The sequence below is a fragment of the Amphiura filiformis genome, chromosome 5 (genome assembly GCF_039555335.1).
Source record: "Amphiura filiformis chromosome 5, Afil_fr2py, whole genome shotgun sequence".
Taxonomy (NCBI): domain Eukaryota; kingdom Metazoa; phylum Echinodermata; class Ophiuroidea; order Amphilepidida; family Amphiuridae; genus Amphiura; species Amphiura filiformis.
In genome coordinates this window covers 74,390,536-74,462,624 of record NC_092632.1, presented here as the reverse complement: position 1 = coordinate 74,462,624, position 72,089 = coordinate 74,390,536, and the positions used below count along the sequence as shown (strand labels likewise).

The window sequence follows — 72,089 nt, the reverse complement described above, 5'->3', positions numbered from 1 at the left end:
CGACGGTCAATTGAAAATTTTGACCTTTCATATTAAAGATATGGGGTTTTTTCCCAAAAGACATAATTTTTTTGGTGTTTTGGGAAAAAAAATCCATATCTTCAATACGAAAGGTCAAAATTTTCAATTGATCGTCGGCTTTTCATCCCACCTACATACACTTTAAGTATAAATCATCAGATTTATAAAGTTTACTTCGAGTACTGTTAAATATCAAAAATATCAATTTTTAATGATTTGCCATAAAATGTGTATTAAATTGCGAATTTCAAAAATCAAAATTATTTGATATCAGAATGACATTCTTCGTATTCAGAATGCAATTCGATATGTCTGATGTGCTCTAATGTCCCAAAATAAAATACTGTCCAAACGTTCATACCCCACCCCTTAAGCTAACAAAATCTAAGTCTTTAATTGAAAGCACATTATTATTGGTACAATATATGACAACAAATGCACATACACAATAATCAAATATAATCACTCTTTACCTATTTTGTACTTAGCCAGCATTCTTCTTCTTGGCGATCATAAAGTTCCTGCAATGTTCTGGACGACTGATGTAATATATCCTTATTCACTTGTCCTGCGAAAATCAGCGAAGTCCAGTGAACACTTGAGTTTATGAATATCCTTGCGTATGAAATCCTCACACAAAAATGGCGTTGCTTTCTCCTTGCGTTGCTTTCTCCTCCAAACTTAACTCCTTGCGCTGCTTTCTAAACTTAACTCCTTGCGCTGATTTCTCCAAACTTGGTGCTATTTCCACCTTTCACACAATATCTTCAGGAAGCAGGACTGCGATGCAGTTGTCCCCACTTGTATTGACAGTTGCGTTGAATCAAAACACCAGACTTCAGCAAGTCGTCAGAAGAATATATTTTCCTTTCTTGGAAGAAGTACGTTCTTTGACGTATTCTAGATCTTCTCCGACAACACTGGTAAATAGTAGTACTTTGACTACATAAAATATTTCTGGTTTGCAATTTCCTTTCTTTGAAGGAATTGGACTGTAAGCATATTAGCTAGCTAGCCCAGATCAACACTACCAACTGTGAATCATTGTTTACCTTTTCTTATTATATACCAAGCAGTGGGAAAACCCCCATTCTATTAATAGGCAATTACTTCCTTCACACTATTCTGCAGTCTGGGAAATTCCCAAGTCTTAATTATAATAATAATAATAATAATTTTTGCATGTTCTAGGGAAGTCTGATTATCTTTATAAAATAGCCGAGTGGGCGGGTTTTCGCTGAAATATTTTTTGTGTAAAATCTGAAGCATTCTATGTATAAAGGAATATATGATTATTAACTGCACAACATGTAGAACGATTCGTGATACCCAACTGTGGTACAGTTGGTGTTGTTTAGGAAGGGGATAATTTTATTTCAATTTTATATCTTCAAAATATTTTTTGAATTTACTGAAACCGAACGCTCAAAAAATGATGAAAAATCTATGTAATTTTTACATAGAACCCCGATAAAGATTACTGTATCGTTTTTATGATAATCTAATCTTCCATTTTCTAAAAACATCTTGAGGGTTCTATGTGGAAATCTTGAATAAACTGGGGGTACACCCAACGTCTATACTCCGGGGACTATAGGTCTACAAGAAAATGGCAGACTCCCTATACATTGCACGGACCGATATACCATGCACGATGCCGTCAAAATCGATATTATGTATTGTGTGCAGCATCATCATCATCAGTCGGCTGCGGAGCAGGCGACTACAAGCTTTCTCCAACTAATGCGATCTTGGGCAAGCGAAACAACCTTGTTTGGCCGCAGCACCCTCCAGCATCCCCAGGAGGTGCTGGACACACTGTAAGCACAGCGTGCGCGGCCGTCCCGGCCTCCTCCTCCCATGTGGTGGAATATAAAGCGCACATTCCCCACAGGCCCGCCACCCCAAGACGCAGCACAGAAATCTAAGCCGATGAACCCCGACTCTGGCAACCAGCGGAGCGGTGCCGGCCAGGCCGTAGATGGCCCCACTCGGAATCCGATCCACATGCCCGATGTCCAACATGACTCTGCAGCAAGATGCCGCAAATGCACCGACCCCGCCCTCCACGTCCTTGGCAATCACCCACGACCCGCACCCGCACAGAAAGACAGCAACACACGCCGTCCGAAACAGCTCGATTTCCGTCTCGACTGGCAGGGACGGGCTTCTCCAAAGGCGTTCCAGTTTCCAGAAAGCTGCACAGGCTAGTGCTTTTCTTCTTTTTAGGTCTCCAACACTAGACCCCATCTTGGAACCCAAATACTTGAAGTCTGTGACATGGTTGATGGTACTACCATAGACTTCAAGTGCTGGTTGGGCGTTACAGTTTGCAGTCATATATTCTGTCTTAGGTGCGCTGATGACAAGGCCTAAATCTTCTGCTGCAGTTGCAGTCCTAGCAAGCTGCGACCGGGCCCGGCCCATGGAAGGTCATTCAGCATCTTGGCAGGATACCTGCTTGACCGACGTGGGCAGGTAACAATTCCAGCCTCAATTCCAGAAGTTGATTTCATCAGAAGGTAGTCTACCAGGATAATGAACAGGAATGGTGCCAACACATCACCCTGAAGCACTCCAGTTGTTACCTGGAAAGGCTCCGAGATACTGGCATCTACCATAACGGCACCATTGGAGTCTTTGTAGAGCACCTGGATGGCATTGACCACAACCTTTGGTATTCCATAATGCCGCAGCACTGAAAACATGACGGACCTGTTGATGGAGTCGAAGGCTTTTTTGAAGTCCACAAAAGTGACTGTTAAGGGAAGTTGGTACTCCTTGAAGCCTTCCATGATCCTCCTCAAAATGTGTATTTGCTGAGCACAGCTGCGACCCGATCTAAAGCCAGCCTGGTTGCTTCTCAGTAAAGGATCAGTGTGGGGTCGGATCCTGTTCAGAAGGATCTTGTTGTACACTTTTGCGGCAATGGACATAAGCGAAATTCCACGGCAGTCCGCCACGAGGCGGTGTCAGCGTTGAGAATACTTCCATACAGAATTCGAGAATCATATCAATCATGCTATCCCCTCCTCACTGAAGTGCCTCTGCAGTTACAGCACAGTCCAGTCCTGCTGCCCCGTTGGTCTTCATGGCTGCTATTGCCTTGACCACGTCTTCACGAGTTGGGGGCTCAGTGATAATAGGAAGATCTTCAACAGCTGGTGCAAGAAGTTCTGAAGCTGCTGTGCCACTGTCGTTGTTAAGGAGTGAGCTAAAACATTCCCTCCATTCCTCAAGCAGTTTATGGTCACTGGCCGGAGCCGACACATCTCTCCCTTTGACTTTCACCCCCTTTCCTTGAGTTCTTCCCAGAAAGCGAGTGTATAATTTTCCACGTGGTGGTATAATTCCCCATCTCGTCGGCCAGCTTCAGGTCTTCCATCTGTTTATTGAGGGTAGCAAGCTCATCAGATTTATAAGAGTTGTTAAGGCTGGTGTTCAAGTTCCTCCATCTTTCTCTAGATTGACGAGACTTTGAAATGGAGTATCGCTTTTTGGCCTCATCCCTTTCAAGTTTAAGTCTGATGGTTGCATCTGATACCCAACTTGGTAGTCCGCATGGCTCTTGCTTTCCAATAACTTTCTCAGCAACTTCACGGACCGCTGCTTCGAAGGTCTCATACCTATCAGAGATGGGTGTGGTGTCATCCATGCTCAAGACCTGGAATCTGTTTGATAGCTCCAGCTGGAATTCCTCCTTTGTATCAGGATCTTGCAACTTCTTCCAGTTGAATTTTGGTCTCTTGCAAGGTTTTCCTCTGTCAGCTCGCAGACTGGCAGCTAGACGGACGCTCACAACACGACGACCGGCCCACCCCCACCGAGTTGCATGCCCGACAGCCGCGGAGAGAACTCATCCACCCGCTGTTTATTAGTATAAGATCTAGCTGTGCATGGGCCGATCCAGCCGGACGGGCCCAAGCCCAGAGACGGCTCCCGGGTTGTGGGAATCTCAACTGGGCCGTCTGAGATTGTACTCCTGGCAGGTGTTGACCAGACGCTCACCATTGTCATTTGTTGAATCATGGTAGCAATGTGGACCAATGACCCAAGGATGGGAAAGATGACTGTCTGTTCCTATTCTGGCATTAAAATCGCCGAGGATGAGATGGATGTTGTGCCTTTTCATACCATCCAGGTGGTCAGATAGAGATGAATAGAATTCCTCCTTGTCAGAAGATATTGCGCACTCAGTGGGTGCATATACAACAGTGATGCTGAGCTGAGGGTTGCCATGGAACGTTACAAATAGTATCCTCTCGGAAACAGCTTCAACACTCTTAAGACATCTGTGAATGTGCTTGGACATGACCAGACCAACTCCTCAGTATCTTTGCTTGGTAGCAGAACTGAATAATAAAACCCAGTTCCTATCATCTTACCAAAGTTCATCGGGTGGGCTTGGTGTAATGAGACGATGTTCTTGAATTCCGGCAATGTCAATACCTGCATCAGCACAGCCCATGAATAGCTGATGCATTTTCCCTTGTTGATTTACAATACGGGCATTATACGTAGATATTACCAAGAGGTTTGAAGGTAGACAGGCGACAAAAATCAGGGCCAACAGTTCGTGATGGTGTGCCGAGTTCCCGCTGGTCCGTCATGAAGTCAACAGTAGACTGCCCCTCGGTATTTTCGAAGATTTGCTTGTAGTTTTCGTAATCATGAATTTTGCTGGGAATCATTTTGGTCCAGTCCCAGCAGCTTTACGGGTGATCAGCCCTGTTTCAGCTTATTTCTGGACACACAGCAGCCGAGATCTACCAATATGTAGTAGTTCGCCCCTGATGTTGGCCAGTGTTGGAAGGTTGACCAGTGATAACATGTTCAACACCAGCCTAATGATCGACCGTTGAGAAGTAAATCTTCCCCTTCCGCTCTTTGGCCCATGATGAAGATTTAGAGCCATTGGGATAGGCTACTCCAATATGAAGAGAATCACTACCGTCCTTGACCCCTTAGAATACTCAAGAAAATGAAGATGGAGTTTTCATGTTCATGGCAAGGGACCTTGGAACTAAACTAGCCCTACCAGAAAAACAGCACCCGATCTTACCGCACTGTTCTCCAGCAATTTAAGGACAAAGTCCGGCTGGAACATAACTCACAAGTGCTCTTGAAAGACCTTGTATTATCTCATCATGATTTTGTCGCTGGCTGTACTGTCTACATCGTTACAGTAGCAAAATCAAATGGCCAAGACATTTGAACATACTGGCCGTTGAACCTGATGGTTTCCTCCGCCCTAAAGCTGGCATGTTCAGCAACTGAGCTAGGGAGGCAGAGGGCGCTCATTCCCTCACTCTGGTAAAATACCAGCCCGCACCTGGGAGCACCCAATGGGAAATCCAACACCAGAAACAGCATGTTAAATACTGATCCTTTGCAACGGGGTTGCAGGTGTTGGCAAAGGTAATTTTCAGCTCCCCCGACACTGCAGCAGTGTCTCCCTTTGCCGTACTGTATGCAGCACAATACACGTATTGTTGTATTTCTATGCTATACCCGAGAAATGTTGGAGTTGCCTATAACCTATCCAATGGATTAGCGCGCTGGACTTGGAGATTCTGTATGCAGTTGCGGCGTGGGTTCGAGGCCCACCTCTGCCAAACTCAAATTCCCTTTTTTTAATTTCATATTTGGGAAATGGGACTGGGCGAATTTATGTATGGCGAAGATTGGTGTGGTGCATGCGATACCGTAGCCATTCAATAATACAGTCGGGCATGCAGGGTCAGATGTACGTATTTGGGGGCCTTAGGCCAGGCCAAAATTAATAACGGGTCAGTGCTGGGGTCTGTGCGAAAGCGAAACATTTTTGCAATTGACTTTATTTTTGCCCAAAATATGACGTTTTTCGGGCTAAAAAGGAAGATGCAGAGGGAAATTTTCAGGGCCCCAAAATTTGGGGCCATGGGCCTGGGTCCATCAAATTTAACAACAAGTAGTTACCAGTTTAAAATACGATGTTCATCGAAACAAGATATTACGGAGTAGTGCAAAATGTTATCAACATTTATTCCAGGGACTGACGCCACACAAAATTTTCTTACCCTGCGCATTTAACTGGTAATGCGAAGAAATCAACAAACACCACCAGAACTTAATAACTAACTAATGCAGAGATGTACATCTAAATGTTTCGCAGGGATGTATCTTTCGCGGGTATAATATCTGGACTATGTTTTATCAGGAAAAGAAATGAATCAATGTCGAATTGATGTTGATTTTACCACAGTATACAAACATGAAAGACTCTTATGAAGAGATTCAAAATACCAGAATGTGATAACCACTTAATTGTATTTTTCCAATAAAATTAAGTGTCTTCAAAAAAGTCACGAAATGCAAATACACATGTATCTTTGTGATAGTAACATTTTATTTCATGACTTTTTCCCGCCAGACTGAGCGCTCCATACGTATTGAAAAAAGTAGTGGAGTTGCGTTTATTTAGGTTATGTATAGGATTTAAATAGCGTCCAGATCATTCAAAGCACTGTAATATTGCTGCCACTAGTGAATTATCACAATCAGATCGCATTAACTAGGCTGGGTGTAACATCCACCAATTTATTATCTGTGCAGCTCCCCAAATTCCGTTGGGTGAAAGAATTTTTTTTTGTAACCAAACAACTAATCACCGACTTTGAAAACTGGTCCCGGGGGCATGGGCTTGATCCCGGAACTCGGTGGTGCAAGGCAAATGAACGCAATTCGCTCTCCCTATACCACCACCAGCACCGCCACCACCACCACCACCACCACGATGTGGTGAAGGTCAAGATAGAACCCAATATTATGTTATTGATCCCAGATGTGTTTTACCATCGTATTGACAAACAATCAATCAATCTTACGTTAGGATTCAATTTCGTGGCAAAGCAAATGTCAAGTCACAATATCTACCAAATGTACACATACCCTAAATTATTTATAGCCATCTACGGCATTTTATTACTCTACATTGAACCTTGCACATATAATAAAACAAGTACAGTTCTTGCCAGGTCCTGGTGACGTTGATTAATAAGGCCGTCGGCAGTTTGTTGATGAGTAGTGTGTGTCAACACTAACTATCTTGAATTGTATTACTATTATTTCTATCGGTTTAAGCTTAATTAACAGGACAACTTGGTTGAAAGAACAACTTCCATCTATTTTGGCGGAATTAGTGTCGTTAGATTATGAAGAAAATCATGGCTACAGTGTGGATGACAACACCTTATTTTACCAACACTACTACCGTTCCTACGAACATGACCGATGGACTCGAGGATGAGGAAAACATTTCAACAGCTTACTATGCGATTCGTATTATCGTCATCATCTTGATAACAATAATGGTGTTTTCATCTAACATACTTGCTCTAATAGTGATTCCCCGGACCAAGATGGCATCCAACAGCAAATTTCTACTGATATCACTTTGCAGAGCAGATCTAATCGTCGGGTTTGTGGCTTTATTTGGGGTTGCACCGTCAATTATGAATGAATGGCCGTATGGGACGTTCATGTGTTATCTAGTAGGAACTTTCATCTACGCCTTTGTTACAGTTGCCGTATGGTCTCTAATGATTCTAAGTGTGGACCGATATTTAGCATTGTCGAGACCTTTACGATATAATACTATTGTTACGAAAAAACGTTTAATGATAGCTGTAGTGATCGCTTGGGTGTACCCATTTGGAATGTTTTGTTACTCGATCTTTTCACAACGTCCTACGAGATACAGTTATCATCGGTGCACTTGCTATCGAGTTTTACCTCATCTTGGAAAAGAGTCACTTCAGCCAGAAGCAGTAGGGAAAGCCGTGGCAGTCGTAACCATTGTCGTCTTCCTGGCATGTGTAGCTGCTATTTTGCTTCTGTTTGTTCATCTTCGCATATATTGTATAACTCGGTCGCAAATCAAAGCGATTCAAGATATTTCTGTGGCTACTCCTGAAGGCCGGGTGAGCATCAGTATCAAGGCTGGTGACAGGAAGGCCCTACGTATGATTGCAGTTACTACATTAATCTTCGTCGTAGTTTGGCCGCCTCTTTTTATAGTAGACATGCTTATTTTAGCAGGATATGCTGTTCCAGAACAGCTAGAATTCTTCGTCTATTGGTTATCTGTATCGAGTAGTTGGATTCAAGTTTATGCCTTGGCCATAACTAGCGCCGATTTTCGACGTACGTTGCATAAAGTTTTGAAACGGTACATGAAAAACATTAAGTGTGATGGACCATCCGATTCGGAACCAGGTCGTTTTGAAAGTAATGGATCGCGGATCCACCCCTCTAGCCCTGGTGTGGTCGCTGTGATCAGTAATAATGATTTATAAGTTGAAACCTATTTATCTGAAATACACACGTTTTACTGAATTGGACACTGTGGTGGAGGCAAAACATCCTAAAAGTGTACTTTCGAGCGCTCAAAAGTGGTTCTTTGACAATGTATAAATAGCCATAATTCGGAGCCGTGAAAGTTTCTATTTGTTTTTGGAGATCACATAAAGATGCATAAGATCCTTCAATGATTCCTTGAACTATTAGGGGAGCGCAGCTGATAATGAAAGTAGCAACTTGACAACTTTGCAAAAGAAGTGTTGAAAAATGTTTGTAGACAATTTTTGTAATACTACGGGAGAAGGATTCTTAACATCTGGAGAATAAACCATGCTTTGCATATGACTTCACACCAATGGATGGTTTCAAACAGAAACTGTATTCTTCAGAGCATTGTACAAATGTTTTAAGGTTGTGTTGTCAGACACAAAACAAAATTACGGTTGTTTTTATTATTATGATCCTAAATCGAATATGAAAGATTCTAATTTAATTGCTTTGTGGAAACACAGATTCACAAGGTGTATGTGGTAGCAAAATTATTGCCTTTTATATTTTGCTCCAGTAAATGCGGTAAATGTACTGTTTTGCAGTTGAAGGTCGATTGAACAAATAAGACATTATGTAATCATCAAAGGCACGTTGAATCTAGCGTGGTGTATCGTGATGTAAGGGGATGTAAGATATATAGCATCTTTGTGATAAATTACGTTATCAGCGCAGGTGAACAAATTACGATTGCTGAAAGGAGTTTATGATATTTGCCCAATGAAATGGTAAACTTGAATTCTGTAAACCATTCCACGCATACCTGTATAAAGATAAATATTACTAATGTATTTTCAAAGATGAGAATGATATTGCTGATGTCCCATAATGCACTTATCCTAGAAATGGATTTACAACCCTTTACTTTTCAATAAGGAAGCGAATTAAAACAATCTATATTTCACAATTATTCTTTCAAGAGATGTCACCAGGTATCAAGCGCATTTCAGGTTATTGCGTTTTGGTGATGCAGTAATTACAGTTAATGGCTTCTGGTACGCCATGCGTTGCCATAAGATTTGGATTATGACAAGCTACAAGAGATAATTAAAAAAGTATTAAAGACAATTATAGTTACACAGCCGTGACGTTAGTCACGGCTGTGTCTTTTTTCTTACAGGTTCTTAGTCCAGCCGAGCAACGGCTGGACTCTTGCATCCCAGCGGTTTCTGCTTCTTCTTTCTTTCTTTCTTTCTTTCTGTCAACATTTGATATAATTGGCTCTAGCTCCCTAATTATTTGACCGATTATAACCAAACTTGGGCAAAGGCTCCACTACCCCAGCCTTTACATTTGACATGACCCATTTGGGGTCAAATGTCACGCATGAGTAATTTTGGCTAAAAATGCGAATTTTACCAAAAATGCTTCTTCTTTTACAGATTACATGGTAGCGCAATGAAACTTGGTCATCGGCATCGACTATAGTTGGAGTCTATGGGGTAAACACAGATTTGGGGTCAAAGGTCATTAAGGGATTTTTTCTGCACATAACCAAATACTTTCAAAATGCTTCCTTTCCTACAGATTACATAGTACAGAGATGAGATTGACACATATGCACTGACATTAGCTGGTGTCTATAGGGTAAACACGGATTTTGAGTTCAAGGTCATGAAGGGGTAAAATAGGGTTGATTACTGAAAATCACCTTAAAGTTCACTTTTTCCTGCATATTAAGTGCTGTGATCATCAGAATAATGCCAAAATGACTATAGCATTGGGTGCATATAGGGTTATAATCAGATTTGGCTTGGACATGGGGAGGGGTCTCTTTTGGGGTCAAAAGGGTAAAATTTTGAAATTTGCCCAATTCAATTGAAAATTAGTATATGTAATCACGGTAGGATTCAAAATATGATGGAGGTCATTTCAAGGTCACCAGAGGTCAACCAAAGGTCAAAAGGGGTAAAATTTAACATTTTATCCAATTTAAATGATTTTAAAATGAAAATTGCAATTTCGCAAACCAAACACTTTCTAACGGTGATTGTAAAACAATTTGCCTAACTTAACAGCCAATATAACAGAGTTAGGCACTAATGCAGGCTACTCTACACACCGTTAAAAATCATAAGATGTATATAAGATGTATAGTTAGGCAAAAATTTGAGAGCATACCGCACTAAACTACAGACTAGATCACAAGTTATTGATACAGTTACATAATCATCTTATAGACAGCTATTCACAGAAGATAATCTATGAATGTAGATTGTCCCGCTTTGGTACACAGATAATAGTCCTTTCTATTCAGAGGTTCTATTTACTCTTGGTCAGTCATGCATGTTAATAATACTAAAGAAATTGACTTGAGGTGTTTCATTCACATTTTTAATTCCCATATAAAGTGCTTGCACGGAAGGTCATTAGTTCAAATCATCCTACAGACACGCTCCAACAGATATGCAAATGCATGGAGTACAAAATATTTACTTTGATCAATACCAGTTAAACAGGTGATTGGTATTGTACTGCGTGCATTTGTATGTCTTCTGGAGCGTGTCTGGAGGATGATTTGAACTAATTTCCTCCCTTACAAAACCCTATTGCACTTATCGATTACCATCACTTTAATAATTTTCTAAAGTCGGACGCCATATCACATTTTTTTTTATTGCAACACATTGCTATATGCTATGAGCTCTCGTATAAGGTATGTACATTTTTGCTGTGTTCTTTTTATACCGTCTTTCAAGGAAAACAACAAGACGATTACGCCTTATATTAATGTTGGAGATATGTACGTTATAAAAATCACAATAATAAACTTCATATGACTAAAATTAGCGTATATGGGATCGAAGGCACCATTTTCAAACACTGTCAGATAACTGTGAAGTCACTTAAAGGTCACGGCTGGACTTCGCAGCCTTACAGGGATGCAATATATCTAGTTCTTTCTTTCTTTACACAGCCGTGACGATAGTCACGGCTGTGTCTTTTTTCTTACAGGTTCTTCTTCTTTCTTCTTTCTTTCTTCTTTCTGTCAACCATTACATTTGCTCTAGCACTCACATGCTTACATCGATTTTGACCTAACTTGGTCACAATGATCATTGACCATGCCCCTACATGTCACATGAAACTCGCGGGGTCAAAGGTCACGCAGGGGTCACAGGGGTCAAAAATGTGATTTCAACTAAAATGCATCTTCTCCTACAACTTACGTAGGACAGCAACCCCACTTGCACACATGCATTGTTATTACCAAGTGTCTATGTGGTGTACACAGATTTGTGGTCAAAGGTCATTAAGGGGTCACTTCCGGTATAAAACGAAAAACCTTCAAACATTTTTATTAGCTAAGTAAAACATAGCACAGTAACGGTATGTTCACAAATGATCTGCAGTCACCCAATGTATATGTGGTATTTTTTTTTTACTTGGGGTCAAAGCTCATTAAGGGGTCACTTCCGGTATAAAAAGAAATACCTTTAAAATGCATCTTCTTCCACAAATTATGTGGAACAGAGACGCCACTTGCACACATGTATTGTTATTACCCAGTGTCTATGGGGTGTACACATATTTGGGGTCAAAGGTCATGAAGGGGTCACTTCCGGTAAAAAACGAAATATCCTAAAAAAAATTTATAAGCTAAGCAAAACATGGGACAGTAACGGTATGTTCACACGTGATCTGCAGTCACCCAATGTATATGTGGTATTTTTTTATTTGGGGTCAAATCTCATTAAGAGGTCACTTCCGGTATAAAACGAAATACCTTTAAAATGCATCTTCTTCCACAGATTCTGTAGGACAGTGACGCCACTTGCACACATGCATTGTTATTACCCAGTGTCTATGGGGTGTACACAGATTTTGGGTCAAAGGTCATTAAGGGTCACTTCCGGTATTAAACGAAAAACCTTCGAAATTTTGTATTTGCTAAGATAAACATAGGACAGTAACGGTATGTTCACACATGAATTGTGGTTACCCAATTCATATGTGGTATTTTTTTATTTGGGGTCAAATGTCATTAAGGGGTCACTTCCGGTCTGAGACGAAAAACCTTCAAAATGCCCCTTCTGCCACAAATAACATGGCAAAGTGATGCCACGTGCACACATACATTGACATTAGCCAATGTCTATGGGGTTTTCATATATTTTGGGGTCAAAGGTCATTAAGGGGTAACAACACGGCTGTGTTCGTGGTCTTATTCTTTCTTCTTTCTTCTGTCGACCATTAAATTTGCTCTAGCACTCACATGCTTACATCGATTTTACCCTAACTTGTTCACAATGATCATTGACCGTGCCCCTACATGTCACATGAAACTCGTGGGGTCAAAGGTCACGCAGGGGTCACAGGGGTCAAAAACGTGATTTCAGCTCAAAATGCATCTTCTCCTACAAATTACGTAGGACAGTGACGCCACTTGCACACATGCATTATAATTACCCAGTGTCTATGTGGTGTACACAGATTTGTGGTCAAAGGTCATTAAGGGGTCACTTCCGGCATAAAACGGAATACCTTCAAATTTTTTTATTAGCCAAGGAAAACATAGGACAGTAACGGTATGTTCACATATGAGTTGCAGTTACCCAATGTATATGTGGTATTTTTTTATTTGGGGTCAAAAGGTCATTAAGGGGTCACTTCCGGTATAAAACGAAATACCTTTAAAATGCATCTTCTCCCACAAATTACGTAGGACAGTGACACGACTTGCACACATGCATTGTTGTTACCCAGTGTCAATGTGGTGTACACAGATTTTGGGTCAAAGGTCATTAAGGTGTCACTTCCGGTATAAATCGAAATATCTTCAAAAAAATTTATTAGCTAAGAAAAACATAGGAGAGTGATGGTATGTTCACACATGAATTGTGTTTACCCAATGTATATATGGTATTTTTTTTTTTTTTGTCAAAGGTCATTAAGGGGTCATTTCCGGTATAAAACGAAATACTTTTAAAATGCACCTTCTCCCACAAATTACGTAGGGCAGTGATGCCACTTACACACATGCATTGTTATTACCCAGTGTCTATGGGGTGTACACATATTTAGGGTCAAAGGTCATTAAGGTGTCACTTCCGGTCTGATACGAAAAACCTTCAAAATGCCCCTTCTGCCACAAATAACATGGCAAAGTAATGCCACGTGCACGCATACATTGACATTAGCCAATGTCTATGGGGTTTTCATATATTTTTGGGTCAAAGGTCATTAAGGGGTCAAAACACGGCTGTGTTCGTGGTATTAGACCACAGCTAAGTCTAGTTTTTATTTTGTATCAGTAGTTTCGCTTTACACCACAACATGCTAAGGGTTAGAGCATTCATTCGCAATAAGTAAATAACACGATCACATTGGAGGATATTTTCTTTTACTTCAATTTCACGTAATCATTGGCAATTTTAATTCTATGCAAAACCATAGCCATCTATGTTAACACTCAATCGCGATATATATCGACTGAGACAAAAAGCAAACAAAATTGTGAGTCCCACCTTATTGATACACTCTCAAAACTACCTATCCAATATGAATAGAATCTACTTTACGAGGGGCTCTTGTGAATATCTGTTCAAAATGAAGACAATTTAGGAGGTGATTGGAGATGAAAAAGGGTGGGGGAGCTTTGGGTGAAATGCTCCTCCTCATTTACTATTTACTGCCTCTTAAGTGTCCCTCGTAGTACATTCTATTCAGTTTTGAATAGGTAGTTTTTAGAGTGCAGGAAAGGCGTTTCTAAGTAGAAGCAAGGTTGGTGGTTCAAGAACACGGTCAATTAGTTTTTACAGATTCCAATCCGTTAATGATGAAAATGCGTAAATAATCTTATTAGTACTAATAATGGTACATACCATATAACGTCATTCCCCATCAATCATAGCTCATCGCGTCCACTTCTTGTTCAGACTTCGCTTATAATATTTCTAGTAAATGAAAATTCAAATGATATCGATTTTGTGATGCATTCAGAAATCAGATGAGATAATAACCGTACTCGAGTAAAGCTAATTGAATTGGTGCGACGTGTTGCTGGCAATTGGGTCAAAGCAAATCGGAGAGGAATATATTTTCAGTGCATCTACCACATACCACATAGTGTTTGATCGAAAATTACCAGATTTATTAACTGCAAGGATGACGTTTACAACGACAAGTGCTTTCAATGCCACATCTTCCATACCAATCCAAGCAGATGTAGCAATGAATGACGTTTTTTTGTACTGATTTCGCATTGTTGTTGTAGTCATCGTATCAATTTTAGATATTTCAACAAACATTGTCGCATTAGTAGTTGTTCCTCGAACTGACATTCCACCCAACAGTAAATTCTTACTCATGTCACTATGTGTGGCAGACCTGACTATTGGATTTTTGGCATTGTTTAACATATATCCAGCAATTGCGGGTAAATGGCCCTATGGATCTTTCATGTGCGATTTGCTCGGAACAATTACTCCAGGTATTATTGTGGTTGCTGTGTGTTCCTTGTTTTATTTGAGTATAGATAGATATATTGCAATCACCAAACCTTTGAGACACCGTGTTATATCTACACGAAGACGTCTTTGTATTGCTGTTGGAATTACTTGGGCATTGCCGTTTATCGGTTTTTGCATATCTTACTTAACAAATCGCCAGGTTGACTACGACTCACATCGCTGTGCTTGTCACCGAATTGTAGCAAATACTTCTGATCCCACTGAGTTTATGGACGCAAAGGCGGAACTTTGCATTGCAATCATACTAACATTCGGGGAAGCATTTCTACTGATCTTCATTTATGCCCGCATCTTCTTCGTCGCCAAATCTCAAAACAAAGCGATTTCTAGTCATCGAAATACTCATGTCAAAACAGCAGACAAGAAAGTCCTTCGAATGCTTGCTACAACTACCCTAGCGTTCCTCGCTGCCTGGCCACCATTGTACGTCACAGATGTCTTTGTGGCTGCCGGATACAACGTACCAGAATGGCTTCTATTTTGCGCTCTCTGGTTGTCATTGTCCAGTAGTTGGATTCAGGTCTTCTGTGTGGCTGTCACGAGTGCTTCTTTCAGACGAAGTTTTTTGCAGGTGTTTAGGTGTCGAACGTTAAAATCGCTTAATATAGAACCAAGCAACAGAAGTAAAGAATTTGATATTGTTCGTGGCTCGCCACAGAACAAAGCCATACGAATTGACGGTACTTGGTGATTCTTTGTTTTTTATGTTCTATGCCTACATTGAAGTGTTTACGCAATTACATTAACTAAAGTGTTTGTAAATAACATTAAAGCTAAATGTAAGTAATGTAACCAAACTGGACAAAACCGAACGTAATACAAGTCATATGAAAATTTACAAAATAAGGTGACATAAGGTTGTATTACTGTCAAAGTATGCACATTGTTTATTTTATTTTCCAGTCTGTACCACAAATTATAGCGCAGCCAAACATTGTAAGTTGTAGCAATTGTTATTAATACCACGGTATAGCAAAATATTTAGCTTTTCAACAAGTTCAATACTTTTTGTTTTATCCAATAAGCCCAATCGACATTGGAAATTTGCAATGCATTGTGGTACAGTTTTTGCAGTTTTGGGACACTTTGTACTTTGACCTATCTGGAAAATTAAAAAAAATTGGGTTTTGTGCGTACAAAATATAATTTATAACGTGTTACTAGAATCAAAACAAACCCAAAAATTCGGTTATTGTATAAATTAATTATTTTATTATTTGTAATGATAACATTGTTACAAAAATTAATTAATTATTAATAATTACAGCACTTTTCCCGATATGTCAGAGGTCAAAGTGTCCCAAAACTGCTCTCAAAAACCGGAAGTTGCAATGGCGATTGGGCTTATTCGGTGGCGTCGTTGGTGAGAAATGTTGTTTTAGAATGAAATCGTCCAGAATCCACTTTGGGCATAATGTCCGGTATGCATAAGAATGCTGACAATAACAAGACAGCATTATGAATAGCTTCTTTGAATTGAGTATAAAGGACATTGAGTTTCATTATTCACTTTTAAATCAACGGCACCCGATAACATGCGAAGCTGTCTCGAAGAACCATATTAGGACATTTCTTTTCTCGAAAATATGATGCGACTAGATTTTGAATTTTCTAAACTGAATTCTAGTGAAAATGTTAACCCGTTACCAAAACAAGGTTTTGTGGGGGAATGTAATGTACGCTACTATGTACACTATACCTATATGGTTTCAAATTTCAAAATGTGAACAGAAAGTGGTAGATATTGAAGATTGTTGTCAGCAAAAGACAAATAAAATAAATGGTTAAAATATTAACTCATCTATTTCGAGTTTATTTTCACCAGCTCCAGCATTTTTTTGCTATTAAGTAATACTACATTGCTGTAGTACAGCAAGTAGCGCAACATGGATTTTGCAGAATTCCATACAAAATTAAACATATCACCAATGACAACATCAAACTGGATGGAATAAAAGTATGAACTGATTGTTTGAGCTAAAGTGTGGTATTGATAACAATTATAGACAAAGAAGCGTATCGTGAGTCATCGGATTGGAGGGGTGCATTGAGCATGTTGGGCCTTATTGAGGAGTCCGGCCGTTTTGTTGGCAATTTTCAATGGGAGTTTACATCATTATCACTTTGGGGGCTACACCACTGAAAATGTTCACTTCATGGACTACGCCACTAATTACGCCAACCCACACCTTAAATCGAAACCGTTTTTATTGCACCATTCCTTTTGTGACAGGATGTACCTAAGACAATTACTAGTCTTCGTAAATACTGCCAGGTTCAACTAAAAAAGATCGTTTTATGCCATTTGGTTAATGGATTGTACTTAATATTATAGGTTATGCCGTTCTCAGGAGAGCTCTGTAATAACATCTAATCTGATAGGTATATTTGGATTATGACAACAAGCCACAACAGATAGTTGATGTTTCATATATTGTTTTATCTTAAAAGGGATTCAGTGATAATAATATTGCTTCAAAACAATCATATTTTCCAAAGGAACCCAACTCATTGCAATACTATTATCAAAAAAGAATGTGAAAGAAGGGAGCAAACTACTATCAATAAATAACAGGAAGAGTAAGAACTAATAACGAGAAAGCAGTTATGAAATAGGTGACACGATCGTATTGTAAATCAATATTTTGTTTACTCAAATAAGTATGTGAGGTCATCGGCATTGGAATAGGTAATACATTTTGAATTCTCCAACAAACACGCAGGCACTTACATCATTAAACAATCTAAATCATTATCGACCGATAGCAAACAAAACTGTTAGCCACACCTTAGCTCGGAAAAGGCGTTTCTCGGTAGATGCGTGATTCGTACAACAGGTTCAATCCGATAATGATGCAGATCCCGTGAAGCATTTAATTAGTCTTGTGTTTACAAAAGCCTCTATATTACGCCATTCGTCATCAATCACGGTTCATTGTTTCCAGTTCCTGCTCCGGCCTAGCTGTAATCATACTTCTGTCAATTATTCTCCTCGTGCCACCGCTGTTGGCTAGATGACATAACCGAACAGAGTATGCAATAGCTATGACATGTGTTTGGTACCTCGGACAGAGTAAATCAAATTGGAGGTTATCAAAAACAAAGAAGAATTACGTTTACAACGACAAGTGCTTTAAATGTCACATCTTCCATACCAATCCAAACAAATGTAGTAATGAATGACGTTATGTTTTACATATTTCGCATTGTTGTTGTAGTCATCGTATCAATTTTAGATATTTCAACAAACATCATCGCATTAATAGTGATTCCTCGAACTGACATTCCACTCAACAGTAAATTCTTACTCATGTCACTATGTGCGGCAGATCTGACTATTGGTTTTCTGGCATCGTTTAACATCTATCCAGCAATTGCAAATAAATGGCCCTATGGAAGTTTCATGTGCGATTTGCTCGGAAGAGTAACTCCAGCTTTCATTGTGGTTGCTGTGTGTTTCTTGTTTTATTTGAGTATAGATAGGTATATTGCAATCACCAAACCTTTGAGACACCGTGTTATATCTACACGAAGACATCTTTGTATTGCTGTTGGAATTACTTGGGCATTCCCGTTTAGCGGTTTTTGCATATCTTACTTAACAAATCGTCCGATTTATTACGACTCACATCGCTGTGCTTGCTACCGAATTGTCGCAAATACTTCTAGTCCCACTGAGTTTATGGACGCAATAAACAGTAGCCTATAATAATTTCCAAAGAAACCCAACTCATTGCAATACTATTTTCAAAAACGAATATGAAAGAAGGAAACAAACTACGGTTTTCTTTGTAATGACTGGTTCAGATTTTTACGTAATAATAAATAATATGAATAGGAATTATGCATAAGAGTAAGAAGTAATAACGAGTTCCCAATAAAGCAGTAATAAAATATGTGACACGATCGTATTGGAAATCTATATTTGTTTACTCCAATATAAGTATGTAAGGTCATCGTCATTGGTCATGTTGGTATTGGTAATTCATTTTCAATTCTCTAACATACACGCAGCCACTTAACAATCTAAATCATAATCGACCAATACAACTAGCAAATAAAACTGTCAGCCACACCTTTGCTCGGAAAAGGCGTTTCTTGGTAGATACGTGATTGGTACAACAGGTTCATTCTGATAATAATGCAGATTCCGTGAAGCATTTAATATGTCTTGTGTTTACAAAAGCTTACGCCAGTCGTTATCAATGACGGTTCATTGTTCCCAGTTCCTGCTCTGTCTTAGCTGTAATCAGATTTCTGTCAATTATTCTTGTCGTGCCACCGATGTGGGCTAGGTGACACAACCGAACAGAGAATGCAATTGCTGTGACATATTTGTAACCGGACAAAGTAAAATCAGGTTGGAGTACATTTTCAGTGAGGTGCAAATCGCTCGTGAATCACATGTTTGTGATTGAAGGTTATCAAAATTCACAGTGCTTACAATCAGTGTCACATATTCCATACCAATCCAAGCAGACGTAGTAATAATGAATGACGTTATGTTTAACAAATTTCGTATTGTTGTTACAGTCATCGTATCAATTTTAGATATTTCAACAAACATCGTCGCATTAATAGTAATTCCTCGAACTGACATTCCACCCAACAGTAAATTCTTACTCATGTCACTATGTGCGGCAGATCTGATTATTGGTTTTCTGGCATCGTTTAACATCTATCCAGCAATTGCAGATAAATGACCCTGTGGATCATGTGCGATTTGCTCGGAGCAATTACTCCAGCTATCATTGTGGTTGCTGTGTGTTCCTTGTTTTATTTGAGTATAGATAGGTATATTGCAATCACCAAACCTTTGAGACACCGTGTTATATCTACACGAAGACGTCTTTGTATTGCTGTCGGAATTACTTGGGCATTCCTGTTTATCGATTTTTGCATATCTTACGTAACAAATCGCCAAGTTGATTACGACTCACATCGCTGTGCTTGCTACCGAATTGTCGCAAATACTTCTAGTCCCACTGAGTTTATGGACGCAAAGGCGGAACTTTGCATTGCAATCATACTAACATTCGCGGAAGCATTTCTACTGATCTTCATTTATGCCCGCATCATCTTCGTCGCCAAATCTCAAAACAAAGCGATATGTAGTCATCGAGACGCTCATGTCAAAACAGCAGACAAGAAAGTCCTTCGAATGCTTGCTACAACTATCCTAGCGTTCCTAGCCGCCTGGCCACCATTGTATTAAACATTATAAAACCCTAAGAAACTATACGTAACTTTAGTGTATACATGTTTGAGGGGCCAAGTGGACTCACGGTCTTCTTGCGCTCAGGTCTTCAATTACACGTGACTATAAAATGTGTGAACTTTACTGTAGGTAGCCTTGGTACTGATAGGGCACACATTCATGGTCAAGTGCGTTTGTCTCTCAATTACGCATTAGGGTAAGATCACTCAGTGACATATCGTATGATTAATATCGATATAATTTAAAAGCAAAAAGGGCAAAAGTAAAATTACTGTGGGTAAACCGTCAGCATTTGATACACTAATAATTGACCATTAACATTCACACCTAGTACATATATTGTTTTAATTATGTATTCGATATGCCGTTACATGTGAAGGGTAAATAAATTGGTCGTCTGCCGACAAGTTATATAAGTTTTAACCGAGTACATAATCATAAGAGAGCACGGTGGCCGAGCGGAACGGGCTCCGACTCATAAACGGAAGGTTGCGGGTTCGAGTCCCAGCGACGCCATCGTGTAATGCCCTTGAGTAAGGCACTTTATCTCGATTACTCCTCTCCACCCAGGTGTATAAATGGGTACCGGCATTCTTAAATGCTGGGAAGTTAACAGACTCGCTGTGGAGGAGGTGTAGCGACCCCCATATAGCAACATTACATGGAGGAGTCTGGCCCAATCGCCAATGAAAGAGAGATGGGCACTCCGATCACTGTTTATACAGGATCGTCTCCTTTACCTTTACCTTACATAATAATTTTGTTTCACAAATGATAATGCTTATGTATCTGACTTGATGCCATACATGTTGCAGACATCACACCAACCTCTAAAAATAACATCGGCCCAAACTATTTGTTTAATTTTACCGTTTTACAGAAAGCAAATTTTGGAATTTAAACAATATCTTGGATATACGTACGTGAGCAATTTTGAGCCTATGATATTCTTGCATGTACGTTTGCTTCATATCTTGTGAGACTAAATCTATCCAAAGATAACATAAAAGGAACGAGTTAATTGCCAGAAGCTGAATCGCAGCATCACCAGCGACTGAATTATAAATTTAAAATGTATAAACACTAGTCAAAGCGTAATGAACGCAACAGCCGTTGGTCCTGTCTGTTCTCATTGTGTCTCTCAGAAGTGTTACACGGCATAGTTGAGAAACACTACCCCATAATTGTAACCCTAACCCTAATGCAAATCAAATAAGCATGATAAGCCTAGTTGTAAATCGGCGCTTACATGTATACTATGTTCAGACAACATTGGAAGAATTGCAAGTTTTCTATTACCACTGATATCACAGAAATCATATGGAAAGGTTTCTATACAAAAAACGATTCGCAGTGAATTGTCTCCAGTCTTTGATTACACTACACGGTTGAGTGCATAGCATCGTAAGAGCTGTGAACTTCTAGCTGAAAAATGGGCCTCTTTTGTCGAAACCTCAAGTGTTCCCTTCATCCAATCAGAATTCTTTTTTTTTACATCAAACGAAAGCTAACACTTCCCCCTAAAAACACTTTTCGTCACTAGGTCAACAGATACCGCAATTCAATGTTATAGCACGGCGAAAGTGGTAAATCTGTTGAAAACTACCTATCCAAGCGCATTTTTGACCAAAATGTAGGTTTGATGTCAAATTTTATGTCATTAAATGAAAAAGCACTTTTATATTGTCCATATATGGTACTAGCGTCATTAGAATGAGCAATGGCCAATTCTCTTTAAATTGCAAATCTTGTGCAAAAAGTTACTATTTTCGCATGTTTTGTCATGCGGTTGTAAATTCAATGAACTATGACTTTGCTAAAGAGCGCTTACAAATTGATATGCTTTCAGAGCGACCTCAACATCAACAATCTTTAAAATTTAAGAAACAAACTGAATTGAACTTTAGAATTATTACAGCTAATGGATATCCTTTGCAATAAATATTTCAATACAATAATTCTCTAATATGAGATTGACATTTTGCTCTGACGAGTAAAGCGGACTTCCTATTCACTTAGTCCCTTCCTGAATACATCGCTGGAGGCAAGTTCCCGTTTCCTCAACGATTCATACTGCCCTAAGATTCCCAATACTAGTTGAATAACTGGATGTAAACACTGTCTTAACCATGTTAATAGAAACAGTAGACATCATACAACATGTGTCTAGAGTGCCTTAACGTTTGATAATAAACAACTTCCTGAGACAGCAATCTGTTGGTCGTTCCTTTTTAAAATGTTGTTACTGTTTTTATTTAATATTATATCTATTTATTTGGGTGACACATCTTTTCATTTTAAAGAACCTAATGTATTTTTTTCTCGATACAAACTGTACAACTCTGACGCAGGCGCAGACCGCTTTTTCGGAGAGGGTAAATTAATCTCGAGCCCAGACTGCATGTAGCTCATTACAGTAAAGAACGCCAGAAACAAGATGTAAAAGAGACTAAAAGGGTAAATCAGTACCGTCTGCTCGCTGTGACTCGCAAATGCTGTAAGGCAATTTTGGGGAACCACTGCGCCTCACATTTTAAGCATGTTAAGTGAAATATCGTGCAATCTTCGAACAGTGTTTTAATGTAATAACTTAAGATTCTCTAAAAACAGACAACTAATAGGTTTAACAAGCGAAGTGTGTATTTCTCGGACAAAATGGAGAATAAAGCTTTCGATGACATCGAACTGCAAGCGGGAAAAGGAGGAGCAAGCAAGGAAAAGTCGACTGCAACTGCGGTTGCTATCAAGGGTGCAGAGGAGCAAGGTGTGGAACATCACATCAATGACGGACCCTATGCGGGTGAGATATAATTAAGTAATGAATACATAATATTATAAACGACATACGAACGAATATGTATTTTGAAAATTTGTTAACACGTCAGATATTAAATATTTTCTATCAATTTTCAATCAATGTAGCAAAGTATCATGTAAAAGTGTTTTGTGCCCATTACACTAAATATTAGGCAAGCAAGCGAGAAACTTATACCCCGTGCAACATTATCATTACAGATCAAATTAATACTTTCACAAATTATGGTATTCTTATAAAGTGAAAAGTGATAGATGATAATAAGTGATGGGATGCGTAAGCACTATTATCATTGATTATATAATGCTATTTAAATTTTAATGATGATTTAGATTGACTTAATTAATGACTCTATCGAAAATTATGTAATGTGTCAAGTCAGTTACTTCCTTTGTATTTAAGGATAGCTATAGACTATAGGTAATTTAATAATGCATGTCAACCATAACAACTTAACAGAGCAGCTAAGCCACATGCATGTAATGCAATTTTATATTCCGACAGCACAGCGGTTTCCCTTTTAGACCTTCATTAAATTTGTCTGCCGTGATTTGCCTTCATTATGGTTCACTTCGTGCTGTTAAGCAACGGGATATTTAAATTATTGTTAAAGTAAACCATGAAACGGAAAAATACTGCTTATTTTATATGATTATAGAATTCCCATGTTTTTATAAAGTATCAACAATGGCTTTTACTCCGGGTTTTAGCAATATCACGTCTATAGACACTGACAGACGATAGAATACCCGGGATAGAATATACTTAAAATCTCGCCTTACTATAAACTATTTTAAGTCGGCAAATTAAAGTCGAAATAATAAACGGAGCGGATAAAAATTTATGTAATAGAAATGAAAACTGCTTTCCAAAATGCTGATGCGCCATGCGGATTTGTCTAAGTGATTTTACATGTTCTGCAAAAACGTGTTTCAATATATCTCTGAAAACCTCCAGGATCTGTGCTCAAACTCACATAGTGCATCAGTTTGCCTGCTTGCGTAACAAAATGAGTTTTATCTAATACTATACTTTGTTGGAATACTCTCAATTGTGATGCTATTGTGCATTTGAATCACGAGTATAATTGTTCGAGTAGGTTGCTTTTTCTGAAAGTTGAAAGTATTTAACGCTATTTTTCAGAAAGTGCAAGTATTTAAAGTGATTTTTTTTAATTTGCTGCATTTGCAATAAAAATGCTTTTAATCAATCTAAATATTAATCCTAAAACTCTTTCTATATGAATATAGAAAGAGTTGTTTAGGATAAATATTTAGATTAATTAAATGCATGTTTGGTATCATTCGTGTTCTTTATCGTCAGCCTGCTACGCTAATTGCCTAGTCGTTTTTTGTAATTTTGAGAATAAAGTACAAAACGTGGTTCAAGCATGCATTTAAACATATTTATTCACCAATATTTGCACAATAACAAATGATAATGATGAAAGGGAATAATCCGAAATAATTAGAGTGATTACGTAACTGATGCATGCTTGAACCACATTTTCTTCTTTGTTCTCAAAATTACAAAAAAAAATAATTCGGCAATTAGCGTAGCATGCTGATATTACAAGATAACAAGAATATGCAAGTTCACGACTGTTAACAAAACACTCTATTGCACTCGTTCTATATTTGGTAGCACTTCAAACATTGAAGCGACATAGGTACGTGCAATACAGGCTTTGCAGCTAAAGAATTATTCCTCTCGCGAAATGTCTACCTACACTCTTATTTCGCCAATTAAAAAAGTCTTAAACAATCTTAATCAATCTTAAACTCGTGTTAGTTACGTGGTCCTCTCGTCGAAATATTGGTTAAGGGCCCTTAATTTTCTTGTTGTTTAAGGCTCAAATCAATAGTTGGTTAAAACTTTTAACCAATAAATGCGTATAGCACTTTAACCAGCTTCAAGTTTAAGTGCTTAACCAACTAAGTTGTTTAAGGTCTTTTAATCAATATTTGCTTAATAACTCTAAACAGATAATGATTTATATGTTCTATTTTATCTAAGGATTGTTTAAGAAATACAACTGCTTAATCAATGGTTGTATTGGATTTAATTATGATTGGGACTTTCTTTCTTTTTTTAAAAATTTTATACTGAAACATAATTCATGATAGATTTGAAGTCATCAGATCTTGGTCAACTGTGAGATTCGTTCGAAAATACAATTTCATGCATAAAGTATTTTGGGTTTTTTATCAGTTCAACCCGCTATGTATCCGGGCAATGTATCCGAGTAAAAAATTAAAATCTAGTAAGCCTTTCTCTCTCGCATGCATTACGATACAATGCTAAAATACAATACATCAACGCTAATAAATTCACACACTCGATACGGTATCCAGCATACCGAACTTCAATGCATCTCGTCTACATTGTAAGCTATTGTGCGTGTAACATGCCCAAAACTGAACATCGCGGTACACACATTGGTGATATACATGTACCGTGCACGTAGAACAAACAATACAGTACAGTATCGCTAGAATGTCAATCCCAATGACGTTGTTAAATCTAGCAAATGAACGCATCAATATCCACCCTTTATGTCTCAACAATGTCGATGCATAACTTATCAAACGAATCTCGAGTTTGGTGCAACCTGATTGACTCAAACCTACCTATTTGAACGAAGTTTCAGGAGACCATAAGCAGCACGACCAGCATTCACTCGTGGCCGCCATTTGCTTTTGTCATTTTAAACAATAATTGGTTAAAATTCCGTGGCGCGAGATGTATCGTTAAACAGGTAAAGTACAATTCCACTAAACATTACACAGTTTAACGCCTTTTAACGTAACAAAAATAACCACCTTTATACGCTCGAGTTTAACAGTCTTTTAACATACGTTAAACTTTGCAGATTAAGCGCAAAATCACGCCAATTGTTAAACAATCTTAAACTTTTCTTCTTATACTTGGCGACTGTTAACTGCCGGAACAAGAGTGTAGTCCTTTGCTTAGCAGAGTGTCTCTATTGATTAGTTTCGAGCATTTAGATTTGAAAAGTAGCCTGGAATAAAGACAAATGTCCCATGGCGGTGTTCTCATATGCAAGGTGCATGCGGCTGCTTCCTCTTATACTATCATTAGCCTTTCATGTGCTTCAATTTCTTCAGATGTTCTTGTTCATGGCATTACGCAATTTTGCTCCGTTGCAACAATTATGTTTTTTTAATTAAGAGTAAAGTAATCAACCACTTCAAAATCTTCTTGTATAACACACTTTGTTAAACGTATTATATATCAAATTGTATTCATTATTAAAGAGTTACTAGTCAAATTCTTAAAGCAGCGCAACTTGTTGATGTCGCTCAAACCTGATGAAATCCTAATCGATGCGCTCTTCTCTCCTCTTTCTTGCCACGGGCCAAATGGGGCCAATTTTCCTGAATGTCAGGAACATCTACCTGGAACAAATTGGACTGATAAGTGAGCCATGTACATCCAAAACCAGCCATATATTGGACTGGTTCAATAATGGTTTTCCAGTACATGTACTATTTATTTGAAGACATCTTACAGATATGGGAAATTTTTGAAGCTTCTTTCATTTCAGATGTCATGTGTGTGCGAAATACCTAAACTACATTTATGCATACTTACATAATCTTGAAAATGTGAAAAATGGCAGCCGGCAATGCAGAAAATAATGATACATACACGTTGATAATGCTATAAAATTAATCATAGAAGGTTAGAAAAATGTGAAACCTCGATAATTGTTATAATTTTATTTTTATTCACTTGCATATTTAAATGTTAATTAGCTTTCTAATTAGCTTATAAGTTATGCAAAAATCCATAGGAGGTGTATTTACACGATTCATTAAACGAATAATACTCAAGTTTCAGAGCAAAAGTCTGTACACAGTAAACTATTAAATAAAGCTATAAAAGTTTGACAGAAATAAATTACATTTGCCGATTTGAAACGGATGAATATAATATTTCGGCTTCTGTAAACAGGTAAAAAATGTTTTCTCAATCCACTTGCTTCCACTAAATCTTTTCACGCATACTTCATGACAAGTGATTCGTCTAGTTGAACTCCAATATTGAAAGCAGTAAGAGTGAAAATCAAACATTAATGTACACGCGCTCGTATTTCCTTTACCATTTGCCTGCGCATAGGCGGTACCTGTTTTCAACGAAATGCATCGATATACGGTTAAGCATATATTGGAATAGTTTAAGTGCTTGTTTATTTTCGTGAAAAATATGAAAATATTGCATTATAATACACAAAAGAAAACATATTTACTCAGTAATGAAGCGATGCGTCAAGTATGTTAATGAAAACTGAAAAAAATTTTGTATATATTTGTTGTAGCCCGTAGCCGTCTGCGCAGCGCTAAATCACCTCGTACCTACCTTCTCCAAGGAAGCAGGATGTCGGGGCTTATTATTTCGGTGTCCATGCATTTCTGAGTTACGGTATACAAACTCAGGCACGTATTTATAATGTACAAATACAAAGGGGTGCAAACAGGTTGTAAAGAATAACACTCGACGTTGCGTGCTAATCTACTATCTTCAAATGAATAGCAATATAATTTAAATGCACCATCTATCAGACTTTGCCAAAATATTGCTATAAGTTAACATGTTTTTTTAATCAATTAGTTTTTATTGTTTTGGTTTTAATGTTTGAAACGTGATGCAGGCATGTCGCCAGAAATGATATGCGAATGAATTATATTCACCGTCTTTGAATGAGTAACCCGTGTTCATGGTGTTGCCTCCAGATAGCATTTCTATAGATGAGGTGACATGTGTTTACATTTGATACGCCCTCTGTTGGTCTGTGATCAAAACTGTCAGGCAAAAACACTATAGTTTACATGGAAGAAGTTGATTTTTATTCATTAACTTTGGTTTCAAAGCAAATAATACAAAAATGGTATCAATCTTGTTTATAAATGCATCAAGCTATATACATAATATCACACAAAACTTCAAAGGTTTTTAAAAGTTGAGTTTTATAGACACTTCTGTGTTATTTTGCCTGCTTTGAAACAACAGAGGGCCGTCTGAATGTAAACATGTGACATCATAGGTCACCTCATCTATAATGCCCAATATTGGCTTGTCATATCAGTAAATCCATAGATGAACTCCTGGATGGGGCAGCTTTAATTAGCATGAGGCCGCATTGATATGTAAATAGCGTATTGTTATTTAAATTTGCGCCCAGACGTATTGAGGGCGACAGTCATGTTATCCAGACGGAGAATGGCTGCATATGCCGGGCATGTCAATTTGCTGAGTGAAGGCTGATAATCACCTTTCTGTATAGGTAATAAGCTAGTATATTTCGTGTACCAGTTGGTTATAACAAAAATTAGTATCATATTAAATATATTAAATGTATAAACTTTGAAATTTACATGAATTTGAAGAGCAGAGCTTCGAAATGTAGCTAAGTCAGGTGATGTGAAATTCTGCTGCGTGACCCCCTCTGCGTGGTAGAATTATATTCATAAAACATTGAATTTAACAGATATCATGGGTAGCCAACCATGATTTATCAGCATTTAAAATATATGTTAATTAACAAAGATAAATAATAAAGAGTACAAATGGCAATTAACTAGTAAACAAGCCTGAAATCTTAAAATGTTGCCACGTGATTTCCCGAACACATGATAGTGTTAACATGTGACCACTATTCAGATTTACCGTAAATATTTGGAGTATGCTTGCACATCATGCACATACAATGTGCATTTCTTTACTTCCGTATAAAATCAATAATTCATGCTGGGAGCCAAGTAACATTGTCTGCTCAGAGCAGATTGGTATTTTATTTTACTTGAGAGCATAATAGAAATACATAAAGACGAATAAGGCGCCATGATGGAAGGTCAGGTCGGGTATCAAAGGTTATTGTAACTTAAATACTACTTGTATTTCCCACCTTGCCTCAGTCACATATTTCCTTCATATTATTGACAGCAAGTCCTAATTTTGACTTTGCTATTGCAAAATGTCATTTCATATCAAATTAGTAGACTTTCTTTGAAAAAACATATCACTGGTGCCTGATGGGAATACCCGTCCGCCATTTCATTAAACTGGATCGTTTTCGCCTGTTTTGTGCCCAGATGTATTGGGGCGCGCTATACTCTCATTGAACAGGCAAAGTTCGCAAAACTAACAACGTTGTTATTTGCCAAACTCAATTAACATGATCCAAGGGGTCGAACATGAATTATTCATAACGAGCTATAACGGATCGATAACTGGCCTCACTTTCTAGCTAGTAAACCAGCTGAATTTTTCATAGATTTTGCGTTGCTAATAGAACAACCGTGAATTTAGTGTCACCCCCTTGGTAAATCTTCGAGTGTTTTGATTTACTAGTGTGGTAGATGTGCTTGTCTTTGGTTACGGCTGTGTAATAATTATGAGCCCTGGTGGGAGTTAAAAATTGGGAGAGGGAAAGAATTGTTAGTCGAGCCATAAGGAGGGTGGGAGCAAGCAGTTTTCGGCAAGCTGGGGGGGGCAAGCGATGTTGAGCACACAATCATGGGCGCCTTTTAAATAAAACGCTCTAAAAAGGGTTAGAAAAACAGTACAGAAACGCTTAAATATGCAAATATTTCTCTCCCTGCGCTCCCAACATATATCTGGTATATCTGGACCATTTCAGGTTGCGAATTGGAGTCCCAAAAATTTGGCATATGCAAATGGGGGGGGGGGGCATGCATAGCCTCTTGTCGCCCGACGAGGGTGGGGTGTATGTGTTTGAGTGGGGGTTTCTGTATGTGTGTACGTATATGGCTGTATGTGCGCTATAGACAGAGATGATAAAAACATTTAAATGGTTTTAAAAGATGAAAAAGATATAGAGTCCTATTTATATAAATTAAAAATCAATACCCGCAGTATAACAGTTTTATGTGATAAAATATACTGATTACAGGGAAGAATGTGTTTCAGAGTTCAATGTAAAGGACAGATGTGCTACCTATTTGTAATTGTTTCTTACTTGAACGATATAATATTAATGGGACACTAGAAGATACAATTAAAAAGAATGGTAAAAGAACATTGGGCTATTCCATTTAAAATCCACACTACCCCTGTGGAAGATTTTGGAAAAATCTGCCACTTGGGGAGTATGAATTTCAAATGGAATGAGCACATTATGCAGCTCCATTTGAATTTCATACACCCTCTGAGAAAGATTCAACCTGAATCTTACACTGAGGGAGTGTGAGATACAAATGGAGCTGCTAATGTGTTCACTCAGTTTGAAAATCATACTCCCCCTGTGGCAGATATTTCCAAAATCTTCCACAGGGGTAGTGTGGATTTTAAATGGAATAGCCCAATGGCAGCAGTTGACTATGGGTCTGTATTTTGTGATCTAAAATAATATTAAGGTAATACACTACTGGATAATGCTTCTCATTGTGGATATGGTCAAGTATAATGGTAAATTGTTATACGTGTACTTTCTTTTCTATAGGCATGGGCAAAGATGCTCTTCTGAAATATTCAGCTACAATGAAATGGCGCATCGCCAGATGGATCTGCATCGTGATTCTCGCTCTCGGTTGGTTTGGTATGTTAGCAATGGCCATAACTATTATCGTGACCACGCCCAAATGTTTACCATGGTGGCAACTTGTGACATTCTACGAAATCTACCCAAGGTCATTCTATGACTCAGATGGTGATGGCATTGGTGACCTCAAAGGTAATATAAACTTGACATACGGAACGGTCTGGAACACGCACCACACACCCAGAACAAAAACAAACCTACCCACACTCCAACCAAGTTCCCACCCCGGGGGGGGGGGCACTTCGATTTGAAATGGATATAGGTGTAGGGCTGGCACTTTCGCACCCAGGGGCATTCGGTGAGAGCAAAATGTAAAAAATATGGGGTCATTGGGTGACAGCATGATTTTTGGCATTCAGTGAGAGCAAAATGTAAAAAATATGGGGTCATTGGGTGAGAACATGACCTTTTTTAAACGGAATCTTTGGGTGAGAGCCGAAACAGCGCGACAGAAACCTCGAAAATCGAATTTCTCATTCTAAATGGCTTCAAATTTCTTTGTTTTTTCAAAATAAGTGACAAAATCAGTGATAAATGAAAGTTGCTGTTAAAAGTGAACAAGTAAGGGTCTTTGGGTGACAGATCAAATGAAAAATAGGGGTCTTTGGGTGACAGAGCATGTGTTCGTAAAAAAATATGGGGTCTTTGGGTGACAGCGACGCTGAAAAAGGGGGTCTTAACAGCCCTACATACGCGTCACCTCCAAAGTTGGAGTGCCCCCCGGGGTTCCCACATACCAAAGATCGTCAAAAATACAACACAACACCCCCATACACACACACCCGACACTCCAACCAACCTCCCACATACCATCAATCGTTATAAACACCCCCAACACCCCCCTCCACACACACACCCCACCCACACCCCACACACATACCCCTCGCATCCCAAAGGCACTTATTAACATCTTCTTTCATTAACATGTTAACATTTTATCTGATTTACTCAATTTGTTGTGTTACATTCAGGCATTACAGCTAAAGTCGACTACCTGTCTCGCATTGGTGTTGGTGCCATACTTCTGACTTCCATCTTCGGTTCCAGTAACAAAGATTTTGGCAATGATGTGACAGATTTTACGGCGATAGATGAAGCACTGGGGACAATGCAAGATTTTGAAGAAATGGTGGACGTATTACATGAAGAAGGTATGATGAAATGACACAAATGATTTGTACATAATGGTACATATTCTGTTCAAACAATTTTCTTTTGATTTAGTTATCTTTGGTAAAATTAACGTATTAACGTACGTAAAAAGATACGGTCCACGTGCTGCGTATGGAACATCGCAATCTCCTCTATAATATATCCAGTTGAAAAACGGGTAGAGCAATGCACCTGTTAGGGGGCAGTCACTATTTACGCCAGAGGGGGATGGAGGATTGAAGGGGGAACACGAAAAAATTCTATTATGATTGGGGGAACACGAATTATATTTATTCCATTTGGGGGAAACATGAATTTTTCCCCAGTAGGCCCCTATATTTAAAAAAAAAAAAACCCACTGTAAAACAGGAAACGCAGAGTGACAGAGCGGTAGTACATGTTGATATTAAAGCATATGTGCATATTCACTACTTTATTTAATCTTTTGACAGCCTTGGTGGCATGACATGTTTTCTTGGATTACATGTAACATAAAATACAATGTACAAACAAGGCTGATTCACTACTGATTTTTACAGTGAAAGTCAAAATTGTTCCCAGGTTTGTGAAAGTGCAGGCTACAGGGCCTCGTTCTTTTAATGTGTAAAATGTGCAAATACTTGCAATGTACGTGCATGTTAGGTGCTACGCAATTATCACCATGGCCCCGCAGCCAGCACTTTCACCACAAGCTTCGAAACAAATTTGAAAGTATTTTCATTTTTGCTTTTGCTACAAATACAGATGTTGTTATTACTATTCTACACCTACAAACAGCACAGTACACTCTTTCAAAACCATTAAAGTACAAAATACAAAATGTATGTGCAAATCTGAAAGCAGACGGAGAAAAAAGTCTTACAGCCTGACTAACCCAGGAAAATATTAATCATATACAAAAGTATCAATGTACTAACCCACAATTCTAAACTGTTTTCTTGAATGAAAAATGTGTATTATTGATATGATCCAAAAGTAAATTGAATTTTTAACCAGTAGCCTATATGAAGACAAATATAATTATTACTATTCAAATTTTAATCTTGACAAAAGGACAGATCCCACTACTTTTCTTGGCTTGTAAATTACTTTTTGCTGGGGCATGGGGTACGTCAAACCTAAATTTTGTGAAAAATACAAAATGCTGTCAAGTTTTACCTTTCAAAGTTATGTACTCAAATCATACATTTTGGAAAGGGCAAGAGTGTTAGACTCAATTTCCGTCATCAAATTTCACACAAACCAATGATTTTTCCAATTAGGCCAAATTAAAAAAATGTTTGTCTCAAAGCCCGCGCGCATTTAGCAAATGGACACGCATTCGATATCCCACAAATCCAAGTTTTCTTTTTATTTTCTTAATTTTATTTTACAAACATCCCGAAAATACTGAAAATTTACCCAAACGTTTTGCCTTTTGACATTAATTGAAAAAACATTTGAAAAAAATCTTTTTAAAAAAAATATAAAAAATAGCAAAACAATAAAGTTTTTGAAAAATAGGTGGGCTTTGAGATCAAAGCCAACGTGTATGCTTTTCAATGAATCTATATTTGCACCACAAGCCTCAATGAAACCTAGCCATCCTGGATATCACTATTACCAGAAAATCACTAACTTTATTTCCATGCATTACAAAACTGGTGAACTGTTCACGGAATATCTGAAAGGCAGCTGTGAGGAAGAGCATGGCCAAATGTGTGATTATTGTCATGTACACAAGTTTATCTATAGGCCCTGTTGCATCACGTATTCCTCAACCTATGCCAGACAGAGAAAATCCAGGGCACTACATGGATGTCTTTAATACCCCTTCTATGGATGGCGACAGTGCACGCCAAGTTGATGATTACCTTCCTCGGGCACAAATCAAGATCAGATTCAGAGAAGGGGTCCTATCAGCTTCAAATGGAGAGGCCATAAAGGCATTTGCATCAGAATTTGCAGTCAATGATGAATTAGTCCAAAAATATGTGAAGCACCTTCACCATTTGCAATGCAAGGAAGAGATGCGTCAAAGGCACCGGGACATGGCACGGAATGAAAGGGAGCGGCTGGAGTATGATGACTACGATTGGCATGAACTGGTGGGCAATGATTCCCTTTCCACACTTTTAGTTAGTGAACTTACTAAATATCTCAAGAAACACAATCTTCAAACCACCGGTAATAAGCGGGCAAAAATACAACTGATTAAAAGGCACATCCAGAATCAGGAAGATGCGCCCAGAAGTGACTCTGAGAATGCTGAAGAGGAGAGTAAAGACAGTGACCATGAAGAAGTTGAAAGTGAAAGTATTGAGGAGGAGAGTGAAGACAGTGACCATGAAGAAGTTGAAAGTGAAAGTATTGAGGAGGAGAGTGATCAAGTATATGGTGTTGTAGGATCAGACACAAGTGATAGTGAGCATGAGGAAAACTTTGAAGATCATGTTGTAGTCACAAGAAGTGGAAGGAAAGCAGGGTCATGGAGAAGTGTTTTTTCATTTTAAAGTGGTATGTTCCTTGCACAGCGTTACCAACAGGCAAATAATGATTCAACACGTACAAGGTTTCCATATTTGATAGTCATTTTGTATGATGATGGTCTACAGAAAAGATGAAAATATCCTGATACTATTGATATAGATGAACTTCAGTGTCACATTCTTGCCCCAAAAGAGAAAATACAAAGCAACTTTAGAGGTAACATTGTACAAAATGTGGCCGGGGCCATGAAGGTTTATCAATAGAGTAGACTGAAAATACACAGGTCAAAATTGGCCTGCCCTTTTTAATTTCACCAAGTTCTTCTGCTGTAAATAATAGTATTCAGAATTTTCTCTTCAATAAACAGTGTTGGAAATAACCAGTAAAGCGTAGCAACAAGCTGCACCCTGGGTGCACACAGCCAGAATCTTCAAAATCAACTGGCAACACAGGTATAAAGTCACCTTGAGTCCTACTTGTAGCACCCTCGAGTCGCTTGGTGCACATATTAAACCTGTGTTGCCAGTCACAAGAATCTGCCTGTGAATATAGTACTGTGATATTTAATACATGTACAGGCTAGAGTTCTGTGCACCTGTACTATACTTTTACCAGTAACTTAATTTTATTTTTCTGTTTATATTCCATTTGTGATTTTAAAAGGCCAAGAAAAGAAAACATTTCTTGTACAAACTTATTAAAAAACAAGGGGTACAGTATACAGAACTCTTTCCATGATTATGAATACTCATATATTTCATTATTTTAAAAGAGAGACAATAAAAGTACAAAGTAAAAATACATGAAGACCGTAGTATTGTTTTGATTAGAGAGGGGGAACCTGAATTTTTTACCTGATCGATGGGGGAACCTGAATTTTTTCTGAAGCCAACAGGGGAACATGAAAAATTTGAGGGAAAAGTTGGAAAATCCTCCATCCCCCCCCCCCTGGCGTAAATAGTGACCGCCCCCTTAGATGTGTCTGTGACTTCTTTAGCCTTGTTGAAGTCAGAGACACGTCTGACGATAGTTTGAGGCGTGTGGTGTGGTGTTTCCTAAGCATTCCGTGCTACATATTATAGAGGAGATTGCGATGTTCCATACGCAGCACGTGGACCGTACCTTTTTACGTACGTTAATACGGTGTTAAATATTGCTAGCCTCGGTTCCAAACAGGATTGTGCTCATTCGTCACGAAGGAGAACAAAGACTATAATATCTGATCTAGATCGATAAAGGGCATAGTGATTGAATAAATAATGGTTTCCGTAGGCTACCGAGCCTCTGCCTAATTCAAACAGCACGCTTTTGATTTCGACTAAAACCCAAGGTCAACATGCTGATTAAACTTAATTGTATTTTTGTGCTCCCAAATATTATAGTTTTTGTGCATTTTCAACGATATATCGACGTTGATTTCGCACGTGGAAAATCTTCAAAACTGGCGAAATATATACGTGACCTCGCTTCGATACAGGAGAGTGGTTTGCATCTATTGCATTAATTTTGCCTGACGTCAGAAACACATTTAACGAAAGCTCGACGTGTCTCTGACTTTATCAGGGCAAAAGAAGTCAGGGACACATGATAACCGACTCGTAGAATCCGGGATAGAATTACTATAACTTACCTAGTATTATGAACTCCTGTCGAGAAAGCATATCTACACAAACTATAATAAGCATTGTTTTATGAAACAAACTTTAATTTGAAATACAAAATAACGATTCTTTTTTCTCCTGAACAGAGATCAAGGTTGTCCTTGATTTTATCCCAAATCATTCGAGCGATCAGCACCCTTGGTTCTTGAATAAAAAGAAATCCAAGGATTACTACATCTGGAGGGAGAAGAAGAACAATTGGGTATGTATGTAAATGTATCTAACACCTGGTTAACAAAGTTCTTTGTATCTGATCCAGAATGTTACTTACTTGTGTACGTTTCAACAACATCTGTTGTCTTTATCAACACTTGATGGGTAGTGACTGCTATTGACAACCGACGCTAGAAGTACAGCCTATCTCAAAAAATATTGTGCAAGTGAAAAGCGCCCTCTATAGCATTTGGAAAATACCGTTGTGACATGATGCTTATATCAACGTCAAGGGCGTAGTCTTAGCTCTCAAATGCCGTTTGTTCTGTTCAAATTACCTGTTTTAATCTCGAGATCCCGGCTCGAGATATGTTTAGTTAACAACGAAAGGGTAAAATCACAATTGTGCCACTTTTACTAGAGAAGATCAAGAGGACTGTACTTGTAAGTCAATGATAGCATCAAGTTTGTCAAGAGTTCCTTCTTGAAATCAAAAGAACGCATCAATTATACAACAATAAATATAGTTTTTACTGTTTTTACAGTTTTGTATTATATGATTCTCTTTTTCCACTTAAAACAGGTTTAAAATAGAAATAGATATTTCACATTCTGCTGTAAAAGTAAATACATGTTCATATCAATGATTTTATCATGGTTAATACTGTTTTCTTCACTCAAGAAGACATGTTAAAAGACAAACAAATATTGCAAACTTATAGGTTAATGAACGCGTAGGCCTATTATTTGTTGGGAGAGAAATTAGACCAAATAATGCATGCGCGCTGAGGTTGATGCGTCTCATGCACGAGTCCTGAAGGGGGAGTGCATTAGACACATCAACATCAGCTATCATCATTGATCTAGGACCTACTTGTGTAGCCCTCTTCCCTAGTAAAAGTGGCACAATTGTGATTTTACCCTATCATGGTTAACTAAACATATCTCAGAAGGCAAAAATGGATATAATAGAAGGCAAAAATGGATCGCGAAGTTTTAAAAAACTATCGGCCCATATCATATCTGCTTCTCAGATCCAAGACTATCTTTCTCCAAACAATCTTTATGCGCATGTCCAGTCTGCTTACCTCAGCTGCCATAGCACGGAATCAGCGCTATTGCGGGTTCAAAATGACCTTCTTTCCGCTGTGGATAGAAGGAGGCAGTTCTCGTGTTGTTAGATCTCTCCAGCGCCTTCGACACGATTGACCATCGCATTTTCTTGAATCGCCTTAACTCTCGCTATGGAATTAAAGATAAAGCACTTGACTGGTTTACTTCGTACATGGACAATCGCAGCCAGCAAATTGTCATTGGTGACAGTGTCTCCGTATCACATCCGTTGGAATTTGGCGTCCCCAAGGCTCAGTGGTGGGACCGCTATCTTTCATTATGTACACGGCACCCATTGAGGACATCATCTCTGCTCACGGAATACACTCAATGATATACGCCGACGACACTTAACTATTCTTGTCTCTCAAGCCATCTGATAGATCACATGCCCCGCCGCTTCTAGAGGGGTGTATCTGTGATGTTAAGCAATGGGCTGTCGCTAATAAACTGATGATGAACGATAGCAAAACCGAAGACATTCATATCAGGTCGCGTTTTGCTAAGATTCCTACAATGCCTCCTCTAGCTGTTGGTGCTACGTCGGTCGAGATTTCTGACATTGCCCGCAACCTCGGTGTTGCTATGGACGGTCACCTGTCTATGTGCACCCACGTGAACAACATCTGTAGATCTGCTACCATCGCCATCAGGAAGATTGGTCAGATCCGTCCAAGCCTTGACCAACATACCACCGAGCGCCTCGTTCACGCGTTTATTACGTCTCGTCTGGACAGTTGCAATTCGTTGCTCTACGGCCTTCCTGACTCGCAAATAATGAAATTGCAGGGGGTGCAAAACACAGCTGCCAGACTCGTTGCCAAGGTCAGAAAATATGATAGTGTATCACTTGTTCTTGACGATTTGCACTGGCTGACAGTTAAGAAGCGCGTCATCTTCAAGATACTGCTGTTGACATTTAAAGTGCTGAACGGTCTGGCACCTGCTTATCTCACTGAGCTTCTGACAACTTACTCTCCTGGTCACCGTGGACTCAGATCAAGTACGCAGAATCTTCTGCAACCACCAACTAAGAACTGGTCTACGGTATCATATGGCTCAAGAGCATTCTGCCACGCTGCTCCTTCACTGTGGAACAATCTTCCCGACCATATCAAGAAATCTAACTCTGTTGACTCATTCAAACGTGACCTCAAAACTCATCTCTTCAAACTCAATATTCACGGCTGGAAAATCTAATCATCTTTTGTTCGTGTGTTTCTGACTTTCTCGTTTGGGACTTATGATGTTTTGCTTGAATGTTGTTTTATAATATGCTGTAGTTTAAGATAGTTGGTATTTATTACTGTCTACAGATCTCCATGAACCTGCCTTTTTGGTTTTGGGCTCTCGTTTATGTGTTCTTTGGAGGTTTGTAGACTTTTGTAGTGCCTATTTTGAGCAATTTTGTTATTGATTTTGATGCCTATGCTTAATTATGTTGGTGCTATTTTGTTGTAGTTTAAGATATTTTGTTGTCGTCTACAGATCTCCATCAACCAGCTCTCCGTTTGCTCGTTCTGTTTCTGCTGTTGCTTGGAGATCTGTAGATGTTTTACATTTTGTTGTTGTTTTGTAAAGCGCTTTGAGGTTTTCGGACTGAAAGCGCTATATAAGTGGGTTTTTATTATTATTATTATTATCTCGAGATCAATACAAGCAAATTGAACAGAACAAACGGCATCTGAGAGCTAAGACTGCGCCCTTGACGTTGATGTAAGCATCATGTCACATCGGTATTTTCTAATTGCCATAGAGGGCGCTTTTCACTTGCACAATTTTTTTGAGACAGGCTGTAGTTCCAGCGTTGATCTTGGTTTTCCTCCAAGGGATTTTTTAGATCACTGTGTCTGAAACTCATCAAATATGTGAGATAGTTGGGACTATCCTTCGTCTCTTCGTCGGTTGCCAATAGCAGTATCTACCCATCAAGTGTTGATAAAGACAACAGGTGTTGTTTAAACGTGCACAAGCAAGATAACATTCTGGATCAGAACTTTAAATAATACAGAGGTACTTCACAATATATGCTTTTAAAGTTTTTCAACAAATCAAATTTTTCAAACCTGTGTATCAAATATTCTACATGTGTTTTGATCCAGTTTGGGCTTCATTCATTTATTTATTTTTCAGGTTAGTTTGTATGGCGGTTCAGCTTGGGAGAACGGCACCCACGGATATTATCTGCACCAGTATTCCAAGTATCAGCCTGATCTTAACTTTGCCTGGCCTGCTGTACAAGAGGAGTTACAGGTATTACGTCCGACTAATACTAGAAACCTTAACGATAGAATAGAAATAATAATAACAGCAAGAAATAATTATTGGTATCTTTGAAACTAGTACTATAGCCTGTCCTAGCTCAAGTTGAGAGTAACGCCGTGTTGGATTTTGAAGTGGCAGATTCGGCGGTTGAAACAGTGGGCCAGTGCCCCCACCTTTTCGACCGGGTCCTGGCCACTCACTTTAATCAAACCCATAATGTGATATGTGTTGGTGAACATAAATAATCAAATCTCCATTTTCTAGACCCTGAAAAAAGTGTAAACATTATTCACCAAATGGCTCTAATTGGACCTTCATTTTGCAAAATTTTGCAACCCCCCATTTTTTTTTGCTAATCCCCCTTTTTGCTAACTGCTTGGGACACCCAACACTATATGTTTAAAGCAATTCCCGGGGGACCAAGAGAAATCTTTGTTCATCTTTACTCATTTTTTCGTTCCGTTTCTGCCTTCCTATAGCAAAAAAAAACATTGTCCGTGTTTAATATTATATAGATAGAAATATTTGACAATACTAAATCTTATGCGAGCATTATAAACATTGACCTAATTTGGTGGGTTTTTTTTTCATTTCCCCATAGAATGCGCTTGAGAAATGGTTTATTAAAGGTGTAGATGGCTTCAATCTGCAGAGCATGAAGTATCTGTACGAATCTGAAAACTTTACTGATGAGCCTAAAAATCCTGATTTCACCGGGGGAGGTAAACCGGTAAGATTTGATTTTTTTCTACGATGTTTTATGTGCAAATATGTTGGTTGGTTTTTAGATGGTTCTCACCGGGATTCACTTCAAACCAGGATTTACGGCTGTAAAATAGCTATCTTGGCGCCATCCCGTCAGCATTCTCTAAATAGATAACTGCTCTAATGCCTAGATTAGCCTTGACATTAAAAAAATTGATAGAAGATATATTCGATACTTAAATGTACAACTATTTTTCAATGCAGAACTTCACAACATTTTCATGTAGTTGACACCTCATATTCGTATTATTTTTTAGTCTCATCAATCCTTGTATAATCGAGGGTTGGGAACCAGAAAGTCTTAACTCACAAACTGGCATTTAGAGAAAAACAAGTTTTAATATTTTTAGCGAACTAAGCCTGTTTACAACTCACAATTGAAGTAACTGATTTAACTCAAAATATGTAAAAAATTATTTGAGTTTGTAAAAATTTATTTGAGTTTGTAAAAATTATTTGAGTTTGTAAAAAATTATTTGAGTTTGTAAAAAATTGTTTGAGTTTGTAAAAAATTATTTGAGTTTGTAAAAAATTATTTTAAGTTTGCATGTCCCTCATGGTACACCGTACAATTATGATTAAGAATAGTGGAATCTAAGATTATTTATTCACGGTATACAAATAGCCGGCAGGCAGCATAGGCTGAATAGCGCCGGCTTTACAAAATACAATTTACGCATCAAAAATATACATTATATATACACTCAACAATTTACTTAAAAACAAAACAAAAACAGAGATACAGGCTGAGGAGTAAAATACCAGCAGAAGCATAGGATTACATTACTTTTTCAAATTGAGTTTACTGATGATGAACGGAATGGTGGAATTCTGAAACCTGTTTGTTTTACAGAAGGGTTCAGGAAAAATTCTGCCGTGCCGGAGATTGTACTTCATAGATATCTGCTCAGGGAGTAGGTGACGGTGTCTTTCAGAGTTGAGGACCTGCTGGCCAAACTTCACGACCAGATCTTCCCTACGGTTGGCAAGACTGATGATGTTAAGCTCACGAAGAAGAGCAGACTCGTAGTCCTGATAGTCATTGCCAAGGATGATTTTGCAAGTACGTTTTTGAATCCTTTCGATCTGGTGGCTTTGGTTTTTAGTAAGCGCTGGATGCCAAACTGCACAAGCATATTCCAAAATGGGTTGGATATAGGTCTGAAAAATGGCCAGCATATCCTCAACTGGAGCAGAATGTTTACGAAGAGCATAGAGCATGAATAAACGTCTACTTGCACGAGATATCATGTTTTTAACTTGTATGTCCCAACCCAGATTATTTTGAATTTCCAGACCAAGTAACTTCATGTGATCGACAGTCTGAAGGACCTCACCACCTAGAGAAAGTTGTGGGAGTTGGACAGGATTTTTCAAAAAATTTACATGCAAAACATGACATTTGGCTGGCTTCGGCAGCATATCGTTGACCTTGCACCAATCATCTAAAGCATCTAGATGATGTTGAAGCTGTTGCTGCTTTGATTTTGTTTTGGCTTGAGTGTTAGTGATCTCTGCCAAGGTGAGATCATCAACAAATTTCCATCGATCGGAAGTAGTTTCGGCAGCGTCATTAACCATCACCGTAAATATACTGGGCCCTAACTTTGTTCCCTGGGGAACGCCACAGGTGATGGTTTTAAGGCTAGAAAGCTGACCTTTGTATTGAACGCGCTGTGTACGGTTTGCCAAAAAACTACTGATCGCAGGGATTATTGAGGGTCTCACTCCAGAAGAGATAATTTTATTTACAGCAACACTATGGTTTATTCGGTCGAATGCTTTTGTAAAATCTATCGCCACTAAAGTAGCATAAGTGGATGGTTTTTCAATACCAGAGATAACCTTGTGCAACATGTCAACAAGATAATGAGTTGTACTTGTACCCTTCACATTGCCATACTGCTTATTGTCAAGAACCGGAGTAAAATCATCCCTTAACCACTCGGCCAAAAATGACTCAAACACCCTCCCTAAGATTTTAGTCAAGGCAATTGGGCGCAATTCATTTGCCGTCAACGGTTTCTTGACTTTAGGCACTGAAATAATTGTAGCAGTTTTCCAAACAGATGGAAATGCACCTTCCTGGAGACCAGCATTGAATATTTTAGTTAGGGGGTCAGCCAACTCGTAAGAGAATTCCTTAATGGTCCTAATAGGAATATCTTCTGGATGGCCAGCCTTGGAAGCATTGAGTTTGCTTAACTGATTTTGAACCTCCCAAACATGGATTGTTGGAGGAGCAAGGGCTGGTAAGTAGGAAGGTAGAGATTCCAATCTGAGTGGTGGCAATTGGCAGCAAACATTAGAAAAGTGTTCATTCAGCATATTAGCTTGTTCACTAACAGTGTTACCCAAGAATGACAAGTCAAAATCACCAGATTTGTTGTTGTGACCAGTAATATTCCTGATATTCTTATGCCATTTCCCAGGCTGTGTCTTTTTCAAAACTTCAACATTTTTAGCATAGTAGTTCTTTTTTGCTTGTTTGATTTCATAAATAACTTTGTTTCTTAGAGGTTTATAAATCATCATGTTACCTGATTGGAAGGCATTATTTCGTTCCAAAATGAGTCTACGAATTGAACCATTTAACCAAGGTTTGTCATTAGATCTGTGCACCACAGATTTCTGGGGAAAGTGTTCTTTATACTTTTCTGAAAGTACATTCTCAAGTGATTGAGCCATAGTATCACATGACGAACCCTGTAAAACACTGTCCCATGATTCACTACAAATCCACTGGCCAAACGTACGCATACAAGAATCTTTTAAAGGCCTCGTGGTTACTTTTTTGGAAGTTGGCTTACAGATCTGGGTCTTAGGCTTCCACACGACAACGCAGTGCTTACTTTTACCAATGGGAGCATGTTTTTCAGGTTTCTCATAATGATCATGGACATCACTCATTATTTTGTCAAGACAGTTGTTTTCATGAGTCGGAAAAGTGACAACTTGGCGAAGTGAAGAGTGATTACATAAATCTTCATCTTTAAAGTCATTAAAGTCACCAAGGATAATAAAGCTAGCTTTATTGTCACCAACTCTGAGCTTGTCAACTGTTGACACAATGTGATCAAGAAGGGTGTCAGCTCTCAGGGTCTCTAGGTGGATGGTAAACAACACAGATGTATAAAGAAGATCCAGCAGCAGATGGGCAGGAAGTCTTGATCCATAGAACTTCAAGGTCTTCAGGAACCTTAACATCTGCCACCATAGATGACTTAATGTGTTCACGAACAAACAGAGTAACCCCGCCACCTTTCTGATGTTTTCTATCATTGCGATAACACTGGTACCCAGATATATTGCATATTCCACAATCATCAGGCAGTTCATCATTATACCATGTTTCACATACGGCAGCTATGTCTGTGTTAGTGTTTTTCATTAGCGTTTCGAACTCGTCCATCTTATTTTTTAGTGAGGTTGCATTAGTTAGTAAAATCGACGGCAGTTGTGATCCTTTTTTCAGGGTAGTTATATTGGTAATCGGCACTTGTGTCAAAACTCTGTATGGTCTGGACTCATTCGTACTGGGTCTATTCGGGCGTATATTTGTTACGACGGGGATACGTTTACGAACTCGAACACCACCCTTTCGTCCTCTCGGACGTTTTCGTATACCCAAGTCAGATATATTATGGAACACTTCGTCTGATATTGAATGTTTAGCTCTCATTGAAAGGAGTTCTTCTCTTGAGTATACCATAGTAGGCCTACTATTAGTATTGCGTTGATCTCGATTTTCAAGGCCAGTAGGCCTATTGATTGTTACGTAATCGTCATTCGCATGATGGTGTATAATACATGTCTGTGGTATAGTGGTGGAAGTACACACACACGACGAGCCATTACTAGCATTACTCACGTTAGAAAATTCCAAGTCAAATTTCCCGGCTTTCCCGGCTTTTCCCGGCTTTTCCCGGCTTTTTACGGTGGTCATTCTCTAGATATTCCTTTAAGTACTGAGTAACGTCTTTCTAACTCTGAGTTACTTTGAGGCTTTCAGTCTAACTGCAATGTGCAATATTGAGATTGAGGCTAAGTAGAATTGTGCTATATCTGCAACATAAAGTTTGATTGGGTTAAAGTTTTATGATTAAAAGAATCTGTGGGTGCTGGTGATTATTTTGGTACCAAAATCTCAAAATGGCCAAAAAGTGAGTTAAGGCTTTCTAGTTCTGAACCCTCGTATTGATTGATTTTCAGAAGCAATATGAGAGCCGAATACACCAATACACTGCTGAATACGGTGGTCATTCTCAAGGGTCAGTGCATGACCTGCTTCGCCGATGGCGTAAGGAAATATTTGACCAGTTTTCAACAGCTGGTACTTACAGGTAACATTGCATTTTAATATCAACTGACCTTTTCGGTAAATCCCATAAGCCTTTGCGAGTACATCTGAGAACTCGTCATTTGACGTCACGCTGATCTGTGCCGATGAGCACATCGTTTATCGAACATCGTTACTGCGCATTGCAAGTCGGCGTGACGTCAAATGACGAGTTCTCAGGTGTACTCGCTGTTTACCGAAAAGGAACAGCACCAAATATGAAGTAAGACTTTTGATCTTGTATCAGTTTGTCTGAATGCAGCGGTCAATATAGATTTGCATCTGCATACCATTTTCACCCTAATGTGGCAGTGACGTCAGTGCGCATTTCATTGGGCGTAGCCTCAAAGCGCTGGTGTTTACACGCACGCGCTTATTTATCTATTTATTTGAACTTTCTTACTCAGTGTAGCGCGCGGGGTGTAGCGCCTTCAATATCAAAACATTGATTTCCAAGGAGGCGCTGCATTTACAAAGATACATTTGAGTATATGAAGCAAAAACACCAAGTACATGCCCTATATTTAAAAGTGTCAATAATATAAGAATTGCATGAACCCATTCGATACCTAGGATCTGCGTCTCGATCTGATCACGTAACAATTACGTACATTGTAACTATCCAATTCCAGAGTAATGATGACCGATTCAGACTCGAATGCATCTGTCGTATCATCCTATTACGGGACAGTGACTCGCCCAGAAGCAGATATGCCACAGAATTTCAACCTACTCAATCTAGGTGATCCATTAGGGGAAGGAGCCACCACCAAAGGGTCCGATATCAGACGATGGATAGAAGAATGGAACGATAACATGCCGGATAAGAAATGGCCAAATTTCATGGTAACATTGATATTTGGTTTTAGCATGATGATGATTATGTTTCTTAGCATGTGTGCACATTATATTATGTGATTTTAAACAGAATGTTTAAAAAAATTCAATAGCTCGACGAGAAATTATCAAATTCGTGTTGATTGCCTTGTGTGCCTTGATGGTCAATTCAAATATAGGTTCCCATTGTCGGCAAAAAAAGGCACCAACATGGCTGGCTATTGGCTACCCGTATCTTCACATCCCTTACTATATTGCTTCGTGCCTCAGAATGCATTCATTCGTTGTTTAAATTTGAGTGCGAAAATAAGTTCTTGACGAGCACAATAAGTCAGTCAATAGCCATAATCAAAATGTGTACGCAAATAAATTCCTTATTCCGTTTAAGTCGACCGGTTCGCGGTTTACACCTATCGTCACCAAAATACACCCAATCTAATTAGCATACCGTAAAACCCCATCTACAAGCATATATAGTGTTCTTTATAAAAGCTTAATTAATTCGAAGCAAGCGTTAATGCTTGGATCCGTAATTTATTTCCTCAAACTCCATAATGGCGACTGGATTAATGTAGCTTTCATCAGAAGCACACTATATACTTGTAGACGGGGTTTTACGGTATCCCACAATAGTTTTTAAGATGTCTGCTGAACCACTGTAATTGTCGCAATTCCGGAATTGTGACAGCGCCATCAGTTTTTGACGCAGCCTGTCAAAAGATAGGACTTCTTATAATTCCGGAATTGCGGCAGTTCCTGGTATATGACACATACTGCAGTTACTGTCCGCTTTCCTATACACAATACACAGTGCTCTTACCATTGACGCGTGACCTCTACAAATAGCCTACGTTAAAAGTATGGGGATTTGCCTAGTTAACGTCGCTGTGTGAAAAATAACCGGCCAATATTAAAAGTACTCTTCTAAAGTTCTAGAAAATATAGTTTTGTAACAAGTCCTAAATTTTGAGCTAATTTAGATGTTTGGAAATATGCGTACTTTGGTGTTTTAGTGCATGTTACAGGTAATAGTACATGCCTAGTTAACGTCGCTGTGTGAAAAATAACCGGCCAATATTAAAAGTACTCTTCTAAAATTCTAGAAAATATAGTTTTGTAACATGTCCTACATTTTAGCTAATTTAGATGTTTGAAAATATGCGTACTTTGGTGTTTTATGAAGGATATGTAACACCAAAAAATATGAAGAAATTATTTCCAAACCGTGTTAAGTCTGCAAACCACCATGCTTCTCATTTTCAAGAACGCTGCTTAACAATAAGCACGCATTGTCTCATTTCGTAAACAAAGACCACACAGAATTGTTCTCTAGCGTTCACCCAACTGAAATTATAATCCCATCTCATTGCTCCATTGTACGTGTAAAGCAGAAACATATGCTGTGTGTATTTAACCAGAGAAGATATGATTTAATCAATTGAGCTGTTTTCAATGAGTGTTATCTTGGTTTAATAGCTTTTAATGGGGGTTAAGTCCTGCAAAGGTCGAGGTGAATTCTACTGTAGACATGACTGCAGCATGACAGCCTGACAAAAAGAGGAATTGTCGGAATCATGACAGTATGCCGCAATTCCGACAGTTTCTACTTTTGGTGAAATGCTACCTTACGCGTACGGAGGCAGAATTGTATTTAAATAAGAACGAGTGACATAGCATTCGATAGTGTGGACCCACCACTGCACACAGGCTAAAACAAAAGCAGTTTATAAAGATCCTTGAAACAAAATTCCTATGGAGTCCCAATACAGGAATTCTAATGAATAAAATGTACTACTATACGACGTACATACAAATAGTCCGCGCCACCGTCTTTCCTTTCCGTGTGAACAGGACAGGTGAATAATCAAAGGGTGGCGCACTTTTCCTTTACTACATATTACAATCATAAATTTCATAGACATAAGTGACTTGCCAATTTGATATTGAATTTGATTTCTTTCTTTTTATCTATATAGATTGGAAATCATGACATACGAAGAGTTGCTAGTCGCATGCCTCCTGGGTACGCCGCAGCAGCTAATATGTTGCTACTAACGTTACCAGGGACGCCTATATGTTACTATGGCGACGAAATTGGAATGACAGATGTAGAGATGACTCTTGAAACAACCAAGGATATCAAGGCGCTTAACGATCCCGTAATTATCCCTACTTTTTTTTGTACCATTGCTTGAATAAAAACATATCATGCTATGTTATCTGAAAGACAAAACTACACAAGGCTACCTTTAAATCAGAATTTTTTGAAATAATATTTACGTTTAAAAGTTTTACCCTAGTATTTCACTATCCACCTGTGTCTCGTGTCCAGAGGAGGCTTAAAGGCATTACTGTGATTGGGAAATTTGATCAATATAACCTAATTTGAAAGACAAAGTCCCCATTACCACACACACAAAATGGTAATTTTAAAATTGCAGCCAACGAGCTAATAGTCGAGACTTATCAAATTAAATTGGATTTTCGCATAGGAAACATTCATGATGTCCCACTGCATTAATTTTATTCATAAGTCTCAATGTATTGAATGTTAAATAAAAGGATGAAAACCCCAGATATTTGCACACAATCCCAATGCAAGGTATGGTCAACTGTGCCACATGTGTGCAAAATGCAGACACACCAAGGTCAGAAACCCCATTGGGTTATGGGAATGTCTTTAAACATCCTCTGTCTCGTGTCCAAGTTGAGAGCAACGCCATGTTGGATTTTAGCAGTGGCAGATTTGAATCGCGCTAACCTAATCCTACGTATATACACGCACATTGACAACGTAACCGCGTAAACGTACTGATTCGAATCTGTAACTACGAAATCCAACATGGCGTCACTTTCAACTTGAGTCGAGACACACTCTAGTAGTAGCAATTGGAATTAAGATGCTCGTATAATATAACAATTACCAAAGTATCCTGACTTTGAGAGCAAATTTATTACTATTCACTTGTTGTAGATGAACGTTTCATTTCCGATATTTTCCCAATATTGCATTTTGTAGTTGCGTTGGAGGCAAAAGACCCGTGATCCCGCACGATCTCCCATGCAATGGAGTGCTGATCCCAATGCTGGATTCTCAACGAATAAATCAGGAACGTGGTTACCTGTTAATACAAACTATATCAATGGAACCAATGTCGAGGTAAGGTAGTCAATAAAACCTAACTATAATGAAAGACAGAGATTAAAAGAAACTAAATCGCGTCTGACGACAGGGCAAATGCGCGCCGTGATTGGTTTTAGACACGAACTAGTCTTTTTTTTTTATCTCTGTGTCAGATGGCATAAGTCACGCGACACGTGACGTACGAGGTTGACGAAGATACAGGGCTGAGAGCCCCATTCAAAATATACGGTTAGCATTTACAAATGGAAAATTAACATACTTGCAGTGGGGTATTTTGTCGAACCACAACGGTTTTAGAATAACATAATTTTGCTTGGACACCACATAACAAATTTAGAATTGTTTGTGAAGATTTCATGATTATGTGTTAATCCAATGGCGACGTCAAAATGGCGATATCGCATCCACCATCATCTGCTCTCTGTGAGATTTCACCAAAACTGCGCCCTCAATTTTGGTCAAAGTCCAGTTTTTAACATAACGCAATGTTTGTCCATCATAATCAGCATTCAGCATCTGAAATAGTTAAGCTTAAATCAGCATCTTTCCTGTAAAATGTATGATTTTGTAATTAGTGTCTGGATCCAGGCATTAATCCCCCCCCCACACACACACACACCCCACACAGTTCTATAGGAGATAAGCTTAACACGGCGCTCACGATATGTTTCTCATTTTCAATATTCTAGATTTTGTCCACTATATTACTGCTTGGTAGGCTATCTAAGTATTCAATTTATCAAGTGATATTTTCTGATTTGATTTTCCCAAGAAATCTCTCAGAGCCCCTTTAAGTAAATATTTTGCAGCCCGGGGTTTGAAGTTCCTAAATAAGGTTCACTCAGCCATCAAATAGACATCTATTTTCGCCATATTTATTTCTACGTCAGTAAAATCCATGTAAAAGCATCCAGTATGTAGATGAAAATAAGATTTTTATTATGTCTCGCATTGTGCCCAAAACAGTTTTGACACACGAACAGAAAACCTACAAACACTCAGACCTCCCCCCCCAACAAACACATACCCACCCACACCCCACGCACGCATCACCTTAGCTGAATTCTCATTTCCTCCACTCCGCACAAAGTATCGACGTCCCAGTATATTGGAGATTATCAGTCTGCGCAACCTCGGACGAGCATCACCTCCCCATACACACATACACCCACATACACCCCTACCCTCATCATAAAGCATTACGATTTCCTCTGCTCTTATACCCCACAGGCAATGGAAGATGACAACAACGAAGGAACTCTTCTCCAACTCTTCAAAAGCTTAAATAAGCTTCGTAGAAATCGGAGAGGTTTTATGAACAATAACATGCATTTTGTGAAAGACACCGACGAGGTAGTTTCTTACATCCGAGAAACTAAGGATAAAACCAGCACGCGATATTTCGTAGCCATCAATTTTGGCGCCATTTCATCTGAAGAGGATTACTTCGACGTGGATCCCAGTCTTCCTATTCAGGGCACCATCATTATAGGTACCGATCCGGAAAGACGAAAATCACGAGGAGGTCGAGTGGAGATGAATAAGCTGCAATTAGATCCAGGAGAAGGATTGGTGATAGAATTAGACGACGTTGTAGAGGTAGCTAAAGGTTCAAATTTCGTGTATGAGTATTTTAAACCGGCGTAAGATATGAACATGAGATCAGTGACCTTGGCTCAAACATTCATAACACTCAAACCACAAGTATTGGTTGTTAGCAAAACCCGTATAAATGCTAAATTACGTTTCTCAGATACAAGCTTGATTCATCTCATTCCATCTTTATTATTGCTTGTGTTTTCTCTTTTTTCTGCTTTTGTCGCTTTCACACACCTAGCTCTTTGACGGCGTGTTTCACTCTTTCATTAATTCGTTATTATCTTAACTGGGGCAAGGGATGAAATCAAAACTCGACCTGCGTTTGACTGCGGTTTCCGGACGGTTGTCAGAGGTCATTGCTATACATGTATGATGAATATTCAAGAATGTATTAGTAACATGAGAGCATGGAAGAAAGAGATAAGAAGGAACCACAACGAACGCATTCACTTTGTCCACTCCCTTTACCGACATTTAATTGACATTGTTATTCATGAGGATTTACTTTGATCAATACCCCGCGTTAAATAGGTGATTGGTATTGTACTCCATGTATTTGCATGTCTTCTGGAGCGTGTCTGAAGGATGATTTGAACTAATGACCTTCCGTGCAAGCACTCTATAGGATTTTTTCTGGTGACGTGATCATCGGTCATTGATGGCCTACATCTTTTTCTTCCATTTCGCCCAATTTTCCCGAACTTTGATGACTTTTTTCTCAGAGTTGGCAGTCTTTGGCACTGAAACGAGTTAGCTAGTTACGATTATACACATATAAACTATTAAATTAAACAGGTTTCATGTACCGGACTCAACCGGAACATTGTACATTATTTAAGAACATTTTGCATATATTTTTCATCGAAAAAGTCACCAAAATCTTACCTTATTTGCTAAAGATGAAACTCGGCAAAAAAACGGCCGATTTTGATGACCTTTTCGATTTTTTTAAAGGACATTTTCTACACAACACGATCAAGAAAACGGTTTGACTGTAGATCCCAAAACAAAGCTACTATACATGTTCAGAGCATCAGTGAAATTCCATAATCTTACTTCTGGGTAGCGTTTGTGTGTTCTTGGATGGGTTTGTTATAGTTTTTTTCCAGAATTGATTTCGCCAAGCATCGGTCGCGGTAAATGGATCATACATGAAAGTAAGTACCGTTGATAGCTTTTCTTTTCATTTGTCAATAGATATGCGGATTAAAACTTGGCCGATCGAAGTCGTTGTGGTTCCTTCTCATCTCTTTCTTCCATGATGAGAGGAACTCCAGGGAAGGAAAATCAATTCTTGCTATTGTACTACATTTGTATAGAAAATGCTTGCAATCAATCCACTTGAAAATTGTATTGCTTGCGCGGACGACAGGATGATATCAACCAGCCATGTGAACCAGGGTATGACGAGTGACCTCATTACTATGTATACACCCGTAGACTTTTAAAACCCCGGAGGAAACCACCCGAAACCGGCGGTCAACCAGCGGTCGAGTTTTGATTTGATCCCTAAATCGCTTAGCAATACAAGGTGTCTATAAACATGATAAAAGAACGGTCCTGTCGAAAATGGATTTTTTAGTATCTTGATACCTGAACCAAAGATTGAATGATTTATGCAGTTGTATAATAAGACAGGTTTCATACACTTTTTGAATAATAAAAATTGACTGATTTTTCGTAAAATATAAGATTTTACGATGGCAGTTAATTTTGAATCCTGTCCATATATTGAATACAGCAGTCAATGGACTCTACCTGAAGTATCATAGACAAAGTGATGGTCAGAATTTAGTCGGCCATGACTGGGTCTCCGGCACCGGGCCCGGCGCACCAAACTAGTGTTGTGAATGCCTAATTGGGTGGATTAAAGCCGCTTAAAAATCGATGTTATGTTGTACTGTGTTGTAAACTTTCATCATTCTATTGTCTACGCGTAACACGGACGATGAAATGCAGTTTAAAATCCCCGCCAAACACGCATCATTTCATATTTTAAGTGGGATATACACTACGGGGACCCAGCTATGACTGCCATTGAGGTGTAGGAATGCGTAAAATGGTGGTCACGTGCATATTTATAAAAGCGCATTTATAAATATAACCGAAGTACACTGTTGATGTGGCAATAAAATACTTAAAAATTGAATTTTCTGACGGTTCAGACAGTTCTATTTAGTTGCCTTTTCAGGTACTTTTGCTATTTTCATATCCATAAACACTTCAAAACATTTCTTTATATTTCTTTCATTATCGAAGTTTCATGAGAATATTATACCAAAGCATATCACTTACTAAATTAATCTAGGATGAGCCTGTAAGGATCACTGTAATTTTCGATGTAACCGTGTTACACTAATTACGAACAATCGAATCGAATACATAATGACGATTAATAGTTATGCGAGTATTATTAGTTAATAATATATTAATTAAAAATGTATCAATCATGGTTTAGGAAGAATAAATTCAACAAAGGATACTAGGAAACCTTTAAGGTTATTAATTATTTTAAACTGTTGTGATTTGGTAGTTCACAGCATCTTACGAATGGTAGTGAGCTTTGGCAAAAACTATATTGCTCAATTCATAGCGAGTAGAAGAATTAAAATATCACAGATATACTTTTATAGGTGCTGCGGTTCTTGAGTTACGTTGTAAAGACGGCTGAAACAACAACACTTTTGTAAAACGTACATAACTCATTAACAACAATAAATTAAGCAAGTTTGCAAAGTATATGATTTGCAGAATGAACTTTTGCAAAACATCAAGGTGTTATTTTTCAATAATATATTGATGTAGATAATGAACATTGATTTTTAGGTTACTTCGACCAACAATACCTCATCTACCCTTAATGCGATTAGTTCTTGCCATATTTTGCGAGGGTGATTCAAATATTTTAGAGACGCAATGCAATACCTGCTTTTTGAACAAAGTGACAAATAATTATTACCAACTTATCATCGGTATCGTACTGAAAACTTACAGGTGGTAGGGCAGGTGGGACAGAGTGCACCTTGTCAAAAAAAAGAGACAAGTGTCCCTGGCAAAAAAAAAAAATAATAGGAAGGCAAAGGAAAAGAAAGGGCAACACAAGGAGCATGTTTCCCACCAAAGTTCACCCCAATTGTGGACCAAAATAGTGTAAAATCCTGCAATTTATTTGCGAAGCGCGAAGACTTTACATGTACAGTTTCTCAGTGAGAAAAACCAGTATCCCACCGATATTAATACTGGCTCAAAATGATACATTAATTTTGTTTCGTCTTCGCCTCTGAAATTTTAAAGCAAGCTGACTACACCCCTGGGCAGTAGTAGGACATGAGGCCGGTTTCTACGCCCAACTCAAATAGTATTTCATTCGGATAATAACAGCATGTTTGCCATGCACTAATACCAAAATCCCCATTCTGAAAGGGGAGAGTGGGCTGATGTGGGAATGAGGCTGCAAAATGATTGTGACATCTGCTTCTGGTATTAACGAGCCGTTATAAAAGGTTCATAGGTTGCGTGAAGTAAACATAGCCGACTGCAGACACCTCACAAATGTGTGAACATTATCATACGTGAACATATTGAATGTGATTTGAAGCAAGGTGGTGTTTACATGTAACAAATGTTTCATTTTGTAGACACAGTGGCAGTGGCGTAGCTAGGGGTTGTGGCGCCCATGGCTAAGAATAAATAATGCTCCCCCTTCTTGAAACAATTGAGCGCGGAGAGTTTGTGCACAAATAAGGACATACTATATTAATTTTGGTTATAATGAAGTTAAATATCGGTCTTAAATTAATCTTTCAAAAGATTTTGTACTGAAATGCGCGCGTAGCACGCACGCGAAAATTTTGACTTCGATAGCTTGGAATTGATTCTGAATCGGCGCCCTTAGGCATAAGGGTGGCACCCAGAGCATCTGGGTCTCCCCCTCGCTACACAACTGCACAGTGGTGGTGTTAAACAATTGTTACCTCTGATACTTTAAAAAAGACGATTAAGTGCAATCTGTAAACTTACTATTTTAAATACCTAAACATGGATAAAAATGACGTTACAGGTTTGGCACAATTGTTCAGAAAAATTATCAACTCTGCAGCAAAATGTTACTGAAATACACTTTTAAGTGTATTTCATAGTTTTCACTAAGTAACATTTTAAATACATGCACTTAAGGTGGTACGACACCCCCTGATCAATTTTGTGACTGATTTTGCATTTTTCTCAGAAAATAACTATACACTTGTAACAAAAGATATATATAAGGGACAAGGAATCCAATTACTTCTCTGAAATTTCAGTGATTCAAGACAAGTGGTTCATTATATATGTTAAGAAATGAGGTACATTCTAACGGTACCTCTTTTCTTATCATAAATAACGTACCGCTTGTCTTATGTCATTGAAATTCCAGTGTAGTAACTGGATTCCTTGTCCCAGTAATATACATAACTTTTGTTACCAGTGTGTTAGAATTTTGTTGGGAAAAATGCAAAAATAGTCATAAATTTATCAGGGGTGAAGTACCACCTTAAATACACACAACTGCAGTTGTGATAAGGTTGTTGATTTGTTTCCAATCGTGAAGGCTCATGTCAGTAAAATAAATATACATTAAACAAACGATTATAACCTCTGCATTTGTACTGTTTTTTCGTGACTGTAGTTTTATGTCATATGTAATAATAACAAATATTATGAATTATTATCAACACTCTTTGTGGCAACTGACGGAATTTCTTCCCTCGCATCGATATGGCTGAAGTTGAATTTCTCCTTTTGACAATAATTACCCTTGATTAAAAGAATATCATATTATCCATCTGGGAAGAATGCCAAAGTTTATATTTAATTGAATTTGTTATTGTGTGAAACACAAATTCTGTCCATTTTGTTCTGAATCAAAAACGAAATGTATCAGCATAATTTCAGGGATAATTTCTAAGGATCTATTAATAACAAAATAAGAAGAATATAGCTCAAAATCTAAAACAAAATAAAACGAAAATACTTTAAAAGATAGCATTCAACAGGTTTATGTACAAGTTGCTTTTTATATGCCTCGGGGCAATATATCTACCTATCATGTTGATACAGATGTTAAAGTTTCACCTTTGGACAGACGGTACCATTATAATAACCGATCCTTCCATTGCTAGTCTTAATCTTGTATTAAACATATGGAAAGAATACAAAAGGCAACCAGCTTTGAAAGAATTGCTATCTTCAGTAACTTTTATCAGCACTCGGTATCAACGTTGGCAAACAGGAATATGTAAATACGCCCTGACTAGAAAGATAATTTCATAATAGGCGTTTCATCAGCGACTATTATTCAAAGCACTTTAGTAACAGCAGAGCCTGCATGATCACATTATGGAGAACAAGGCTTTTGAAGACGTCGATTTGGAGGCCCAAGACGAAGTCAAGAAGGAGAAGCAGACTGAGGGAGGAGTGGATAATGAGGGATATCAAAATGTTGCAGTAGGAGTTGATGAAGCAGGTACAGGGTTGGCAGAAGAAGCCGCTAGATCAAACCAGCGCGATGCGCAGATGGAACCTGAACGAGATGGACCGTACGCAGGTAAAGCTTGCATGTTAAACTTAATAGCTTGAATGTGAAAATTTGAGTTGCATTCACTCTTTCTATTCCAAATCATGCAGTATAGCACATCAGTTGTTAAAACCAGTTGAATGCATTTGCATAATATGTTGGTTTCCCATCAAAAGATATTTCAAGTTCCTTTATAAGCCTACGCCTGAGTTCTAGTACACTGAAGTTACAGTAGCCCAACTATCACGACTATAATAAATCAGTTTTCCACCAACCACCCATAACCATAAATTTATCGAATTTGTCTTTCTGCGAAGTGATTATAATTGCACGTAAAATGTATTTAAAAATGTTTGGTTTCTTGCTCCTAAAGTTGCATCATCCATGTTGACCTTTGTACTCGAGCCGGTGACAGTAGTCTCACGGTTGCCAGTATAATGTTCGTGACGCAAAAAGGCGGTTTCGACCTGTACCAGAGGATGATTTAAGGAAGCCCCATCATGCACTGCAAACGTGTTATCACCAGAGTTTCAACTGCCACTTTACTTTTCAAATCCCATTGAACTCTGTGCAAAAGATGTTGTTTAAGAATTGTGCGTGTGTCATTATTAGTTGGTCGATTTCAGATCTAAAGTGATGTATGCATGAAGGATAATTCACACCTTCTGTAGGTAACATAAAATGTGAAATCGACCAGCATTGTGAATGCGTTTTTATTGTAAATATATCAGTCCAAATTCAAATTTAACCATGGCCGTCAATGCAGTGAGCGAGCAGTCGTGTCATGTTCACTCACACAGCTGTGCTAACCGCAAGTCAACACAGTGGCGTGGTGGGAAGTGCTTAAATCATCCTCTGGACCTGTACAGTGTGCATCCCTACATGATCACATTTAATTCTTTACCCAAAAAGGTGAAATAGTATTGAGTAATAATGCCAGGAGGGGTTCTGTTCATTTTAAACTGAATAGAAGTATCAAGGTAAAGTGAAAGAAACCCCACTGGCTATTTTGGCTGTTTAACATGGAGTTTTAAATCATTTAGGTGTAAGTTAAGATATATATAAAAAATGTGTTTGAAAAAAATCAACAATTTTACATAATATGGTCGAACTTTATGGCTTTAACAGTTTTAAGACGCCATTAAATATCTATGGAAATCAAGATAAGCTATCGACAGTTGCAGACGAGGGACGCAGGTCCATTTTAGATCAATGATATTTAGCGAAAAGGATGAAATGAAAAACCCTGCATTTTGTGCATGACTGACAGAACACCGCAGATACCATGTATAATTCTATTTCCGATTAAATAGCTTTTATTTGTAAGCTTTTGTATAATGCGCCCAGAAAATATCCGAACACTCGTAATTTTAAAATTAAACCATTTTATTATTCCAATAGATGCACTCATCCTGCACATTATGTCACTGTATTGAATCCAATGTGACCTCTAGAAAACAAAGTTATATGTATTTGAATGGACAAAGGTCCTATTTTAAAAGTGACACTTTGGCCTATAAGATTCTAATCGAGAATATTGATGGAAGCAAAAGAACTGAAACAAAAGAACTAAACAATAAGGCAGAGTAAAAAAAATACATGTTTCTCGTCCGCGCCCTCCTCCCTTTTTGAAGATTTTTCATATTTCTTTTTATTTTGTAAACTTTCATTTATAACTTGTTGAAAAAGATGTTTCAGAAGTTGAAACTTTTTTTACAGCTTTGTAAATGCATAATACATCATTTAAGAAGAGTTTTGTGACCACTAGAGGGGCATACCTCTCAAAACAATAAAATAAAAAGGGCCTCCTCCTTTTTCTCAGATATCAATCTGTATGTCGAATACCCAAAATATGGTGCCAAATACAGGTATTTAGCGTCGTTTTCCAATAAAAAATAGAAAATAAAAAGTCCCTCATCCTCCTAACTTTTAAAAACCCGGACGAGAAACATATTTTTATTTTTATTTGGCCTAAAATAAAAGTTTTGAAAGTACAGAGAGAGAGCGAAAATAAAGTGAAAGAAATACTACTGCTTCAAATCAAGCTTTACTGAACAAAATGTGTTGTCTCTTTGTATTGCACTGGTTGGAATTTTTCTCGCATTCCTACACCTCAATGGCAGTCATAGCTGGGTCCCCGGCAAAGATGTTTTACTTTAGTAAAACCTAGATAAGCTGATGCCTATACTGATGCACGGCAGTGAACGTAACCGTTCCGGCTGAAATCCTGAAATGACGTCATTTGTTCTGGTGCTGCCACTTCCGGGTAACGCGGGAGAAGAACATGCCTTTTGCAAACAAAATGGCCGACTCGTCCCGGCCCCTTTCCAGCGAAAATACAGCTTATTTAGCCAATGTGAACATGGGTCATCGCCAGAAATATTTTCCTATGCATATTGGACTAACACCTCAGCTATATGGTATTTCACGATATAACAGTAATTAAAAGAAAACTGCAAACGTTCGTTCGTCGGATGTTTGACGAAGTGACCAGCTCTAATGACGTCACTATGTAAACAACATAGAGGTATAAATAATTAATTAGGTAATACCAAATATGGAGGTATCCAAAAGTATGCTAATTAGAACAGGTTAGAAGGAACGACGAATCAGAATACGATCCTGGTATCCAGTTCTATGCAAATGAGTTGAAGGAGGTTACGTGAACATGTAAACTTATGCGACTCTTGTGTATACCGACCTCTGTGGTCCCCGGCGAGTCAAATATGAAATGACACGGCCTTGGCGGGGATTTTAAACTGCATTCCATCACCCGTGTTATACGTAGACAATAGAATGATGAGAGTTAATACAACACAATATACAATATAACATCGACTTTTAAACGGCTTTAATCCACCCATTTTCTTGTCACAACACCAGTTTGGTGCGGCGGGGACCCAGTAATGGCCGAATAAAGTCTAAACATGACTTGGCTCGTTGGATTCGTCTATAGGTATGCTTATAACTTTGCTTCTAGAGGTCGCATTAGATTCAATACTTTGTCAAAATGTGCAGGATGAGATTAGCTTAGTTTTATAATTACGATTTTTTTTCCAAGTGTTCGAATACTTTCCGGGCGCAGTATATATCAGGCAAGTTTAAATTAATTCTGAATGAATTATAATTTTCATATACGTTTCTTAAAGTGAACTTATACATGTATATTTTAAGCATATAACACACGACCCCCGCGACATCAATGACGCGCTTCTAAAGAACAGGGTCACCACACGTCATCATACAATGCCTTTACTATTATGAAATCATATTTCTATATGTCTAAATGTCTTTTCAACCATTATTCAGTGTTTACGTAAAAGCCCCATCTTTTAGGTATAATTTGCCGGAAACCAGAGTTCATTTGATAAAATAGTTTGAAAGATATGACCCCGAATGTAAAAAAAATGGTTGCAGAACAAATTTTGCACTTTTCGTGGGGGCGCAGACCACGTGCGTCCAAAATCAGAACATTTTTGTAAAAAGTGATATATTCATTTTACATGAAATTTAATTTAACTTGTGACCCCTGTATAACTTTAAAATTGACTTTCGACCATTTTTGGCAGATACGTCCGCAACCAAAGGTCGGACCCGCACACAATTCATATCTTTGTGATCTTTTATCAATGTTTTAATGCTAACATAATACTCCTCCTTTGCGGGACTCCAAATCCGGTATCTCTCGCTGCCTTTCCCTTGCGAAAAATGAGCGGGAAAGGAAATGGCTGGCACAAAATGAACAAGATGAAACAGAATTACATTTTTGAAATTTCTTAACACATGCAGGAGCAAAATAATAAATATTTGTATTACTTAATCTTACCAAAGTTACATTGCAGCATAATTGAATTTGATATATTTCATGTGCTCGTCATGACAAACTCGAGGTTATGAACAACAGGTCCAAACAAAACATATCAGGCGACGAGATGATTGTGTCCGCACGGTTCGGAGAGTCAACAAGAAGTGGTTCAATTCTCCAAACATGGGCAAGACATCTCCCCACGGCGTGCAATTGATGCACGGATAATACGGCATGCACTTGATGCACGTCTACCATGGCTTGCGACATTATAATCATATTCAATTATGCAAAGAATATATAATTAATGGCACAACACTAACAAACGCCTTTTACTATTTGATGAAATAATGTTTTTGGTAATTTTCAATAGGACACATAGAATGGTTGTGTAAAGCACATACAATGGAATTAAAAATAATTAAAAAAACCAAAAACAAATGAAAACTAAATCCAACACTTGAATCAAACTAAATCTTTCGTTGTTTTCGCGATATCTGCCACGTCATAGTTCCTTCAAATGAAACAATGGATATCCATTAGAGAATGGGTTTGGAGAAAACCTTTTGATAATTACAAACACTCGCTGAGCAGCAAGACCTTCCCTCTAAGCTTTTAATCCGATAAGCTGATTATCTATTTGTTTTCATGAATTGGAAGACATTCTTTGATGTATTACTGAGCTCAATCATCTGAAATTACTTAGAGCGTGAGCCACCCAGGCTGGTGGCTCAGCAAGTATTTTATTAACAGAAGGTTTTCTCCTAATTCGTTTCCTAATGCGCACTCATTCACGTGTTCTCTCATCAACAGGTATGGGCAAGGAAGTTCTTTTGAAGTATTCCCAGACTGCTAAATGGCGTGGTGCTAGATGGTTTTGTGCTTTCATCCTTGTGGCAGGATGGTGTACTATGTTAGCTATGGCAATCTATATTATTATGACCACACCCAAATGTCTACCATGGTGGCAACTGAGTACTATTTACCAGATCTATCCAAGGTCGTTTTATGATTCGGATGGTGACGGTATTGGTGATCTGCAAGGTGGGTAACATTTGCTAGCTGGTAATATGTTTTCTTTGATATACCAACTGTCCCGGGCCAACTGTATAGGTGCAGAGTGAAAATCCACTCTTTCGAGTTGTAAGAAGTGTTCAAACAGTCAACATTAAGGGGTAAATTTTCACGACCAATGCATATCAATGTAAGTGTAACCTCGAGCCTGATCCCTGACCCCCGGCTGTGACCTCTCTATTTAAGTCTTAGTAATTTTGAATTGGAATAGTATTCTTAGCTGCAATTTCGATAGAAATTCGTGCATAGCAAATTTATTGAATATTATGCGATCTTAATTTCTTCACAATGTCTTCAAAACGTAATTTCAAAAATATCTACCTAGGAAAAAAATATTTGTCTACGGAAACTCTTTACCATAATATTTTAAACTTGCGACAAGTAACTTATTTTGCATCAAAGGAGGAATTCTTCCTATTCAAATACATTGGTAGACCACCCGTGTGCTCGGGGTCACATTCCATAATGCTAATATATCTGCGCCCATTGGTGTCACGTGTCCAGAAAATTTTCCCGCGAAAATTTACATATTAAGCCTTTAGACGATATAAGATTGGTTTGTATCCACCCAATTGGGTACCAGTTTGGTGCGGATGGATCCCGTTAATGGCCGAATGAATTCTGACCATCACTTGGCTCCTTGGACTCGTATATAAATTATAATGTCCTATGACGCTACGCCACTGCCTACCGTGAAGGTTTTGAAACACGTCTATCGAAGGTGGGAGAGGTGCAACTCCTTGAATATTCAAGAATATTGGAGAATCCAATATGTAAGGCTTACACAAAATACAGCCCAAAATTGATTGTCGGTTAAAAAAAATTATAGGATCATGAATTTTCTCCAAATTGATGGCTAAATAAGAAATGAATCACTATTCTAATCTAAATACCAAGTTTGAATAATAGCCCTTTGAATATTTAATTTCATAATGTCACAAATTATACTGAGATTGAACCCCAGCCCTTTCGGGATGAATGTCGCCCTTATTCCGGGTAAGGTGGTCGGTCATTTTGTCTTCCTATGAGGCCGGTCGAGTGCAGATCCGTCGGAACACGCTTTTCAATATATGGAATAAATGCTAACCTCATCGTGACATCATACAAGCAGCAAAGTTCATTTCCCATTGCGTTATCAGACGGATCTGCAGTCGACCATTCTGCTATTGAATACAAAGGGTGGTCCCACAATTAGCTTAGCCGTTTAGCGGTACATTTCACTGTTTTAGCGTGCCGGAAAAAAACCCTCTTCGGTAGACGAAGGTTTTAATTGAACTTTTTTTCATAAACAACACACACAGGAATCATCTCAAAATCAGACTACATTTCCAGTTTGGGTGTTGGAGCCGTGTTGCTAAATTCAATTTTTAAAGACGGTGATAAGGATTACGGTTACGATGTCGTCGACTTCATGGACGTGGATAAAGACCTGGGAACGCTGGAAGATTTCGAGGATCTGTTGACCGCATTTCATGATCTAAGTATGTTTGTGTGTTTGTTTGTTTGTTTGTTACTCTTTAGAAACTTTCATGCACATAATAATATTACTTTATAATACGTTATTTGACAATAAACTATATAAACACATTTTTAACATAACTAATGAGTTCGTGTTGGCCAAACATGCATCCAAGGTGTTTTACGGTATTTCTCTTTTTCCCCCTTTTTTCACATCTCATGTTAAGTCCACAAACACATGTGTCTGATTTACCTCTTGCAATGGATTGTGATACTATAGGTATAGTAATTTCAGTTGGATGCACCATTACAAAGCAAACATTGGATGGATGCACAGTAACAATATTGTGTGAGTCCTTTGTTTCTCAAATGAGAACAATAGTCTGCATATTGTTTAGCAGCATTGTTGTGGTAAATAATGGCTTGCTGATGGTACAACTCATTGTTGCTAATGTCAAACTTGACAAAGTAATTGTGATTGTATCACACATTCACACAAGTGAATGAGAAACTTAGGTTGTGGACTTAACATGGTTTAAAAAACAAGCTCTTCATATATATTTAATTATCATATTTTTGTTTTCAACAAGTAACCAACAAGCACTTTGCTTACTTTCTTAAGAAGTATCCCTGTGATAATTATTCTCTCTATACAATGAAAAGGCTTCTACGCTCGTATATCAACAATGAAAATTAATACAGGATTTTTTGTTGTATTCACTTGCAGATATCAAAGTTCTGCTTGACTTCATCCCAAACCATTCCAGTGATCAACATCCATGGTTCATAGGGAGTCGCGATCCGGAACATGAAGATGAGTCCCTTTACGACTACTACATGTGGGGAAAAGATGGTGGAAATAAGCCTAGTAACTGGGTACGTAGTAACCTTTCGACCAAATTTTGTAGAGCTTTCTTATAATTGGCACCTTCCTATCGTTGATGGTGTTTTGGCTCGGCTATCTCCAATCAGGCCAGAATTAGCGGAGCGGAAAATTGAAAGCGAGTTTAAGGTTTTTAATTACATTTTCACATTATTCAAAGTTGATTTGCTACGTGTCTAGCTGTAAGGGCGACTTGGGACGTATGTAGTACAAGTAGCCTACAATAGCGGCAAATTATAATAAAAGACAAAGATAAAAAGACTAGTTTGCGTCTGACGTCACTGTCAATCAAATTCCCTACGATCCTTGATTGGTTGATAGCGCGTAAAAAGGAAGATAGATTTATTTGGTGCCGATCGGAGAAAAGGAATAGCAGAACGTGGCGAAAAATTACGTACTTTTACAAGGTAAAAAGCAACTTTTCTACGCATTGTTGACATAGTGCCTTCGCGAAAGAAAGTTTTCTACTATAAAGATCTAACCTTTGAGATGGTTTGTATGTTTGAAGGTGCAAAATTGACAATAAGGTGCCCGGTATTTACCGCCGTGTTCAGCAACTCATATCATCACGACACTTGTAAACAAACCATGCTGAGTTTGATCGACAGATGACGTCAGACGCAAACTAGTCCTTTTTTTTTATCTCTGTCCACAATTATACGTCGAGCGTTTTATTAATTTCAATCTGCATAATTTATTAGAGCTCATTTCAATTTTTTTCAAGAAGCTTCAAGAAATAAGTTCATATTATTTCACCATATCGCCTTTTGAATACCTATTCCAATCCAAACTATATTACCCCAAAACCAGATGTTGCACTAGAGCTTAAACAGATAACAGGGAATCGTGAAATTCTTTTGCTATACACAAAGCACCAAAGATAATTAAACAAATCGTTCGTGTTGTTAAAGCAGCGGTGTCTTTTATCAAAAATATATCTCGTTTTTGATAAATAAAGGAAAAATTTAATAATTATTGAAGGACAGAGAATCGGCATAATGAAACTTAAGACATATTATTTAAACTGTGTTGGGAATGTAGTTCAGAATTTTTTTTTTTTTCATTTATGATTTTTTACACAAACTGGCGGCAATTACGCCCCTCCCCCTAAGGCCTAAATATTTTTACATTAACAAGTATTACGTAATCGTAAAATGCGCGGATGCCGTGGTGGTGTGACATTAGGAACCGTGGTAAAATTCCATTATTTATCCTATCATTTCGCAGGTCAGTCTTTACAGTGGTGATGCTTGGACTAGAGATGATGGCAGAGCCGACTATTACCTCCATCAGTACTCCGAATACCAGCCCGATCTCAACCTTGCTAACCCAAAAGTTCACGACCACATCACGGTAAATATTTCACCCTGCACATGCACCCCTAACAGAGCAATCTTCTGAAAATGTAAATATAAAATAAAACGTAGTTATTAAATATAACAAAAGTGTCAAATACAAAATATCATATCTGCTTGAATTGTCTTCAGGAGACATTTTCCGCTGATATCTTTTTTCATGCTATTTTACTGTGTCTAAAGAATGCTCTAGACGAATGGTTTACACGTGGTGTAGATGGATTCAACCTTCATGGTGTGAGTTACATATATGAAAATGAAGATAGACGAGATGAACCTGACAATCCTGATTTTATTACAGATCCCTTGGATACACAGGTAAGATTACATTACATTATTTCTGTGAAGTTATCAAGGAGCTTTATGCTGGTTTCATACTTTCCTGCCGCTTGCCGCTTTGGCGACGATTTTGCTTCACTGCCAGTCACACCAGAAACGCTATCGGTGACCATCGGCAAGCCGATATATTGATCACTCCACCGTTTTGCCCAAGCGGCAACATCGCTAGGAGATCAATTCAAGTCAACTCGGGAGCGGTGCCGCTCTGACGTATGAGAACATGAGACGATTTTTGGCGATGCTGAGCTGCAACAAGCAGCAACATTGGCAGCCATAACTGGGTCCCCCCTTAGGTCTATTCCACCTAAAATGTGAAATGATGTGGCCTTGGCGGGGATATTAAACTGCATTCCATCACCCGCGTAACACGTAGACAAAAGAATGATGAAAGTATACAACACAATACAATTCAACATCGATTTTTTAGCGGATTTAATCCACCGAATTGGGCAGTAACAGCACCAGTTTTGTGCAGGTGGGACCCAGTAATGGCCGACTGAATTCTGACCATCACTTGGCTCGTTGGATTCGTCTATAAGCATTGAAGTCCTTTATACGATTCGCCAACGGCCATGAAAAAAACGACTTCGCATTAAAAGAAAATCAAAACGTTACACAGCTCTACAATCAGTATAATAAATACGTATAATGTTTGAAATTATCAGTGGTTTGTCAGTTTCAGGAATGCATAAACTGCTTTTTAGAGTTATGGATACTCATACTTATTTCATTTGTAATTTACTCATTTTTATTTTGATAACAGAGGCAATATGACAGTCTATTACATTATTACACTGCCGAATTTGGAGATCATCATACCCTGCTACGGAACTGGAGAAAGGGCCTCTTTGATCAATTCTCGACCGCTGGTACTTACAGGTATGAATTTCTTATAATGAAAGACAGAGATAAAAAGACTAGTTCGCGTCTGACGTCAGGGCAAAGGTGCGCCGTGATTGGTTGCCGACCTGCGCAGTACGGCATTTTCTATTTGTCAGAATTTCAGACGCAAACTAGTCTTTTTAACTCTGTCTTGCATTATACATTGATTTCCTCTCTCCTTTTACAAATATCAATGTATCCGATCATAAGAGAGAAAATATTTCGAATCGAAGTTGTGCTACATTTCATAAGAAGAGGAATCTTTAAATGTTTCTTCCAGTAACAGTGTCCTTGAAAGTTCTTGAAATGATTAAAATACAATTTGTTTGAAGTAACCATTCTAAATGATGTTTACTATCTTTTTGTCGTCAATCCTATATTCAGAATCATGTTAACCGATTCAATGAGCAACACCTCTTACGTAAGCACCTACTACGGAACCTCCAAACAACCGGAAGCAGATATGCCACAGAATTTTAATCTGGTGAAACTTGGGGATCCACTTGGTCGTAATGCTCCAACAACAGGAAACGAAGTTAAGGCATTGATTGATGAGTGGATGGATAACATGCCTGAAAAGAAATGGCCCAATTTTGTGGTGAGCATAATGGACTGTTCCATTTAAAATCCACACTCCACCTGTGGAAGATTTTGGAAATATCTGCCACAGGTGGAGTATGAATTTCAAATGGAATGAGCACATTTCGCAGCTCCATTTGAATTTCATACATCCTCTGAGAAAGATTCAACCTGAATCTTCCTGTGAGGGAGGGTGAGTTTCATATGGAACTGCTTATGTTAAATGTTAATTTCATTTGAAATTCATACTCCCCCTGTGGAAGATATTTCCAAAATCTTCCACAGGGGTAGTGTGGATTTTAGATGGAATAGCCCAATACTAGTTAGGAAAGTCATGTCATTAAGGAATGTTTTATTCTTTCTTGAATCTTGTCATGTTAAGTAGAAGGCAAGTTCAAGACAAAAACAAACAAACAAAACACAATTATTGTTTATGATTAATGCTTTTAATATTTTGTTTTTATAAATAATATTATAAAGAGCCATATAATTCAGTGTTATGTACACAACAAGAAAAATACATTAATTGTTTTGAGTGAATCCTTTATTCGTACCAAGAAGAGAATAAAAAATAATACGAAATATCAATTACAACTCACGCTACTTCTACATGACTCAGAGACAGGACATCTTTTAGAATTTAGATGATAAGGTTTATGCATAATATGTGGTACAATTTTTTACAGGATTTGCTATTGTAACCGTAAATTGAATGTTACCTCGCTTCTAAAAGTTAAAATCATTAAAATCATGGCCATGTAAACTACATCAAATCTTTATTCAGAACATTGAAATAGTAGGTACAGAAATAGCCTTAACCATTTAACACGTTTAAAAAAAAATTGCACACAAATTGTATTAATTGTGTATTATTATCGTGTTATCGGGCACGGTGGCGCAGCGGTACGGGCTCTACCTCGCAATCGGAGGGTTGCGAGTTCGAGCCCCGGCGGTGCCATCGTGTTGTGCACTTGGGCAAGGCACTTTACCTCACTTGCCTCTCTCTACCCAGGGGTGATATAGGGAGCTGTCAGGGATATTGTCCATTGAGCTCCGCCCAAAGGTATGAGCATGCCTTGGGCATTGTATGGCAGCTGACATATTCTAACGACGGCGAAATAAATGTAAAAGCGCCTTGATACATGTGAAAGGCGCTATATAAATGTCAACATTTATTTTATTTTTATTTATTTAAAAAACTATCTGAAAAATACAATTTGCGAGAAATTAGTGCTTACGGTGCTTAGTGTTAGAAATAGAGAAACCTAACCATAATCTTAGCCTACTTGAAGCTCCTGGCCGAAGAAACACAAACAAATAAATACGAGCTAGAACAACATACATATGTTATGATAATAAGTGATAGTGATATAAGCTAATACATTATAAGAACATGCACATAATTTAGACTAGACAAAATCTCAATAATTCAGGTTTCGTAAAGCATCTTTAGTAAAAGTTGATCACGTAAGTATCTCTATACTAATATGAACCTGCTGAATCCAAAAAAGGTGGTGAGCAAGCGTCATTTTGAGTCTATGACCCTCAAAATGACCCCCGAAATGACAGGGGTCAAAAATTAAAGGTGCTCCGATTTCACTCATTAGCATATCAAATTATTTGTCTGGTCGCAAGGATCACAAAAATCGTGTACGACCTGTGGTTGCAAAGTTATGTGCCAAAAAGGGCCGAAGGTCAATTCTCAAGTTGTACAGGGGTTAAAAATTAAAGTTGCTCTGATTTTCACGAAACTTGTACCAAATTGTTTGTCTGGCTTCAAGCTGTGAGAAAAAGATAGGTCTTTACTATTGTTTTTGATTCAGCAGGTCCAAATTAGTAAAGATTCCTGGATGATCAACTTTTACTCAACAATGCGTCAACAGTTTTATACATTTACGTTTGTTTCTTCGTCATATGTTTGTCTCCATATTTTAGATGGGAAACCATGAGGTACATCGTGTTGCTAGCCGACTGGGTCCTCTTTACGCAGCCGCTGCCAATATGCTGATCCTTACATTGCCAGGCACACCCATCTGTTACTATGGGGATGAGATTGGTATGGAGGATGTTACAATGACCTTAGCCACAACTAAAGATCTTAAGGCACTTAACGACCCTGTAAGTGTTTAACATTATCATTTCTGCAAACTAAAATAGGTATTTGGTTAAGAAGAAATTGAAATTTTGAATATTATAATATTTTCAATTTACACACCATGCACAAAAATTCCTGTTCCCTGACTTCCCTCTATATACTACATTATCAATTTCAAGGTCAGTTAACAAGCACAACCGCAAAATTGGTTAGGAGACAAATACCTTGACTTGTTTTAATTAAAATATGATCTAATATTGTTATCTCGGGAGTGGCGGCACGTGGCAACAATTCAAATTCAAAATTTTGCCTAAAATGTCGCAATTTTGCCTAAAAAGTGGTAATTTTTCACATGTGTCCCCTTACCGTACCCTGGCGTCGCCATCTACAATGGTCTATAGTGTCTCGATTCATAAGTATAATCCAATCTTTAAAACCCAATTATATGACATATACTTATTGTATTCTGTAGTAGATAAATGCTTATCATTCTTGTTTCCATTTCCAGTATCGCTGGGAAGAGAAAACACGTGATCCTGAGCGATCCCCTATGCAATGGGTTAATGATTTGAATGCTGGCTTCTCATCTAATGAAACTGGAACTTGGCTCCCTGTGAACGAGAATTACAAGACAGGAATCAATGTGGCGGTAAGGATAGATATTTTGTTGCATTTGATATCACTTGTACAAAGATGAAAAATAATGTAGTTTCTCTCTCTCTCCGCCAAGTTTTCAATTTTGAATATACAATACGGTATTGGTAACATGAGATGTAGTACTCCAGAGGACCGAATAACCAAGATCCCGTGCAACCTATGATTGTTGGACAATATAAATAATGAGACAGCTTGTCAGCATTTGGTATAATGTTAACACCCATCATACAATAACAATTTACGGCAGGGGAAAACGTTGAAGATTTCCCACTTCCCATTGCCTTTTTACAGGCCTCTGATATTTTTTGAATTCTTACGACCAGAGAAATATTTTATAATAGGTTTTTAACAAATAAGCTGGTAATTTTGAGCCCTTTGTAAACCTTGAGCCCGGATATCGCAGAATGCCAATTCGCTACTTGCACAGTTCCGCCATTATGCACTATGTGCGGGAGAGCCTCGAACTGGCAGCATACATGAATGGGAATTGAACTAGTCATAACGTTCTGTGTAAGGTTACATAATTCTTCCTTTCATGTATGCTGCCAGTTCGAGGCTCTCCCCGCACATAGTGCATAATGGCGGAACCGTGCAAGTAGCGAATGGGCACCCATTACATTCTTATTATATATACCTTAGACGTCAACAGTGTACTTCGGTTATATATATATATAAATGCGTTTTTATAAATGCACACGTGACCACCTCCGCGCTGCCATAACAGCTTATAGACAGTAAGTCTCGAAGTGACCTTCTACATAGCGAGTGGTCTTTCTATACATTTGAATTCAAAAGCGGAACAACATGAGACTGCTGTGCAGCAAAATTGTCTATTTTGTTCAACTTGATTATATTGTAAACGTTTCCATCGTTGAATATTTTTTCCTTCGTCAAATACTTTCAAAATGTTGTTTTTGATAACATATTACAAATTCGGAATTTCAAAATGTGTAATAATTTTGCAATTCAATTAATACTTGAATTTGATGATATTTATCTAGAGAATTCCTATCCCTTTCTGTTTAGTGGTCAATGCATGAGGATTTGGTCACGCTTGCAGGTCTTGTGGTGCCCATAGGCTACGTGCGCATTTATAAAAGCGCATTTATATATACATGTAGATATAACCGAAGTACACTAAGGGGGCTGGCATTTTGTTCGGAAGGGGGGGTCACAAATATGTCAGTGACCGGAGTCAATTTTTTATGCCCCCCTATCGTGGGCAAAATTTTTTACGCCCCCCTATCGCGGGTCGAACAATTTTATGACCCCCCCCTTCCAACTACACAGACTCAAGATAAATTATTCATTGCCGGAACTAAGGCGCGGAGCGTGTCAAAACTTAAAAGTGAAAAAAGTGTGTGGAGCGCGTTAAAACTTTTATTGTAAGTGTAAAGAAGGCGCGCGGAGTGTGTAAAAATTTTGCATAGATTGTATGCACATTTCGATTGCAAAGTTAAAGAATGCGCACGCAGCGCGCGAAAATTTTGAGTCACCAGCCCTTAATAATTCTATAACCCCCCTATTTTGGGTGTTAACAAAATTATAACCCCCTATTTTGGGTCTGAAAATTCTATGACCCCCCAGTATTTTTGGGACCCCCCTCCCGAAGAAAATGCTAGCCCCCTAAGTCAACCTAAAAGCACAAAATGTTAGTTATACTCACAATCAAGTTCTACCTGACTAATATACCGAACCACCGATTTTATACTGGGATAACTCGAGACTCTAAATTTCAAAAAATAAAGTGATTCGACTCAGATTTTCCAATTTGCGCATACTAGACTTGAGAGAGCGTGGCGCAATGGTTAGGGTCCCGGGTTCAATTCCCGGTGGTGGTGATTTGCTGGGATATTGACTTGGAAAAAAGCCTGAATTTAATTGGTAACATCTGTAGATTAAATTCAGACTTCAGCTCTCCCCATGGTTCATTTAGAAATGAATCATGAAAGTACTCCATCCTTCGGAGGGGACGTTAAGCCGTCGGTCTCGTGTGCAGAGAGCCATACATGTACATGTATCTCGCAGCCAGTTTCGAAAAGAGTAGGGTGTTAACCCCTGACTGTTCCCAATCCGTCCCGGTACTCAAATGGACCCCAATGGAAATAAGCTTCAATAGAGGCTTTCTTGGGTTATCCAGGGTTGTCAAAACCCGAACATATAAAAAAAAATGATAGCAATGACTAGTTTTCATTAATGACATGTAGCCTATATTTTTTATTACCTCTTTCAATATTACAGGACAGACAATTAGAAGAGTGGTCAATACTTCACATGTTTACGAGTCTGACATATCTGCGCACGACTGAACGAGCTTTCGAAAACACTGCTATGCATCATGTTCACTCTAGTGAAGAAGTAGTTTCCTACATCCGGGAAACTTCTGACGGCACTGGCAGACGATACTTCGTCGCTATCAATTTTGGCACCTTTCTTTCTGAAGAAGATTATTACGATATGGACCCTACCCTTCCGATCCAAGGCACGGTTGTTGTAGCTACTGATGTCAATAGAATGAACACCCGTGAAGGGCGTGTTGAGCTAAACAAGCTGCCACTGGCTGCCGGAGAGGGTTTGGTTGTAGAGCTAGATCCGGTTGAAGGGGGAGCAAGTTTTATTTACAATGTTTTAAAGATGTTTAGTTAAAATTTTATAAATCTTTGACTTTAAAGACGACAGGGAGATGAAACAATGTAATCTTTATAATACAACGTATTTGCAACGAAGTACAGAGTAATTCAAAACCTGCATGATACTTGTTACAATTGGCAACAAAGATATTGTTAATGAACATTTGGTTAACGATGCTGTTATACGAATTATTTATTGAAATGAGAATAACTTCTAGTTATAAGCTCCATAAAATTCCTTTGCAAGGTAAGGCTAACATCTGGCCTAATTAATAGTCCAGGCTTTTGCTCCATAATTTTATTTTGTCCATTTGATGTAACTTGTATAAAAAGTTGAAAGTTAATAAAATTTGAAATATAAAAGTTAGAATATGAGATGTAACGGCTTTAACGGTCATTTTCTCCACTTTTAAAATAAATCTAAAAACAATAAAAACCGGACTTACGGGGTGGGACATGAACGTGTGGACAGTATTTATTGTGGGAAATTAGAGCACATCAGACATATCGAAATGCATTCTGAATACGAAGAATGTCCTTCTGATATCAAATAATTTTGATTTTTGAAATTCGCAATGTAATACACATTTTATGGCAAATGATTAAAATTGATATTTTTGATATTTAACAGTACTCGAAGTAAACTTTATAAATCTGATGATTTATACTTAAAGTGTATGTAGGTGGGATGAAAAGCCGACGATCAATTGAAAATTTTGACCTTTCGTATTGAAGATATGGATTTTTTTCCCCAAAACACCAAAAACAATTAGGTCTTTT

General features: G+C 38.2%; 2 protein-coding genes across 2 annotated transcripts; both read left to right on the top strand.

The window, feature by feature from the left end:
• Nucleotides 1-22,582: 22,582 nt before the first annotated feature.
• Nucleotides 22,583-50,398, top strand: LOC140153695 (amino acid transporter heavy chain SLC3A1-like). Its single transcript, XM_072176518.1, has 11 exons — nucleotides 22,583-22,900; nucleotides 30,402-30,632; nucleotides 31,472-31,651; nucleotides 35,869-35,984; nucleotides 39,182-39,301; nucleotides 39,915-40,043; nucleotides 44,291-44,421; nucleotides 45,050-45,263; nucleotides 47,231-47,413; nucleotides 48,274-48,414; nucleotides 49,630-50,398. The coding sequence occupies exons 1-11, from the start codon at nucleotides 22,756-22,758 to the stop codon at nucleotides 50,044-50,046; spliced, it is 2,007 nt and encodes a 668-aa protein (XP_072032619.1). The 5' UTR covers nucleotides 22,583-22,755; the 3' UTR covers nucleotides 50,047-50,398.
• Nucleotides 50,399-55,129: 4,731 nt separating this feature from the next.
• Nucleotides 55,130-71,800, top strand: LOC140153693 (alpha-glucosidase-like). The gene is made up of 11 exons (XM_072176517.1): nucleotides 55,130-55,582; nucleotides 60,171-60,401; nucleotides 61,733-61,912; nucleotides 62,617-62,765; nucleotides 64,000-64,125; nucleotides 64,311-64,445; nucleotides 65,230-65,345; nucleotides 65,733-65,946; nucleotides 67,863-68,045; nucleotides 68,531-68,671; nucleotides 70,921-71,800. The coding sequence occupies exons 1-11, from the start codon at nucleotides 55,375-55,377 to the stop codon at nucleotides 71,323-71,325; spliced, it is 2,088 nt and encodes a 695-aa protein (XP_072032618.1). The 5' UTR covers nucleotides 55,130-55,374; the 3' UTR covers nucleotides 71,326-71,800.
• The last annotated feature ends 289 nt before the right edge of the window (nucleotides 71,801-72,089 follow it).

Coding starts and splice junctions, on each gene's coding strand:
- LOC140153693 (XM_072176517.1), top strand. CDS start 55,375: ATGGAGAACAAGGCTTTTGAAGACGTCGATTTGGAGGCCCAAGACGAA. Junction 62,766..63,999: donor GAAATAAGCCTAGTAACTGG/GTACGTAGTAAC, acceptor ATCATTTCGCAG/GTCAGTCTTTACAGTGGTGA. Junction 64,446..65,229: donor CAGATCCCTTGGATACACAG/GTAAGATTACAT, acceptor TTTTGATAACAG/AGGCAATATGACAGTCTATT.
- LOC140153695 (XM_072176518.1), top strand. CDS start 22,756: ATGGAGAATAAAGCTTTCGATGACATCGAACTGCAAGCGGGAAAAGGA. Junction 44,422..45,049: donor TCAACAGCTGGTACTTACAG/GTAACATTGCAT, acceptor ATCCAATTCCAG/AGTAATGATGACCGATTCAG. Junction 45,264..47,230: donor AGAAATGGCCAAATTTCATG/GTAACATTGATA, acceptor TTATCTATATAG/ATTGGAAATCATGACATACG.